The sequence below is a fragment of the Apium graveolens genome, chromosome 8 (genome assembly GCF_009905375.1).
Source record: "Apium graveolens cultivar Ventura chromosome 8, ASM990537v1, whole genome shotgun sequence".
Lineage (NCBI taxonomy): Eukaryota > Viridiplantae > Streptophyta > Magnoliopsida > Apiales > Apiaceae > Apium > Apium graveolens.
Genome location: NC_133654.1, coordinates 256,649,208 through 256,721,296, shown reverse-complemented (window position 1 = coordinate 256,721,296; position 72,089 = coordinate 256,649,208). Strand labels below are relative to the sequence as shown.

General features: G+C 34.9%; 2 protein-coding genes across 2 annotated transcripts; one reads left to right on the top strand and one right to left on the bottom strand.

Moving 5' to 3' along the window:
• Positions 1–47,512: 47,512 nt before the first annotated feature.
• On the bottom strand, positions 47,513–49,327 carry LOC141680690 (uncharacterized). Its single transcript, XM_074486848.1, has 2 exons — positions 48,126–49,327; positions 47,513–48,038 (listed from the first exon to the last, which is right to left on the bottom strand). Exons 1-2 carry the CDS (start codon positions 49,325–49,327, stop codon positions 47,513–47,515), a joined length of 1,728 nt encoding a protein of 575 aa, XP_074342949.1.
• A 10,121-nt stretch (positions 49,328–59,448) lies between these two features.
• On the top strand, positions 59,449–62,281 carry LOC141680689 (uncharacterized). Its single transcript, XM_074486847.1, has 5 exons — positions 59,449–60,102; positions 60,270–60,336; positions 60,442–61,562; positions 61,786–61,945; positions 62,031–62,281. The coding sequence occupies exons 1-5, from the start codon at positions 59,449–59,451 to the stop codon at positions 62,279–62,281; spliced, it is 2,253 nt and encodes a 750-aa protein (XP_074342948.1).
• The last annotated feature ends 9,808 nt before the right edge of the window (positions 62,282–72,089 follow it).

Genomic DNA, 72,089 nt, shown 5'->3' with positions numbered 1-72,089 from the left:
GAGATGATTTTTATACAATCATTATTTGATATAGTGGTCCACCATCTTTTTCACTTATGCCGGGAAGTCGAATATGGAGGACCAGTGCAACTTAGGTCCATGTTTCCTATTGAGAGGTTCCTTGGAAAGTTAAAATCTTATGTTTATTATAGAAGTAAACTGGAAGGTTTAATTGCAGAAGGTTATTTGGCAGAAGAATGTGTCATATTCTGTTCAAGATTTTTAACTGGTGAAGGAGAAAAAGAAGAAACCATGTCTCATTCTGCAAGAAATGCAAGTTTGGAGTATCATATTGGAACAAAAAAGAATCAAGATGGAAAAGTATTTAAATTGAAACATACAGATTGGAAGGCTTCTCATCAATATGCTCTATTCAACTCCAGCAATAATGAAATACAGAGTCTGATTAGGTAAGCTTTCAAGTCCTTTTCTCATTTAATTCAGTTTTATGTCATCATTGTTTACCTTTCTTAGACTGTGTAAACTTCATTTTTCTAGGGAGTATCGAGTTTCATTGGATGGTGAGGCAACTCTAAAAAGATTCAAAAGGGAAAGAATGCACACTTCAGATTTTTGGATATGGTTAAAAGAACAGGTTCTGAGTAAGGACTCGATTTCTAGAGATTTAGAGGTTCTCGCATTGGCTTCTAATAGAGCAGCGAGATGGTTTACCGGCTACGTAGTAAACGGATATAGATTCCATACCAAGTCCAGAGATTAACGGTATATCACACAAAATAGTGGTGTTTTTGTAACTGCAGAGACCACTAGTTTTGCTAGTTTGAAAGACGAAAATCCAGTAGTTGGGAATGTTAACTACTATGGATCAGTCGAGGAAATTTTTGAACTAGATTATTGGGGGGGTTTTAATGTGGTCCTTTTTAAATGTTGTTGGTACCAACAGGAGAAGGATGAATATGGTCTTACTAAAGTAAATTTTAATAAGTTAAGGCACAAAAATGATCCTTATATTTTGTCATCGCAAGTGCAACAAGTCTTTTATGTTCAAGATCTAATTCAAAAAATGGTTCATTATGTTATTAAAAAGTTGCCAAGGGATGTGTGTGATGCTGATAATGAGAATGCAACTGAAGAAGAGATCAGAACCACCACTTTAGATGATATCGATATTGATCCTGAAATAGAATTTGAAATTGGCAACGGGAGTTGCTTCAGAGATGATGTCCCCCAAATACAAATTCCATTTCTGTCTCCTTCGATCACAAAACTTGTTTCTTATAGAGAATTACTTTGCTCGATTTTAGTCATGTTTTATTTTCAAGATTAAAATACATTGTCCATTATCTCTTTGTAATTTGATCAAGTGTCGTGAAACTGTTTGATGTTTCAGATATAATGGTTAATTGTTATGTCAGATTTGAATCATCCTAAAATTGTTCTTACACATTCTGTGTATTTATGATATTTACGTTCAATTTTAACTGTTAGTTTCAGGAGATTATATATTTTTTTATAGATTTGGTCTATATTTTTATTTTTTGTTGTTAGCCTGTTCAATTTATTGTGTTTTTATTTCTTGACATATGGCACATTGTTACTGTTAATACCTGATTAGAAATATTAATCAGTGAAACACAATGACTAATTCTGAACTCTTTTGATTGTATAAAAATATGAGCACTTCTTGTTTTAATTTCTGATACATATTTAACTAAAATATCAGCACTTCTTGTATAAAAATATCATCACTTCTTGTTTTATTTCTGATACATATTTATAAACTTGACTGACTTTAATGATTTATTCTTAACAGGATGGACGACACAACAATTAATGTGAGGTTGCACCACTACAAGAAAAAGTTGAATAGACATCACACATTAGACATCGGTTGCGGATGCCACTGATGTTAAAAGAGGTAATAACATCACCCCGTGTTTTTCAGATGTCTTTGTTATTTGAAGGCATCGATTATTTAACAACCGATGTCTAAAGTTCTCTAAAATAAATCAGCGCGGGCCACTTCAATTTGTTTCCCCCTTAGTGAAATTTTACAAAACTTTTCCTCATTTGATTGCCAATTATTCCCCCTGTCCAGAGAAACTAAAAACAAAAAAAAGTAAATCTCTCACAAATCTCTCTCTTGTCTCTCAACCCCCACTGAATCTCTCTCTCTCTCTCTCTCACTCGTCTCTCACCACTACAACCTTCGCTACTCTAATGGCCACCGCCACCAGCTCTGCTGTTTTAATAACCACCATCTCCACCAGGTCCGATGGGTTCACCATCACAATCACCTTCACCGGTCTGCTAACAATCTCTTGGTGTCTCCTTTACATGAATACTATCATGGTCTTCTCTGCTTTAACAATTAAGTTTTTTTAAAATCAAAACCCTAATTTCTTAAATTGGGGATTTTTAAAATCGAAACCCTAATTTTTTAAATTGGGGTTTTTTAATTTTAATACTCTTTGTTGGTTATAAGGAATATGGTTTGGGTAATAATTAGCATGTTATTTTCGTTTACTTGGATTTATCTTTCATTTATTAATTTTTTAATTTTGTTTTTCTATATGATACAACTATTATTTAAGGTAATCTTTGGTTTATATTTAAGGTGCTTTGATTGTAGATGAAATCTTGGGTATAATCAAGGGAGTTGCAGTGAAAAGTGTTTACTTGTTTGTTATAGTTCCTGCATACACAGTTTATTTGGGTTGTTTTTATAATTGGACAAGTTTATATGGCAGATCGGTGGTGGAAGAGGAGGAAGAGCGCGGAGTTGCGCACATTGTTGAGCATCTTGCTTTCAGTGCGACTAACAAGTACACGAATCATGATATTATAAAGGTTCTTGAAAGTGATGGTGAAGAATTTGGGGCTGGTCAAAATGCAGTGATATCTTCTGATGAAACTGTTTATGAACTGTTTGTTCCGGTTGATAAGCCTGAAGTTTTACCTCAGGCTATATCTATACTGGTTCAATTCAGTTCAGAGGTAATAGTGACGTTTTGGTTTTTTTATATAATTTAAGATTTTATCATATATCTTTATAGGTTCAACCTTATGCCTAGTACAGATTCGGGTATCATCAGATGATTTGGAGAAAGAAAGAGGAGCAGTTCTGGAAGAGTATAGAGGTACTACAAATGCTAATAGAAGGATGCAAGAGGCACATTGGGTGCTCATGATGGAAGGTTCAAAGGTCTAGTTGTTGGCACTTGTAATTCCAAATATTTTTAGCTATTATCTAGCACTTCTCGAACATTCTCTTAGCTTAATTAGAAAACAGATCCTGATCGACGTGCTCAGTAATCCTGATTTTTTAGTATGTCGGTTTAAGCTTATATGTATATGATCCTCATTGTATTGTACAAGTTCGTTCTGTGCTCCTTTTTATTTGTGAACGAACCTTATCTGTGCTTTTGCATTGGCATACTCACTATTAGCCTAAGAATTGAAAGTAAGGTGATCAATTCTTTTTATCGTAGTACTTTTAATATGAGTTTGGTGTTTCCTATTTGAATTAGGGTATAGTTGTAATTTATTATAAGCATGATTTTGGGAACAATACATCTATATCTATATGAATACATCATATATGCTCATCAATGGTGGTAGTATGCCGAGCGTTTACCCATTGGACTGGAAAAGGTGATCCGAACTGTGTCTCCTGGGACTGTGAAACAGTTCTACAGGAAATGGTATCATCTGAAAAATAGGGTTGTTGTAGCAATTGGAGATTTCACTAATACACAAGTCTAGATTTCAAATCTGGCTATTTATCGCATACTTTGATATTTCATAACAGACGTGTATTTAATATATATGTTCTCACCAGAGTGAAAAAAATCTCCAGTTGGTCAAATTAAACCTGGAAAGAATCTGTGTGTGTATTTGGAATAAATTGTGTCAAATCCAATCATGTCAGCAAGCTTAATAATACAGTATATTCTTTTGAAATACGGCGACTAATAATGCTGAGTTTTATTTTTTAATTATCTAATTCTCTCTTCCCTCGCTCGTCATAATCCATATAACAGATTGTTGTTGAGCTTATAAAGATGTATTTCGGGAATAAAATTTCAGCATCTGATCCTCCTCATATACCACACTTTCTGGTTCCATCACACGAAGAGCCACGATATTCATGTTTGTTAGAATCTGAAGCTGCCGGGGTTAGTTTGTTGTGCATCTTTTTTAACTACACTTCTTTTTAACCATGTATTTTCATGTTGGATGATCCTTTCCATGCAATAAGTCAGACAGTTCCTATCTTTAATTGGCCTTGAATAGTCTGCAGTGATGGTAAGCTATAAGATGCCTGTGGTGGAGCTGATGACTGTAAGGGATTACAGGGAATTACTTGTAGAGTGCATGTTCTTTCATGCTTTGAACCAAAGATTCTTTAAGATATCTCGCAAGAAGGATCTACCATATTTTTCATGCTCGGCTTCCGCTGATGTCCTTGTTCGACCAAGTAAGGCCTATATAATGACTTCGTCTTGCAAAGAGAAAGGAACTATAGAGGCCTTGGAATCAATGCTTACTGAGGTGTGCATTTTTATAAAATTGTTAAGTCTTTCTTATATTTCTTCTACTGATTTCTTATCTTTTAGGTTGCAAGGGTTCGGGTACATGGGTTTTCTGAGCGTGAAATAGCTATTGCTCGGGCGTTCTTATTGTCAGAAATCGAATCTGCCTATTTGGAGCGGGATCAGATGCAGTCAACCAGCTTGCGAGATGAGTATTTGCAATTATATTACTTCTCTGCCTTTGTCTAATGTTTTCTTTGTTGTTGTCAAGTTTGACCTTCCTACTCAACCTTTTCTTTTCCAGCATTTTCTTCATGATGCCTGTCATTGCTGTCGAGTATAAAGTGCAGTTGCACAAAACTATATTCCCTGTGAGTACATATTGATGTTTAGTGTTTTCTTCTATATATCCACAATTATTCCCTATAATTTCACTCTAGTTTAGTGTGAAAAACTAATTCTACACGTTTTGGCCAATTCGACTTGGATAAATATATCAGCTCATGAAGTAGTCATATGCACCGCACTACTGATGTGATAATATTTTACCAGTTGCAAACTTTAAATAATTAAATTGTTTCCCAGCTCTCCTATATTATCCTTTCAATTTGATGTCATATATCTACTCTCTCCAAATTATAAAAAATGGGCGGGATGTAAATGAACGGAGTTCAATAGATATGCAGTGCTTAATAGTTGCTTCTCTCTGTGAGAAAGGTATATTCTTAACTTTAATTTTTATTGTGTTTGGTCGCATCATATATGTTCTTTTCGTTGTAGCTGAGTAATAGGTGGTATGGTCTAAATTTTCTCTGATATGAATTCACCCAAACAATATTTCTAGAATTAGTTGCACAACAATTTTACTAGCTATCCTTCTTATTTTATTGCCTTTGTTTTTTGTCCTGCATCAAAGCTTCTTGTGTACTTTCTAATACCATCTTATTTCTTAGCTCTCTGATGTTGTGGATTCCATGGAGGTCAATATACAAAATGAAGAGTATGTAACTACAGGTACTTACTCTTATCTACATATTTATACTCTAATAAGCTAGAACAATGAGAGAGCACTAGTTTTAATAGTTTCATCTTGGGGAAAGTATAACATTGAAAGAAAAACTGAGAGTACAGTTTTTTAAATCAGCTCTTAAATTTGCAGAAGAAATACTGGGCCATGCTAAAGACCGCACAAAAGATCAGCGTCATGGATATATTGTTCTCTATCTTAGAGTTTGATGCATCTTATAATTCATATACTAATCTCAGATCGCGAATGCACCACATTTCTGCTGAGAGGTATAAACTATAAAGAACTTCCGCACACTGATATATGTTTTCTCTGTCCCTTCTTTGACTTTGGGTATACTCCATAAAAACCTTGAGTATCGTACTTCACTATTTTACAGGCCACCTTTAAATCTTTTTCGCCAATAATTAGCTGGAACATGCATCTATTTAGACGTGTTGCAGAAGTCAACTGGTGGACAAAACTCTAAAACACAGCGGGAACATGGATCCAGTCTTCGTGAGAATGTAGATGCTTCACCAAAATATATAGATGATGAATTGATGGGCATAGCAGAAAACAAACTATTATCTTTTCAATGTAAGATGCAGTTTATTTTGATGATGATAAAGGACCAGACTATGTATTTAAGCATGTATTCAAATCTATTATTTCTTTAGTTTACTTGAGTGCAAGTTCCATATATTTGATATATCTTAGTTACAAAACCAATTGTACAGCACTCCTAAAGAACAAAAACTGATGTCAAAAAAAGTTAATGTACATGCTTTTAGATAAAAATACTGATGTCAAAGACTGCCACGTTCAAGTATAAATTAAAAATAGGCATCACTTTGTTTGAGATAAAACTGATGTTTATGTGACAATATATACATCACTTTTAAAGAAGAAAAACTGATGTCAAAAAAGTTAATGTACATCGCTTTTAGATGAATAATTGATGTCAAAGACTGACATGTAAAAGTCTAAATTAAACATAGATAACACTTTGTTTGGGATAAAACTGATGTCTATGTGTCGATATAGACATCACCTTTCATTAAAGAAATCGATGTTTAATATCTGATTTTACATCACCTAAATGAAAATACTCGATATCTATGTGGAAAAAAACATAGCTCGTAATATGTTTAATCTGTTGTAATAGGTGTAATTTATTTATTAAATTATTTATTTCTAACATTTTTTGTAAAAAAATAGTGCATAGACATCATTTTTTTTGCCAGAAACGATGTCTAAGTAAGTAAAGACATCGGGTTATGGCCGATGTCTAGAATAGACATCACCGACATCAACATCGGTTGCCAAACAATATAGACATCGGCCAAAAACCGATGTCTATGGACTTTTTTCTTGTAGTACACTATGAAGGGAAGTTTAAGAAGACATCATATGTTGGTCGAAAATATTTCATTGTGATGGGATTAGACGTTGAATCCTTTTCTTATTATGTGCTTATGGAATTGGTCAAAGATAACCTCCATTTTACTGAAATTGGAGGAATCTACACACACAGAGGAAGAAAAGGTGGTTGGCAGCTGTTGTCAAATGATAAGCAAGTCATGGCTCTTGTGGAAGATTGTGCTCGTGGTTATTTAGTGAACTTCTACATCGACAACATTGTTGACAAACAAATTGAGCCGGCTCCTCAAATGCAACCACATATGATCACTCGGCCTAGGGAAAAATTCATCCAAGGTATTTATATATGTAATATTTAAATCACATATAATGGTATATACACTGAATTCTAAAGTACTTTATTGATAATTGTTACAGCTTCCCTTGAGAAACCCGTTGTTACCACACATCAACTCTAGCAGCAAAAAAAAGAAAATGGACAAAAAGTTGCCCGAGGTGGGTGGTTGGCAGGATATTTTAACAAAAGAAAGTGGACAAGATGTACCTGTCAATGAAAATGAAAAAGTAACTGCGAGAAGGAAGTTAGCCTGAAAACTATGTGCAGGGGATGTTGAAGATACTGGAAATAAGGATGTTGTGGAAAAGGTATTTAAATGATTACTTTTGAAAAAAAAACAATTTAAATATATATATGCTTTCCTGATTTATTTTGTACACTTATAGTTACCACCACCACCACTCTCAAAGTATTTAAAATTCAAAAAAGATGGTTGGAGAGAGGATAGTGAAGATACTCATATTGATGTTGCTCACAAGGTATTATTTACACCTCTTTTTTGCTTTTGTGTTACAAATTGTGTTAAATACAAATTTTAGCCCTAATTGAGAAAGATTGTGTTTTTATTATTGTATAAAGTGTTTGATATGATAATCAAGAATCTTGAAGCTAATCTTTAGTTGGGTTGTTGTAATTTTGTGCTAGCTTTTATTTTTAAAGATCAAAGATGCTATTTTTTCATTAAGGTGGTGCTTTATGTGTATAACAGTGATTAATGTGCATAAAATTTGTATATATTGAGAGAAAGAAGTTAATCATGCATTTTCTAATTTAAATGTATATAGTTTCTGATTAAGACCAAACGATCTCATTTGTTAATCATGCATTTTCTAATTTAAATATATATTGTTTCTGATTAAGTCCAAACAACCTCATTTGTTAATATGCATGTTCTAATTAAAATGTATATTGTTTCGGATTAAGTGCAAATGAAATTTAAATATTAATTCGACTAGATGCCCAATCAATCATTTTTCAGATGATCGCGAATGATGCGTTTTATTTTCTAATATTCAGTAACTTTCACTAATAATGATATATTATCTAATTTCTCATTGTTACCATCCAAATAAAGTAGTCGATTAATCAAGCATTTTTCTGATTTATTTATCTACACTTGCAGTTACCACCACCATCACCACTCCCTATATTTCTCACAAGAAACATAGAAAAAGTGAAAAAGGCTCGGTGTAGAGGGGATGCTGATAAAATGGTATGTTTTGTCCCCCTAAATAACAGAATTCGTATTAACTCATTTTTATGAATATTAAATTAATAATACATATTTGTTTTGTTAAATATATGACATCCAAGTTATCTAATTCTTCACAAAACATATTCGACAAATACATCATTTCAGCTTCATATAAGTTGATTTTAAATTATTGCGTGTTCATTAAAAATTTCATCAAAATTTTAAGTAAGATTCACAAAAAAATTCTGGCACCCAACTTATTTACGACTAAACTTGGTCGAGTTTGAGTATTACATTTTTTCACACTTGATAAATTAGTAATTGTTGACAGATTAACAACTTTTACTGTGAAAAACTTGGCTGATTGGTAAAGTTCTATAATTTAAGGAAATAATTAATTATCCTCACCACAAAGATTTTGCTTAAATAAAATAATACAACAAAAATATACAACAAACACACCATTTTCTAGGTTTTTGGGATAATAGTATTTTTTTTGCAATCATTGTGTAAAAGTTGTTGTGTGATTAAATTTGCGGTGTAGTGGAATGAAATATATATATACACACATACATACGTATATATCTAGATTCTTTTATGGATAAAAAATATAATATGATTGCTGGGATTTTAATCTAAATTATATGTTTACTCCCTGTTTTAAATATTTAGGCTAATATTTAGTCACCTAGTTAGTCACATAGTTTACACTTTGTCATTTGTTTTAGTTGAGCTATTTTAGGAGAGTCATTGGGTAATGGGAGTGTTGGAAGTGTTTGAGTTTTTCCGGGAGAAGGTTGCTTATTTGAAGCCATTATCTTTATTAGTTGATATATTACACCTGTAAGTTATTTTTTGTTTCTTTAACACTTAGTTCTTCCAAAATAAGTGTTTATTGTGTGTTTATTACACGTGCTTATAAATATATATACCTTAGATCTGTTATTATATTCTACACTTGGTATCCGAGCTAAGTAGTTTATGCCCAAGTACATGGCGAGGAAAACAAGCATGGACGTGCCAAAGATGAAGGAAGGTGTTGTCGGACTTAGTTATCCTATATTAGCCAAAAAAACAATTACACAGCGTGGTCGTTAAAAATGAAGGTATTCAAGCGGGCATAAGGCGTCTGGGAAGCTATTGAGAATAGTGACCCAAAGGGTGTAATTGATCCAAGGCAGGATAATGTGGCATTGGCAGCCATTTATCAGGGACTTCTAGAAGATATATTGTTGTCCGTGGCGGAGAAAGAGACAACCAAAGAGGCTTGGATTGCTATCAAAATAATGTGTGTCGGAGCTGATCGTGTTGAGAAAACAAAAGTCCAGACTCTTAGGTCTGAGTTTGAAGCTCTCAATATGAAAGGGACAGAAAAATTTATGATTTCTCCATGAAATTGAATAATATTGTGAGTAATATTCGAGCTCTAGGAGATAAAGTGGAAGGGTCCTGTGTGGTGAAAAAATTACTATGAGCAGTGTCACAAAAATTTATGCAGATTGCTTCAACTGTTGAATAATTTGGTGACTTGGACAACATGTCTGTTGAGGAGTTAATCGGGAGGCTAAGAGCTCATGAAGAGAGGATTCGTGGACATGTTGAAGACAAGAGAAATCAGCTGTTGTTAACTCAGGAAGAATGGAAGGTAAGATCCCGTGGAAGATCATATAATAGAAATGGTGGACGTGAAAAGAGCAAAATAAAATGTTATAACTGTAACATCTTTGGCCACTATGGTGCAGAATGTTATAAATAAATACAAGACAAAAAATGAAAACAAGAAGTGAACCTCACACAGGTGGATGATGATGAACCAACTTTGTTATAGACAGAAGTAGCATGCCAGACGGGCAAATAAGAAATGCCAGACGGGTAAACAAGACATGGCAGATGGGCAAAGAAAAGGCCAGACGAGCTATATTGAAGTGCCAAACGGGCATAAAAGTTGAAAGCCACATGGGCTAGGTTAAAAGACATACAGGCTCCTAGAATTTGTTGAGGAAAATTTAGATTAAGGGGGAGATTATTGGGATTTTAATTTAAATTATATGTTTACTTCATGTTTTAATTATTTAGGCTAATATTTAGTCACCTAGTTAGTCACATAGTTAGTCTTGTAGTTTAGACTTGGTCATTTATTTTAGTTGAGCTATTTTAGGAGAGTCATGAGGTGATGGGAGTGTTTGAGTTTTTCCGGGAGAAGGTTGCTTATTTGTAGCCATTATCTTTACTAGTCTATATATTAGACCTGTATGTTAATTTTTGTTTCTCTAAGACTTTTTAACAAAATGTCTTCCTAATCTTCCAAAATAAGTGTTTATTGTGTGTTTATTACACGTGTTTATAAATATATATACATAAATTTGTTATTATGTTCTACAGTGACGCCCCAAATCCACCCTTGAGTGGATTGACATTGCCCTCATATCATACTCGGCACACCTGTATCATTATTATAAACCATAATAAAATATATCATTCACTATGGACGACATATACGTGCTTTTATACATAGAAGATAGATATCTCGCTAGAAGTCTGAAATATAAAATACTACTGGAATAGCCTTAATACATTTTTAGAATTCATAATTTTTAGCCAAGTGAGTAAATGATGCCACAACCGGCATGCTCCTTTCCTTTCCTCTACCTTGCATGATCAGATGGGTCATGTGCTTCATTTTTCACTGTTTGGGAATATAAGAGTAGCAAAAGTGAGCAACTGATTGCTAAACAAGTATAAATGACTAACAAATTTTAAGATAATCAACAAAGAATAATCAACGACACTTCACAAATTTAATAAATAACTCTTATATGGCAATATGCCATCTGATTCATGAATAACTGGTCATTTTCTATCCCCGGTACATCAGTGATGCGATCAACTAGCACAGTGTACCTTTCTCTTGTAAATCTTACGCTCACCCAATCACGGCTCGTCGTAAAAAATCCTTCCTAACACGCACTTGCTACCATAAAAGGAGGGTAAACATCTTAAACCTCGGCTGCACTCGAGCCAAATAACAAGTCCGCAAATCGGACTGTCACAAAAATTATAAAATTTTCTTAAAATATTAGACTAAAATAAATATAGTGATCAATCAACATATATTTATCCAACCAGAGTTTGTTTCCTTTTATCATTCTGGTTGGACATCTTTTAAAATTTTGTCTTGTTTAAATAAATAAAATTAAATACTCAAACATATATAATATTCATTTAATACACCTAGAATTTGATCACTATTTAGAAATGAAAACCTCGAATTATATTCAATGTCATATCATAAAGCAACCCATCCACTTACATGTGCCCAACTCATGACTTTTGAGTAACCAGCATATATACCCGTAAAATGAATCATCACTTATATTATTAAAATAAATCATCACTTATATTGTTTATAAGATGAAAATTTCATATCCAAGTATCATATGCCTCTATCAAACTGGTAAAATTTTTTAGAGTGAAGAATTAAAGTGAACTGACCTCCGCAGTGAAATAGTGTTGGCCACCATGGAGGACCATATGCCTTAATATTTGTAGATGCTAAACATGACAGTTTAACTTTGATTTATATATTGAAACTATTGTGTTTGTTGTATGTGAAAAAGTGTTGGCAATAGAGGACCATATGTCTTAATATGAGTAGGCTAATGCTAATCACAACAAAACTTGATATATATAATAACTAATGTGTTAACTAGAACCTTCTAAATTGGTGTTATCTTGAACCTTCTAAAACTGGTTAATGATAAATTTAAAATAAATTAAGATCAAGTGTAAAAAGTTCCAATATATTGAAATTAGTAAAATTATTAATTATATACATATGATATGTCCCCCTAAAATTTATCTTAACTTAAAAAATAATAAAATTCATATGAACTTATTTTTGTGAATATTAAATTGATAATTCATATTTTTTTTGTTAAATATATGACATCCAAGCTATTTAATTCTTCACAAAATATTTTCGACTTATACATCATTTCACATTGGTTGATTTTAAATTATTGCATGTTCATTTAAAATTTCATCAAAATTTTAAGTAAGATTCACAAAAAAATTTTGGCACCCAACTTATTTAGGACGAACTTCGTCGAGTTTGAGTATTACATTTTTTCATACTTGATAAATTAGTAATTGTTGACGGATTAACAACTTTTAGTGTGAAAAAATTGGGTTATTGGTAAAGTTCTATAATTTAAGGAAAGAATTAATTATCCTCACCACAAAGACTTTGCTTAAATAAAAATTACAACAAAAAAATACAACAAGCACACCATTTTCTATGTTTTTGGGACAATAGTATTTTTTTGCAATCATTGTGTAAAATTTGTTGTGTGATTAAATTTCTCGTGTAGTGGAATGAAATATATATACACACATATATACATATATAGATTCTTTTATGGATAAAAAACATAATGTGACGTCCCAAATCCACCCTTGAGTGGATTGACATTGCCACGATATCATACTCCACACACGTGTATCATTATTACAAACCATAATATAATATTTCATTCACTATGGAGGCCATATACGTGCTTTTTTACATACAAGATAGATATTCAGCTACAAGTCTGAAATATTAAATACTAGTGGAATAACCTCAATACATTATTAGAATTCATAATATTTAGCCAAGTGAGTAAATGCTCCCACAATCGGCATGCTCCTTTCCTTTCCTCTATCTTGCCTGATCATATGGGACATTTCCTTCATTCTTCACTGTTTGGCAATATAAGAGTAGCAAAAGTGAGCAACTGAGTGCTCAACAAGTCTAAATGACTAACAAATCTTAAGATAATTACATCTGGTGCCAAAATAGTAGAATTGTAAATTCAACAAAGAATAATCAACCACACTTCACAAATTTAATAAAGAAACTCTTACCTGGCAATATGTTACCTGATTCATGAATAACTGGTCGTTTTCCATCCCCTGCACATCAATGAGGATGGGATCAACTTTTTAGAAAAAATGGATTTTGGATCATAATTTTTATTATAGTCTTGATGATAATCCTAAAATCCAATGATTGGAAGTTGTTCCATGATATGTGAACATAAACTTTTATATATGGATCTAAGTATTTTCTTAGTGAAATCCATAGAGAAATAGAGTTGAAATTAGTAGCTTATAAAAGCTTGAAATGGAGAATATAACGACCTGTATATTTTTATTATTATTTAAATGTATAATTATGGAATAAATAAAATATTTGTGTGGGTTCAGTCAGTGGGTTATTACTCTGTCGCTATGTGTATATGATTATTAGTGTAGGGAATTGAATTTCGTGGTTAATTAATGAAATGTATGATTTTGTATCGTTGTTATGATGGTATTATTGTACTTTTATTTTCGTAAATAATTGGATTGTCTCTAAGATTGTTTTTATAATTTCATAATTTAAATAATTATTTTTAGGACTTTATAAAATTGAGAAATCAATATTTCATCAATTATTTAGCCCTGTATGATTTTCTGATTGTATTTATTTGTAAAATCTATATTTAATTCAGGAAATCTTTAAAAATTATGAAACTCATATTTATTTAAGTTTGGAATATTTTGAGAATTTTAAAATTAATTTGGGAATATTCAGAATTACGTTCACCCGCAAGTCGATTCGTTTAATTGATAAAAGCGGGTATAAGTGGCATTTCATAACTTATTTTAAAATTATGAAATTCATGTTTTTATTAACTTCAGGATATTTATAATATTTTAAGACTAATTTGGTAATTTTCGGAAATTGTTTTAAACGTGATTTGGTTCGTTAATCGCGAGTTTCGTGTTAAATCGGAGTACCAGAAGGTTATAATTATCCGGGGTGGCTTTGTGTTCAATTCTCAGACTTTGTTCTTACAGGTGTCATGCTGTGATTGTAATAAAAGAGTCCTGTATTTCCTCTTTTTCACTTTCAATCTCTCTTCTCTCCCTGTTGATTCTCCCCTCCGCCGTTTCTTTTATTTTCCTGATTGCTCCCTGTGGCATCGTCGTGTCCCTGAATCGGTTATTGCCACCTTTGTGCTTCCTGTTTACCACCTGGTTCTTTTCTTTTCTTTCAGCCGTGTGCGGCCTTTTTCGATTGTTGCTGTGTTGGGGGTACACGCGCTTGTGTGTGCACCTTTTGTAATTGATTATTCATTTTTTTGCTATTCTGAAATTTCTGATGGAAATAAGTAATAATGGTACATGTAATTATTTAATTATCGACGGAATTTCGCGTTGGAAACCTGAGAATTAATCGGGTACCAGTGAAATTTTGTCGCCGTCCGCGATGAATTTCGACGAGCGGACGGTGGACCGTGATGATCATATTCTGAGTCCTAATAAAATAAATAAATATAAAATGTGAATAAAATTGTAAAATACGGATAGCGATGAATAATAAGTGTATTTAATTGATAATTGTAAATTGGTGAATTGACGTTGCTGACTGAAATCGGTGATTGGGAGTTTGTTTGTAGTTGGGTTGGATTTAGTTGTGTTTGTGATTTGACGTCGAGTCATTCGACGGGTTGGCCGATAAAGAGAGGAGGTGCTGCCCGAATTTTTGAAAATTAAATTCATAAATTCGGGACATACCCTGTAATTATCGGAACGTCGAGCGAGTATAAATATATATATATATATTGTGCGAAACCTGATTGTATGTTCTGGTGAATGTTCTGTCAAAATCCAGTAATCCTAATTTCGTAAAAATGACGAGTTTGCGTATTTTCTGAAAATGAACACTGAACCGAATTCTGAGAACGTGAGCCCTAATGGTTGTGTGTGTTATTATAATATATATAATTACGAGTCGGGTTCGAGTATCATTGGGTAGGATTGGTATCGAGGATATGTCAAGCATACCTAGACGTCTAACATAGGGTATTTCGGCTCTCTAGGTTCTATTTGAAGGACTCCAGAAGTGAAGTTAAACTAGAGATAACCTAGTGATCAGTCGACAAGCGTAGCAAGGTTTCAAACGAAGGACCTGAGCGTAGAAGTCGGATCCAGGATAGTCAAATAGTAAAGCGATAAAACTAAGTGTCCCGAATCGGTTCAAGGTCAATCAGAGATAGTTGTATCGCTCTGCAAGGCAAGTACCCCAGACCATTCTTTTATGGTTCAGTGCATATGAATAGCTAAATGTTTTACTTTCGTAATGGAATAGAAACGTTATAAGTTACGTATCCCGTATTTCAAATGTTGTTTAAAATTATGTTTTGGGGAAAAGTAACTTTTGAAAACACCTATCTCTAAGCGTGATTTAAATGAAAAGAGTATTTGAATAGTGTGCTGTGACAGATTGGTTTTAAAAAGAGACAGGTGACAGTGATTTTGAAAACTGGATAAAGAGAATGTTTTAATCCACCTATGTCGTGGAAGGTTTTGATCCACCTATGTCGTGGAAATTTGGAAAGAGGCAAAAAGGGAATTCAGTTGATCTATTGGAGTTGCGTAAGAGGCCCGTTATTCGGTAACGGCCCAGCCTGTGGTTACGTAAGTGGCTAATTGGGGGAAAGACCTAGCTAGTCTTTTCCCAAGTTCCGGAACACGTTCTATTTCTGGATAGCCGCTAGTCGCTATCCGGTGAGGGTAGACTGATCAACTATCTTTACCCGTTAAACGTCCAATATATTTGATTGATTCAGTTTTGAAGTTGTTTAACAAATCAACGTGTTTAAGATAGATGATGTTGTGGTTCCAGTAATGGAATAAGTGATTTTGAGGTTCCCGGAGAGGAATAAGTTTTTAGGTCCTGTGATGGGAAAAGTTTTATGGTTCCCGTAAAAGAACAAATAATTTTGGGTCCCCATAACGGGACAGATGGTTTTTATGGTTCCTGTAATGGAACGGAAGGTTTAAAAATGGAAATAGCATGCTAAAAATTGAACTATGATTTTCTTTATGCACAGCACACGACTGGTAATCCTGTTTTACCGAGCATGCTAGTTTTGATATCCAGTTTATACTTGTTTTACACGTTTTTGGAAAGATATGAATTATGTTCCTATAACTGCTTTACTTTAAACTATTTTACTTGTTATTCATATAGTAGTACTGCTGAGCAATTGATTGCTCACCCTTGCAGAATATTTTATATATTTGTCGCAGATGTGTAGGAGATTCTTCCGCGGTAGTCAGGGCAGAGTTCCAGTTCCTTTTGCATCAGGCTCCTCTGAGGTAGTTGTGTTGGACCAAAGATGGTCTGTTGAGTTGTTGTATTAGGTTAATTGCATCAGGATAAATTGTAGTAAGTTGGTGTGTAATAGTTGCAACCTAAATCATACTTAAACCTGGCAAAGATCTTGGTATAGGGGTCGTAGTTATATTTTGTTATCGAATTGTTTATCTTATGGTTGTTAATGTTGACGTCAACTCCTGACCCCGGGGTTGAGGCCGTCACAGTTGGTACCAGAGCTACAGGTTTGAGTCCCTGATTTAGGTTATGGGTAGAGTCAAAAAAGTGAAGAAAGGTTCATAGATAGATGTGAGTCAGCAACTCAATCAGAGGAGCAAGTCTATGAGTTTAGTCAAGGGTTTCAGAAGCGTAACCCTGATGTTTGTTGAGGATTGAATGGAGCTACCCTAGTTTAGAATACGTCTCCTTTGTATATGTATTATTAGTAAGGTTCGATAGAGATTTCTAGATTCCCTCTCGAGAATTCGAGTCTGATTGAGCGAATTCAGCTTCTGAGCAGACCTTTGATGTGTCAGCTGAAGAGACGCCAACGTTATTTCTAAATATCACAATTTCTGTGTCGAGGAATGTTATTGGACTGATTGTGTGACCCTTGGTGAGGTTGGATAGTGTGATAAAAGTCAGGGATTGTTATGACGACTAAGTTTGGAAGTGACTGTAAATTAAAACGGGAGGTGATATATTTGAACTCTTTTATTTCTTCCTTGAAATGTATTTTGCATCCAGAGTAATTGTTTTCTATTCCATAAGTTACGTACTTTTCCTATGAGAAAGTTGTGAAACCGAAGTTAGCTATTTAGGATTCTGTTGATCACCTTACAAACCAGATTCTTTCTTTTCTATTTGTGGATCTCTTATATGAATATTGTTTCTTTCCTTGGTGACTTTTTCGGTTGATTGGGGCAAATAATGCATATGAATTGACCATTTGTCTTTGTGACAAAAGGGTCTGGTGGGACGCCACCGAGTTATGTATTGTGACCGTATGGTACTAAGACTGGCCATCTTATGTACTTGTATGGTTGCTCTCAGTCATACCTACATTTTCTTCTTCATTATTTCTTCTTATTTGATTCCCTTGAGCCGGAAATTTCATTGGATATTTTATAGAAACGAAATTTTGCGATTAGATGGTTCTCGTTATGGAAAGCAAGTAAGAGCGACTGTTGAAAAGAATGAGAGTCCTATATCAAGTTACTACTTGGGAATAATGGTAATCGTGAGTGTTTAGGACCTAATGATGGAATTATAGCCTCAGGAAAAGTAAATTAATGGTTGATGGGCTACTTTCGGGTGACAAGAAATCATCCTTAGAAGAAGGATTGGTTGGATCATGGACGATGACGTTTAGTAGAGTCAGTGTCCCTTAAGCTTGACTCGATTTATTGGCTTGTTCTATAAAGTGTGTGACTAATATATTCATCCGACTTTTGTGGTATGTTGGAGAAATTTAGATGTTGTACTTGAGTAGTGATGGGAAGTTAGTTAGTTGCTGTTATATTGAGGAACCGTGCTATATTATTTAGTTTCTTTGTATTTTAGATTTCGTGAACTGTTGTTGATTCTGTTACTGCTTTTGTTGTTAATGCTGCTAATCTAAATTTCTTTTGTAAATGGACCCCGATATTAAAGACCTGGGTACTGCAATTGGGCAGCATTTTCCTGATACAGGTGCACCGTTTAAACGGTGATACCTTTTGTTAAATTTTTTTTTTGTTATTGAATAAACTCATTTATATATTTCAGGAAGATGTCACCAAAGAAAGCTACCCAGTCTAAAGGAAATAGTAGTAGTTTTACAGAGAGACCAGCTATAAATGAAATTCTAGACTTGTTGCGTCAGCAGCAGTAACAATAGTTGCAGTTAATCCAACAGGTTCACCAAAAGCAACTACTATTGCAGCAGCAACAACAAGAAGTGAACCAAAGTGCTAGTTTCAAATCCTTTCAGAATGTTAACCCTCCTGAGTTTAAAGGTGAACCTAATCCAGTAGCTGCTGGAGCATGGTTAAAAGAGATGGATAAAGCTTTTAATCTTGTTCAAGTAAGTGAGAATCTTAAGACTGATTATGCGAGCTATTTCTTGAAAAATGAAGCAAATTACTGATGGGAGTCAACCAAAGCGTTAGAAGGAGAAGGCCTTGTTTCATGGGCTAGGTTTACTGAGTCATTTTTGGAAAAGTATATTCCTGAATATGTAAGGAACCAAATGGAAATTGAGTTTCTAGAACTGAAGCAAGGTGACAGAAGTGTAGCTGAGTATGAGGCTAAGTTCACAGAGTTGGCTAGATTTGTACCAGATTATGTGTGCTCTGAAGCTCAGAAGGCAAGGATGTTTCAACAAGGATTGAAGCCTTAAATTCGTAGTGGAGTGGTGGCATTGCAACTCAAAACATATCCTTCCGTAGTTCAGGCCGCCTTAGTAATTGAATTTGATCAGAAGTTAGTCGCTAGAGAACGAGAAGATAAGAAGCGAAAGATTGATGATATGGAGAAAGCATGAGGTCAAGAAGGATCCAGTCAGAAGTCTCATAAAAAGGTCGGAGGGAGTAAGAATAAAGAATTAAGAGAGAAAAGTATTTCTTTAAATAAAATTAGTAACACCTCAGCTAGCTCTACTCAAGCCAACTCAGTTAAATCGTCTTTATCGGAGTGTAAATAATGCGGTAAGAAGCATGGTGGAAGGTGTAAAGCAAATACTGAATGTTTTAGGTGTAGTCAGAAAGGACATTATGCGTCAGAATGTAAGGTGGAAAATCCAGGAGTCGTCTGTTATAACTGTCGTAAGGTAGGGCATGTTGCCAAGAATTGTAGAAGTACTTCCCGAGATAGCATGGGAGGTAGTGCATCAAAAGGTTTGACGTCCAGTATAGCCAATGCTAAGACTTGTAATGTGATTAAAAAGTTAGGTGCTCAAGACCCTAATAAAAACCAGGACAATAATTGATTACCGGAAGAAGCAAATGATAATATCTACGGAAGCTAATATTAGGATAAGTATTCAAGGACATAACCAAGAAGAGAAGGTGTAACTAGCACATGTAAGGGATATTGAGAAGGAAACTTCTGAATTGGGAAATGAAAGAATAATGAGACAAGGTGTATTCTGTGTTGTGTACTAATGTGATTTATAGGAAAGAAGGATGGATGTATGTAATTACATGATTATTATCAGAATTAGAAAAGTCGACGAATAAGAATAAGTAACCCTGCATAGAATGGGTTATGAGTGGTGTAAGTTTTGTTAATAATAGGCGGAGTAACGAGTGTATTAATTGTCTATAAGAAAATAAGGAATATGGTGTATCAGGAATGCTTGTATGGTATAATCGTATTTATTGATAACATCCTCGCCCATCTAAGGGCTAGGGAAGGTCGAGTTGAAAGCCTAAAGAAGTGTCTATGAAAGGTTGAGAAGTAGGAATTGTATACTAAACTTCAAAAATATGAGAACTTGATTAAAATTGATTATGAATCAAGAATTAGAAATTGTGGGAATTGAAGCTGAGTATCTAGAGGTGGTAAGAAGTTAGTATATAAAATTATTTCCCAACCTTAACTAGTTGAAGTGAGTAAGAAGTGAACGGATGTTGAAAGTTAACTTGAAAATCAATATTACCTATGACCCTTAGACAGAGGATCAAAGCAAGAAGATGATTCAAACAATATAAGATATGTGGAGAGTATATATATGATGGGTTTAAAATATGAACCGCGATAATCACCTACAATGGATTGAGTTTCTATGATAATAGTTATCATGTTAGAACGAGAATGTTACTTTGAGAAGTGTTGTATGGACATAAGTGTGGGTCCTCACCCTAGTGAGAGAAAATGGAAGTAGAGACATTGTTAAGTCCTGAATTAATTTAGTACATCAAGAGTGTGGTGGTGTTGACTCGGAAAAGAGTTGAAACAGCCCAGGATAGAAAAAGAGAGAAAGCGGATTTGCATCGAAAGAATATGAATATATAGAATGAGGATTGTGGTATAGGCAAAAGTTTTACCCTAAAATGAGATTAATTAAGTTGAACAGAAGGGACAAGTTGAGTCCTCAATATAGTGAATCATTCGCGGTATTGGTAAATATAGGTATAGTTGCCATAAGTTATCGTGGCTGCTGCAGTTACAGTGTATGTATATATATAATGTGTCTTGCGTATCAATATTAAGGTGATATATATCTGATTCGGATCAAATTATTGACTAGGAGCCAATGTGCTTTTATCCAAAATTATTCAGCATAGAATGATCGATCCAAATCCTAGATCATTAATAGTGAGTCCTTAGTACTGAATTTATGTCTAAGGTGAGTATGCCTTGAATAAATCCTTGAGTCGAAGATTGTACCTGGAAGTTAGAGTCGGGATTGCTTGACAAAAAAAAAAATCCTCACTTTTTAAGGGGGAAGGATATAACGACCTGTATATTATTATTATTATTATTTAAATGTGTAATTATGGAATAAATAAAATATTTGTGTGGGTTTAGTCAGTGGGTTATTACTCTGTCACTATGTGTATGTGATTATTAGTGTAGGGAATTGAATTGCGTGGTTAATTAATGAAATGTATGATTTTGTATCATTGTTAAGATGGTATTATTGCAGTTTTATTTTTTTAAATACTTGGATTGTCTCTAAGATTGTTTTTATAATTTCATAATTTTAATAATTATTTTTAGGACTTTATAAAATTGAGAAATCAATATTTCATCAATTATTTAGCCCTGTATGATTTTCAGATTGTATTTATTTGTAAAATCTATATTTAGTTCTGGAAATCTTTAAAAATTATGAAACTCATATTTATTTAAGTTTGGAATATTCTGAGAATTTTAAAATTATTTTGGGAATTTTCGGAATTACATTCACCCGCAAGTCGATTCGTTTAATTGATAAAAGCAGGTATAAGTGGCATTTCAGAAATTATTTTAAAATTACAAAATTCATGTTTTTATTAACTTCATGATATTTATAATATTTGAAGACTAATTTGGTAATTTTCTGAAATTGTTTTAAACGCGATTTGGTTCGTTAATCACGAGTTTCGTGTTAAATTGGAGTACCAGAAGGTTATAATTATCCGGGGTGGCTACGTGTTCAATTCTCAGACTTTGTTCTTACAGATGTCATGCTGTGATTGTAATAAAAGAAAAAAAATAAAAAAATAAAAATAAAAACAGCACACACACACAAACACAGAGTCGGGTCTTTCCTCTTTTTCACTTTCAATCTCTCTTCTCTCCCTCTTGATTCTCCCCTCCGCCGTTTCTTTTATTTTCCTGATTGCTCCCTGTAGCATCGTCGTGTCCCTGTACCTTGGTAACTGCTGGATTCTTATCTCCCTCTTCTTGGTGATTCTGATATATGTATATACATATATGTATGTATATGTTTATGCTTAATTTAGTTGGGTCCCTGAATCGATTATTGCCGCCTTTGTGCTTCCTGTTTACGACCTGGTTCTTTTCTTTTCTTTCAGCCGTGTGCGGCATTTTCCGATTATTGCTGTATTGGGGGCACGCGCGTGTGTATGCACATTTTGTAATTGATTATTCATTTTTTTGCTATTCTGAAATTTCTGATGGAAATAAGTAATAATGGTACGTGTAATTATTTAATTATCGGCGGAATTTCGCATTGGAAACCCGAGAATTAATCGGGTACCCGTGAAATTTTGTCGCCATCCGCGATGAATTTCGACGAGCGGACGGTGGACCGTGATGATCATATTCTGAGTCCTAATAAAATAAATAAATATAAAATGCGAAAAAAATTATAAAATACGGATAGCAATGAATAACAAGTGTATTTAATTGATAATTATATATTGGTGAATTGACGTTGCTGACTGAAATAGGTGATTGGGAGTATGTTTGTAGTTGGGTTGGATTTAGTTGTGTTTGTGATTTGACGTCGAGTCATTCGACGGGTAGGCCGATAAACAGAGGAGGTGCTGCCCGAATTTTTGAAAATTAAATTCGGAAATTCAGGACATACCCTGTAATTATCAGAATGTCGAGCGAGTATAAATAAATAAATATATATATATATATTTATTTTTTTTGTGTGAAACCTGATTGTATGTTCTAGTGAATGTTCTGTCAAAATCCAGTAACCCTAATTTCGTAAAAATGACGAGTATGCGTATTTTCTGAAAATGAACACCAAACCGAATTCTAAGAACGTGAGCCCTAATGGTTGTGTATGTTATTATAATATGTATAATTACGAGTCAGGTTCAAGTATCATTGGGTAGGATTGGTGTCGAGGATATGTCAAGCATACCTAGATGTCTAACATAGGGTATTTCGGCTCTGTAGGTTCTATTTGAAGGACTCCAGAAGTGAAGTCAAACTAGAGATAACCTAGTGACCAGTCGACAAGTATAGCAAGGTTCCAAACGAAGGACCTGAGCGTAGAAGTCGGATCCAGGATAGTCAAATAGTAAAGCGATAAAACTGAATGTCCTGAATCGGTTCAAGATCAATCAGAGATAATTGTATCGCTCTGCAAGGCAAGTACCCCTGACCATTCTTTTTTGGTTCAGTGCATATGAATAGCTAAATGTTTTACTTTCGTAATGGAACAGAAATGTTATAAGTTACGTATCCCCCGTATTTGAAATGTTGTTTAAAATTATGTTTTGGGGAAAAGTAACTTCTGAAAACATCTATCTCTAAGCGTGATTTAAATGAAAAGAGTATTTGAATAGTGTGCTGAAGAGACATGTGACAGTGATTTTGAAAACTGGATAAAGAGAATGTTTTAATCCACCTATATCGTGGAAAGTTTTGATCCACCTATGTCGTGGAAATTTGGAAAGAGGCAAAAAGGGGATTCAGTTGATCTATTGGAGTTGCGTAAGAGGCTCGTTATTCGGTAACAGCCCAGCCTGTGGTTGCGTAAGTGGCTAATTGGGTTGTGCATCATGTTTAACCGATTAGTCAAGCGTGGGGGAAAGACCTAGCTAGTCTTTTCCCAAGTTCCGGAACACATTCTATTTCTGGATGACCGCTAGTCGTTTTCCGGTGAGGGTAGACTGATCAGCTATCTTCACCCGTTAAACGTCCAATAGATTTGATTGATTCAATTTTGAAATTGTTTGACAAATCAATGTGTTTAAGATAGATAATGTTGTGGTTCCAGTAATGGAACAAGTGATTTTGAGGTTCCCGGAGAGGAATAAGTTTTTAGGTCTTGTGATGGGACAAGTTTTATGGTTCCCCTAATAGAACAAATGATTTTGGGTCCCCGTAACGGGACATATGGTTTTTATGGTTCCTATAATGGAACGGAAGGTTTGAAAATGGAAATTTTGTTTATGCACAACACACGACTGTTAATCCTGTTTTACAGAGCATGCTAGTTTTGATATCCAGTTTATACTTGTTTTACATGTTTCTGGAAAGATATGAATTCTGTTCATATAATTGCTTTACTTTAAACTGTTTTACTTGTTATTCATATAGTGGTACTGCTGAGCAATTGATTGCTCACCGTTGCAGAATGTTTTATATATTTATCGGAGATGTGTAGGAGATTCTTCCGTGGTAGTCAGGATAGAGCTCAAGTTCCATTTTGCGTCAGGCTCCTCTGAGGTTGTTGTGTTGGACCAAAGATGGTCTGTTGAGTTGCTGTATTAGGTTAATTGCATCGGGATAAATTGTAGTAAGTTGGTGTGTAATAGTTGCAACCCAAATCATACTTAAACCTGGAAAAGATCTTGGTATAGGGGTCGTAGTTATATTTTGTTATTGAATTGTTTATCTTATGGTTGTTAATGTTGACGTCAACTCCTGACCCCGCGGTTGAGGCCGTCACAGAGAATGTGTTATTTGTCCCACATTGAAAATAAATAAAGTGACAATTTTATTTATTTGTAATTTAATTTTTTAATTAGAATTAATTTATCAGTTGGGATGGGTTAATTTTTTCTGTTGGGCTTGGTCACTTTGTAAGTGGGCTGAGTCAGATTCGATGAATCTGGACATGTAATTGATATTATAAATTCATAATTGAAAATATCAAAATCTGATTTTATGTGTGGATTAAAAACAAAAGTTGTTACATTTTATTTAAATTCAAAATCAGCGGTTTTGATTTGTGTATTAAATGAGTAGTTTTGATTTCTGATATTAAAGTCTAATAAAGTCTATTAGTGTCAGGGTGGTCAGTTATACTTAGACTCCCCTATAAATAGAGGCCTAAGTTATTGATAAAAATACTACACCTACATTCTCTTCTTCTACTCTCTGTTCTCTTTTCTATCCCAAACACAAGTTCTGAGCTACTGTTTTTTCCGGTGACTGAAGTGCAAGTCGTAGTTGGATTTGTTATTGCTGTGAACATCAAGTTCGAAGCTGTTTTATCCTGGAGGAGGAATTACAAGCAACCCAACGCAACAGGTTGGGGCAATTATCTCTTCAAGAGCAGGCAGGGCTTCGACCAAGGCCTGGCGACTCAGCTCCTTTTATTTTCGTTTCTTGTTGCATTGTACCTGGGCTACCACTGCTTTTCTATTTTTTTATCACTTTGTTAAAGCTATGGTTGCTAGTACGCTTTCTTTTCTTTCTTCGTTCTTATAGGTACTGATATGCATGTTGTTTACCTACATGATTTGTTATCTTGGCCTTTCCTTGCTAAATATAATATATAATTGCCTCTATGTTGCTGTAATAGTTAGTATTATTTCCAACATTCTTGAAGAGATAATTCGTTATATATTATTTAGCATAATAATGGTTAGCTAAATTTAGGGGAAACTGTTGGGGCCATAGATTGGATGACTTATAGTTTTCCACAAGCCATTGAATTAATCGGTTTACCGGAGAAATTCAACGGTGGCATCGGCTTTTCTCGCTGGAAGAAAAGGATGATATTGTGGTTGACTATAAAGGGTTTGTGGCCGGTTGTGAAATATGAGAAACCGGTGGTAGATCAAGAGAATGATGAAATGGTTAAGGCTTTTGCGAAGTGGGCTGAGAAGGATGGGGTGGCTAGGGCGGCCATTTTGGCTGCTCAATAAAATACTTTGTTCGATGTCTATTCTTCTGAAGCCTAATCCGGAAAACTCTTATAGGAGAAGCTGGACCAAATACATAATAATGACTCACAAGGTCTAGAAAAGTATTATGTGGCAAGGTTCCTTGATTTCAAGCTGGTGGACAACAAGTTCATGACTGAGCAAGTACATGAGTTCGAGATGATAGTGCATGGTTTGAAGGAGTCTAGAATGGACCTCCCTGAGAAGATCAAGGTTATGAGCGTGATTGAAAATCTCCCAAAGTCTTGGGAAGAGTTCTCCCTCTCCCTGAAAAGACAGAAAGGAGAGATCACCTGGACCAACCTTATGCTGGACATCTCGGTCCAAGAATAACACAAGTCCAAACAGGGACATGTGATGCCACACTATAAGAAAACTGTCAATAGACATCACACGTTAGACATCGGTTAGGTTTTCCACTGATATTAAAAGAATTTATAACATCACCCCGTGTTTCTATGATGTTATTGTCATTCGAAGACATCACTTATTTTAAAATCGATGTCTAAAATTACATGAAAAAATTTCATTTTGCACTCAGCTTTTTAATTTCCCCCTTAGTCAAAGTTTCTTACATTTATCCCAAAATTTTACCCCGCCCATGAGCCAATATTCTGGTTCCCCTATTTCCCTCTTTGAAAATTTCACTCATCTCTCCTGACTAAACACTCATCTCCCCCGCTCACTTTCACCTCGACCATCTCACCATCTGTGTTCATCATCTCGACTCAACTAAAGTTCGGTTGTTAAGATTTGTAAGCTTATCTCATCTCTAGTATCAAATCTTACTAGTCTTCTATTCATGAAGATAAATTTTTAAAATGGGGGTCTTTAAATCGAAACCCTAATTTTTTAAATTGTGGTTTTTTCAAATCCAAACCCCTATGGTGCTTTCATTTAATTCAATGTATTTTCAAGTTATTAATTCTTTTCAATTCGTTGTATATATACATGACCTTTTTTGTATACGGTTCTGGATTTGATCTCTAGGTATTCACTTGTTTAATGTTAAATTGAAAGTAGGATTGTGTTACTTATTGGTTTATATTTTTATGTTTATATGTTTTTAATTATACTTGATTCACATATAATATTTTTATTGATTTTAACTGATGAATTTATAATTTTTACATTATTGTGATTTAGTTGTAATATGAGTTGAATTTTTTGTGAATTGTGTGCGTAGGACTTTCCGTGAAGACGCAGGAGCTTACAACTCTATTCACAGCTGTTAGACTGGTTGTAGTTTTTACATGAAATGGGATATGTACTTATATTTATAGGGTACTTAGTTTTTATTTTCTTGTTGAATCTATCTCAATCCCTTTTAATATGGATTTTGTTAACAGGATTGGTGGTTCTGTGATTATGATTTTCATTTGCATGATTGCCTAAATGGGTGTATAATGAAATTATGATGGATCTAGCACCAGACAAGATCCTAAGGAAGATAGTTAAGTAATTTTGCAGTAATTTATTCCCCAACATTTTATATTTGATTTGATCTATAAGCAGTAATAGCTATTCATTGTTTATTTATTTGTGTTCCAATAATGAAACAGTCGTCCATAGAAGATAGAATGGGAAACAAAACATATGTGGTGTTTGGTGATGTTTTACTTTGAATGGAAGCGGGTTTGTAAGTGGTAAGAGTAGTGATTCATTGTGCCTTTTGGCCATTATTCTCAAGCAACAGACCAAGAATGATAATTTTTTCCTACACCTAGGTAAAATCTGTAGATAGTGTTAGCATCTACTTTCCTTTCCAATTATATATCAAGTATGAAGTATGTAAATTTGTTGATACTAAAATTTCTACTTTTGGATTTAAAGGCTACAAAAAATGTTTCTGAAGTACACACAATTCCCTGGTATTTAATGTCTTGTTTTACAATATTATTTTATTTAAAATATATATTCCCTAGTAAGGGGAAGGGTAGTATGTTGAACTAGTATTTTGGCCAAAGTTTTCCTACAAACTACCACTAGTGGTGATTCTTCTTACGTCAGAAGCTGTACAATTTGAAGGTGAGCACAACTTATGTGGTATAGTAGTTCCTGTCTACCATGCCATATATTTATATTTTAAATGTGGCCTGTTTGGATAAGAATGCAGCTTCTAGAGAAACAGAACATGTACGTCATATAGGCTTCGGTGCAAAGTTGTATGAACTTTAAGTTAGCAGCTTATTTATGCAAATGTGTTTGGTCTGCAGGTTCACTTTGTTGCGAATAAGGAGAAAAACAAACCTAGAGGCCCATGTTAAATTTTTTTATTAGGGTAAGGTTCAAAGAGTACCGTGACTCATTTCGACTATATATATATATATATGTTATTGGGAGATTTTAATATAGTATTTATACTTTTAATTATTTAAATTTTTTAGGTTGTCTTATTCATGAACTCTTTTATGGTACAAAATTGAGCAAAACAGATGAGCTGCGTGAGACTACTTCTATACCAAAGGTGAGCTTGCTATATCTGTTTATAAAGCTCAGGTTCATACTGATCTTCTAATAATCAAATTATTCCTAGATTATATACTCTTTTAGTCTAAATTATTTTTGAGCTGGAAAATGTTTATGGGGAGTATCTAAATCTTTTACCTTTGTTATTTTATTGGTTATGGTTTCCTCAGAGGGATTCTCCTTGACAGAAACTACACAAGCTAAACTCTGGTCAATATTTTATTGGCCAGTTTTAGCAAAATGATTTTCTTGTGCTTGAAGAACCTCATCTCTAAAGTGCTAAATGTTTGAGTTATTCATATTCTGCACCAGATTCTGAAATCAATTAATGTTTTAACTACCTATAACTATAAGCTATATTAGTGCATTATGTATTTATATATGTAATTCTGTACATTTATTGCAATAACCATGCCAGTGAAGTCGCCTTTGTTAGTATGTAGGCCTAGACTGCGACCATTACGTGCATGCAGAGATAGTAATACGATGACATAAATAATATAAGAATGCTGAATGATGATTGTGAAAAACTGTTTACAGGTTTAGGCTTGTAAACTACTGCAAGCTTTCTATATGAAGGGGTCTTTTATTTTTTGATACATGATGTGGAAGGGGGGATGGTGACTAATTACTGGGTTATGATTTGACCATATATTACAGCAGTAACTTAGCTCTGCCATGTTTGCAGTCTCTTTGTTTTTAACTAGCTTTGGTGTGAAGGGAGAGCTAGAGGTAGACAAAAATGTTTCTTTGATCACATTATAGATATATATTGCACAGCCACTAGTTCGTACAATATCAAATACATGCATAGCCTTTTGTTCAATGACCTCCATCAGCTGCCCTCCATCAGCTGCTGCTCTGTCTTCCCTTGAAATCTATCTAGCTACATAGATAGCTAGACCTCCTACTATTGCATATTTTCATTTTTTTATAATGCATGCCTTTTTGTCCAGATGCCCTGCACAAGAATTGGTACCAGACCAATTGCTTATTAGTACACTTTGGGTCTTATGAAACTACCTTTTTGTTAATACTAACTCAAACTAATAACAATCGCTTCTTGCATAAAAATATGGCATGTAAATTAAAAACAAGTTAAAATTGGTTTGAAAAAAGGAAATGCAACAGGGAGTGTAAACTGGAATACAAAGGTTGCTTATAATCTTGACAAATGGAATTATGTTGATCGCTTTCATTTCATTGCTTAGGTAGTACGGTTTTCTTGATGTTTGTGTTATTAGTAACCGTTATATGTCAGGGATAGTCAACTAAGATGTGTTATATGTCAGGGATTAGTCAATTAAGACAACTGGAATCATGTCTTGAATGCAGGTGGTAGCAAAGATGTGGATATTCTTCTGTATACCGTGGTTATAAAAACTGACTTGATACCTTTTGGAATTGGAATAGTAGGTGCAGTGTCTATTTCATATACCCCACACCTTAGTTATATTCACGTTTCTGTGTGCCTGTAAATTTAAATTATATTTAACTGAAAACAACCAATGTTTTTTTAACTATTTTGAATAAGCATCAACAACATTTTAGTCCTTTTTATGTGCAATTGGTATATATATTAAATTATATTTTTTGATTAGCTGTAGTGTTCCTCCACTGAAAATCGCACCCAGACCGAGAATGATACATCGAACATGACAGTGAGTCCACAAATGGTATATATGTGATTGCATATTATGTGGAACATTGCTGTTAAAGAACCATATTGGTGTCTCGATGCCATGGCGATATGGTGTGTCAATATAATTTAAATGGAACTTGATCGGATATATTCATAGTGCATGAGGAAATTGGACAGTTACAGTGTTACTGAGAAACAAGAAAAATGGTACACCCTTGTTGCTAACTGTTTTGTTTAAAGCTATCTCAAACAGAATTAGCCCTAGTAATATGAATCTAGTAAATAGTAATTACAAGTTATTCATGGTATGGCTGTTAATGCAAGTTTAATGTATCTATATCCCTTTGTTTCCATTTTAAAATATCTCTTGCCAGTCTGTAGTTGAATTGATTTTTTTATGTTGTTGCATAATACGAAGATAAACCGTGATGATTTTGTGAAAAGGCTGAGGATTATTGCTGGAAATGCATTACCGAGGTTAGCAATTTTAAAGTATTTAAGCATATTCGCTGAAGATCCATTGCTGGAGATCCATTGCCGGCTTTCAGATTTGGCAATATTTAAACTGAGTTCTAAGAGACACATGGGGCATGTAAATCCTACCGGCCATTGTACGGTTACGGCACTTGTTTACTTATTTATTTATTTTAGCGTGAAAGCTAATTTTTTTATGGTATCCATTTGAGTAATAGAATATTCAATGTAAAATGCACTTTATTTTGATGATGATAATGGACAGACCATGTATTTAAGCATGTATTCAAATCCTATTATTTCCTTACTCTACCTGATTGCAAGATTCGTACATTCGATGTATATTAGTTACAAAAGCAATTGGATATATCACTTTTAAAGAAGAAAAGCTTATGTCCAAAAAGTTAATGTACATCATTTTAAGGTAAAAAATTGATGTCAAAGAAATCCAGGTTCAAGTCTAAATGAAACATAGAAATCACTTTGTTTAAGATAAAACTGATGTCTATGTGACAGTATACACATCACTTTTAACCAAAAAACACTGATGTCAAATAACACAATGTACATCAGTTTCAGACAAACAACTGATGTCAAAAGACTAACATATTCAAGTCTAAATGAAACATAGACATCACTTTATTCAAGAAAATACTGATGTTTATATGCTAAAATATACATCACCTTTCAGTGAAGAAACAGATGTTTGATACACCATTTTACATCACCCTTATAAAAACTTTTGATGTCTTTGTGACAAAAAACATAGCTCATTATATGTTTAATCTATTTTAATAGGTGTCATTTAGTTATTAAATAATTTATTTATAAATTTTTTTGTAAAAAAAACATGGACATCAGTGTTTTAACCAAAATCTATGTTTAAGCTTGCATAGACATCGGGTATTCACCGATGTCTAGAATAGACATCACCAACATCAACATTGGTTGTTTAACAGCATAGATATCGGCCAAAAACCGATGTCTATGGACTTTTTTCCTGTAGTGCCAACTGAGCACAGTACCTCGAAGGTAAACATAGCAACTGTAGGAGAGAAAAGGAAGGTTGTTGCTAAGAAAGTGAATAGTAATAAACTTAAGAGTGACAATGACAAAGCCAAGAAATCCAAGGCAAACAAATCATGTTGGTCTTGTGGGCAGGTTGGGCACTGGAGTAAGGACTGCCCTACGAAGAAAGCAAAGAAAACCGAGGTGGTAATGCAAGAGAATGTTGTGCTTGGAACCGCAAGTGGGCCCGTAATGAACATGGTTGTTGGTGAGGCTACAACTTCTAAAACCAAAGGTGACCGATATGTATCCTACAACCCTTTAATATTTTTTACCTATCTGTCAAATGAATCATTGATAGATACTAGAGCTAATGTGCATATTTGTGCTGATATTAGTTTATTTCTATCTTATCAACAGAGACATAGATTCACTGTGAAGATGGGGAATGCAAGTGCCGCTCAAGTACTTGGAATAAGAAACGTGGATCTGAAGTTCCCTTCAGGACGTATACTATCTTTGACTAGAGTGCATCATGTTCTCGATATGCGTAGAAATTTAATAAGTGGAAGTTGTTTAGTTTCTAGTGGTTTTGAAATTTCTTTCAAGTGTAATAAAGTAGTTCTTATTCATACTGGTACTTTTTTTGGCAAGGGTTACTTGTCAAATGATTTATTTGTTATTAATGTTGAACCCGTTTTGGGAAATTTGAATAATAATATTATTCCTTCTATTAACTATATTGAATCGTCGGATATATGGCATGCTAGACTAGGTCACTTAAACTTTGGTGCTCTTAAGAATATGATGAACTTAGAGGTGATTCCAAAATATACCATAGAAAAGAATTCTAAATGTCAAGTATGTGTGTCTGCTAAATAAATAAGGAAAACTTTTCATAACATTGTTAGAGATTCAGACTTGTTAGATTTAGTACACACTGATATTTATGATTTTGGTGGTGTGTTGACCAAGGACCAGTTTAGATACTTCATTACTTTTATAGATGATAGCAGTAGATATTGTTATGTTTATTTACTTAGACATAAGGATGAAGCACTTGGTAAATTCATTATATATAATAATGAAGTAGAAAAACAAACTAGTAAGTTACTTAAACGATTGATATCTTATAGAGGTGGTGAGTATACGAGTAAGATTTTTAATGAATTTTGTGTAAACATTGGTATAGTTCATAAAGTTACTCCATCATACACACCTGAGTCTAATGGGGTTGCTGAGTGAACGAACAGAACATTTAAAGATATGATTAATAGTATGCTGATTAACTCTGGGTTGCCTAAATACATGTTTGGAGAGGCTCTAAATACAGTGTGCCATATTTTGAATAGAGTCCCTCTAAAACACATGGATAAGACACCCTTGGAGTTATGGAAAAGCAGGATGACAAGTCTTAAGTATCTTCGTGTGTGGGGATGCCTTGCTAAGGTACTTGTTCCTGAACACAAAAGAAAGAAACTAGGTCCGAAAATTGTTAACTGTATCTTTCTAGGCTATCTTCAAACCACTACAGCTATGAGATTTTTTGTATTAAAATCTGACATAGATGGCATAGTGGCAAACACGATAGTTGAATTTTGAGATGCTACATTGTTTGAGGATGTCTACCCTATGAAGACTGGAATACATGAAACAACTTTTGAGGAAGTACCTACTCACACAACGAGTTCTATTCCTGATCATGTGGAAAACATGACAAATGTGGGGGCGGAACCTAGTAGTAGCTCTATTCCTAAGGAAGTAGAGGAACCAAGGAGAAGTAAGCGTGCAAAGGTAGTTAAGGACTTTGAAGGTGATTTTATCACTTACAATGTCGAGGACGAAACTTTAACTTTCTGATAAACTATGGATTCTTCGGAGTCTAGGCACTGAAAGGGTGCTGTAAAGAGTGAAATCGACTCTATTATTTCTAATGGAATATGGGAGTTGGTTGATCTTCTTCCTGGGTGTTCTACTATTGGGTGCAAATGGGTCTTTAACAGGAAGTTGAACCCTAACGGCTCAATAGATAAGTAAAAAGCTAGACTGGTAGCTATAGGTTTTAAGCAGAGGGAAGGAATTGATTACTTTGATACATACTCTCCGGTTTCTAGGATGGTAACAATATGAATGCTTATAGCATTGGCTTCCGTCCATGGTCTTATCATCCATCAGATGGATGTAACCTGCTTTTCTTCATGGTGAACATGAAGAAGAGATATATATGGACCAGCCTGAGGGATTTGTTGCATCTGGCTATGAAAAGAAAGTATGTAAGTTAATCAAGTCCATATATGGTTTGAAACAAGCTCCCGGAGATTGGCATAAAAAGTTTGATGAAACTGTATTGCCATTCAGTTATAAGATTAATGAAAGAAACAATTGTGTCTATACTAAAGTTAAAGGTAGTGACTGTGTTATCATGTGCCTATATGTGGATGTTATCTTATTATTTGGAACCAATATTGAGATTATTAACGAGACAAAAGAATTCTTAAAAAGGCACTTTGAAATGAAGGATATGGGTGAGGCTAGTATGATTCTTGGACTCAAACTGATTCAGTAAGCCGAGGGAATAACCTTGACTCAATCTCATTATATAGAGAAATCTATACTTGAGAAATATGGTTATTCACATTGTAGAATCACTAGTACACCTTATGATTCTAAAGTTGCCCTTGTCAACTCTACACCATATATGGTATTTACCAACACTTTTTTTGGTGTTACAAGCAAAAATATTGCCTTAGATCACTAAAATTTGATCTGAGGTAACAGTTTATTTTTATTTTACAGTAGAGAATATTAGATGTTACCATAAATATGAATAAATTGCTATTCTAACATAAAATATATTGTTATTATTGATATTACAAATATTGTTACGATAGGGCTAAGAAATTAGGGGGATTGTAAAGTGGCCAAATTTTGGCCAAAATTTAAACGACCTAAAATAGAAAATTTTACCCGCTCATCTGTAAAATAAAATAAAATAGTAAAACACTCACTTGCACACTCTATACGCTCATAAGTATACTCACAAATATCAAACACTCAAACAAAACCCTCTCGGGGTAAAAAAAAATACTCTCAGATGAATTCGGCAAATGGAGATTAATGTTCAAATTAGGGAAATTAGGCTTCTCAGTCAGAGCTTGGAGATTATATTCAGGGTTCTAGTAATTAAGGTTTGCATAAATTGGGCCTTTCTTCACAAACGGGTTCAGCGGTTGGAGCTTCTCAAACGGGTTCTCGCCGTCAATTTCTTCTCAAATTTGAAGCTTTTTTCTTGTTCGATTGAAAAAAGTGCCGGGTATGCTCATATTCTTTGATTTGTGTGTATATCATTCTCATGTGCTCATATTTGTGTGTGTAATTTTTATTCAATCTTTTATTTTTGTGTATTCTCTTAGTAAGATTGTAAAGTTTAATTCTTTCTCTCTTTTATAATTTTGGATATGTTTAATCTTTACTTTTTAGTGATAGCTTGATTTTGTGTCTGTAAATCTTGCAAATTGAATTGGGTTTTAAGTATGTAGTAGTTTTTAAAAAAGTACACTAAAAGATACATGATTTATGTATATGTTTAATTGTTTACTTGTCGTGAATGCTGATTTTACAATTTTTGAAAAAGATGGATTTTTGAGTTATAATAATTTCACGGGAATTTTTTAAAAAGATGGATGTTTGAGTTGTAATGATTTCACGGGGTCTGGTAAATTTTAGTAATTATGATGTGCCTACTCGTCAAGTGAGTTCTTGTCTACTTTCTTCTTCGTTTTCGCTACTGTTGGATCTTCCATGTCTTCGAATGAGTTCTTATGCTTTCTTTTCTTCTTAAATACTGCTAGTTTATTACTGTAAATACTACAAACTATGAATGATGAATTTTGGATTAATGATCCAAGCGATTATAAGTTGATTATGTACATTTCAGTTAATATCATGTTTTCATAGTTTATCAGCTTCTTTCTTTCCTTTATATTTACGGCTACTTCTTTAGACGTGTAATCATGACATATGTCAATGCTTTGTTGTTCATTACAGATTAGAGGTTTTGAGAAGCAGATGGAGAAATGGATGGGTTCTTGTGACTGTATTATAACAAAAGTATGTTTGATCTTCTATCCTGAGACTATCTACTTGATTCAGTTTCAAGCATGTACTAAGGCTAGACAAGGTACAAATGTAGAAGCATTGATTCGAGGGCTTCCTATAATTTTGAATGATTATATTACTGGGCAAGTAAGTTCAGAAGAACACTTTCTTTTTCTTATTGATTGGTCTCATGCCATACTTCTAATGTTACTCATTCTGTAAAAAGTTAAAAAAAAACTAAACTCGAACAACTTGAATGGCTTCTAGAGAAGCCAAAGAATCACATAAGATCAGAATTATTTTACATTGATGATTAAAACTGGCTCTTAGAGTACTTTTTTCCTATAAAATTGCAAGAAAAGGGAAATGTTCCATATGTAAAAGAAAACGGAGCTGGTGTTTCCACTCGAAGCTCAAGGGAAACAACAAGATTAGTTACCGAATGGTTCAGCACAAAATCAGATGAACTGCAGAGGATGTCGGAGAAACTATGAAAATTATTATATTTTCTGGTGGACATGTTAATCCGGCTGTGACTTTAGGAATGGCTATTGGAGGCCATGTTAGCATTTCAGTGACAATCTTTTACTGGATTTCGTAAATCCTTGGCTCTGTCCAGAATAGTGTAGTTATTATTTGATAATAGATTTTGAAATGATTTAGTAATAGTAGAAATAAAAGTTCTTAAGTTAAAATTCCCAAGCCTGATGTTTTTTTGTCCGTCTTATGATTCACCTATGTTTTTATTCTTGCAGTTACAATATGCTCCCACGCTACTCCTGCTATAGATGTGTTATGGAAGAGGAAATTTTGTTTGATTTAGTCTTAATTGATGTACATACACTTGATATGGATGGCTTTAAGCTCCTTGAATTGGTTGGTTTGGAAATGAACCTTCCTTCCATTAGTAAGTAGTGATTTTTTCAATAACATGTACTAGTATATTTGTTCTCTAGACCCTGCTCCTTCAGAAATTTGTTATTGCAATAAACCAGCTTGGAATCAATGGTATGAACACAACCAACTGTTTGTAATATGATTCTCTTGTAATTTGTGGACTCAAAGATGAGAGGTACATTCAAATAATATATTCCTGAATCTTGATGCTTACTTGGATTTTTTGGGCTTCCTTGCAGAGGTTGTGCCAAAAAGAATTCTAGAACTGATGAATGTCCCTAGCCTTACCCAGGAGAATGTTGCAAGCCACTTGCAGGTGACACCACATTTATATGTATTACACTCGATTTCACTATTTTCTGTGGCCCTAAACATTATTAGGCATGAATGAACAATAGCCAACAGTTGCGTATGTTCTTGCCTGTCATCACCACACTAACATTGACTATGACTATGATGTTCTATTTGTACATAACTGTTTGTGAGTAATGTTATAGGGTGCACTTGATGGCATTCTTTTCAGTAGTATCACTTAAAGGCACTACCGCATTATTTCAATATTGTTATCATAAACTTTACCTTTTTCAGAAGTCTGTATATTATTGGATGTGGTTGGATGCATGGATGTAACTTTTACTTGTGGCTAATATTTGCTAGCCTGCTCTAGTGTCTCCTCTGTTGTAGCATGTAGATGATTGTGTCTTTTCTTATCGTAGGGAAGTCGATGATCTAATATACCGTAACAGGTTTTGTAAGTGGTTTGAATAAGTCTACTCCTGTTACATATTGATCAAAGTCTGCATTCCAACCATATCATGATATCTTTACTCAGAAATAGTTATGATAATTGATAAGTTGCATGTTATGTTAAGGTATGGCATCTATTTTTTTTCCCATGTTTGTTTTTATTATATATATATTCTACTAAATGTATTGGTTTGTTAATGATATACAGAAAGTTAACTTTGCTATGTAGCTAAGTTGGGGATAGTTAATGATCTTTGTCTAAGACTTAAGCTCACAAGGAAAATAATAATTTTGAACCTAATTGTAATGCATGTCAAAAATAATATGTACACCCAATACTCTTTCAATCAGACTTGTCGTTGTAAATCGAAGAGTTGATATGTATCATGTATATATATTATATAGGACCAGATGCTTTTCTCTTGGTGTTTTTTTAACATTATATGTATTATGTATATATATTATATATGACGAGATGATGGAGCTAGCACAAGGGAGGGGAAAACTGATATTTGGAAGCCTTTAAATGTCTAGGTGAAAGTTACAAATAGGAGTAAATCCTCAAAGTTTACTTCTCAAAAAGAACCTGCATCTAAATCAGAACCTACCAATGGTCTGAAGATTTTGTTTATTTTAGTTGAGTTATAACTTTGTATTTTTTGAATTTGAACTTTGAGTAACGTGCAGTTAAATATGTATTTTAGATTTTTATGTTATAAAGCGTCATCAAATGAATTTTTTATGTTGGAAAAATAATAAAAAATATTATAATGTATACAAGAGTGTTATAATAAAGACAAGAGCGTTTATAAAAAAAGTATTACAATAAGCTATAAATATGTAACCAAAAAAATTTAATTATTTTACAGTATTGTGTTACAATAGCAAAAATAATATTACAAAAGAGTTTATTGTAACATATTTTTTGGTTTTACTAAAGGTTTAGGGGTGTTGTAATAGAATTATGGTAACACGTGTTTGGTGTTACCATTGATACTGAAAGTATAACAATAGGGGTTCTTTGGTTACACTTTTATCTATGTTACTAAAATTTCTAAAAGTGTTACCATAGACCCCTATTGTAGCACGAGCGAATCAAAACCACCAAATTTTCAAAAAGTGTAACCATAGCCCAATTTTTTGCTTTAGGTAACACTTTTTGGCCATTTTCACACTTTTTTTGGGGTGTTGCTAGAGGCCATATATGGTGTAGTGCAAGAATACTTCAGGAGTGCCTGTGTCTCAGTTAAGATATTCTCAGATTATTGGGAGTTTGCAGTATCTAGCTAACTGTACTAGACCATATATTTCATATACTGTGTCTAAGTTGGCTAGATATACAAGCTGTCCAAACAAAACTCATTGGGATGCTCTTGATAGAGTACTTAAATATCTAAAAGATACAATGTACCTTAGTTTACACTACAGGAGATTTCCTGGTGTGCTTGAAGGGTACAGTGATGCAAGTTGGATAGCTAAGAAGTCTGGTTCCAATGGAGTGACTGGATATGTGTTCAACTTGGCAGGTGCATCAATATCATGGAAGTCAAGCAGACATACTATAGTGACTCGGTCTACATTTGAGGCTGAGTTGTGTGCACTAGATGCCACGAAGATGGAGGCTGAATGGTTACATGGACTTATGTATGCGTTACCTGTAGTAAGCAGACCGCTTCCTGCTATTGCTATTTATTGTGATAGTCAAATAACTATCGATAAGATTAGCAGTAAAAAGCATAATGCTAAAACGAAGAGACACATCCAAGTTAGACTAAAGTCTATAAGGGGTTTAGTGACTGATAGGATTATAGCTATAGAGTTCATGGGAACTCAGAATAATATAGCTGATCCTTTGACTAAGGGACTTGAACCTGCAGTGGTCCTCAAGTCAAGGTTGGGGATGGGACTGTCAACCCATCATAATTTATCAACAGTGGGAACCAAATACACATGAGAGGAGATCCCTCGAAGTGTATTCAATGTGGTAATTACAAGCTGTAAGGATGAATTGGTGTATCTGAGTCTATCCTTGTAAACCTAGAAGGTAGTGACACTGCTAGAAAAGTAAGAGTGCTAAAACTATGAATGAGATCAATTCATTTGGCGAGATAGCGGCAGTATATCTCTGGAGATGCTCATCTAAGCGAATGTAATTGTGTGGTCGCAATTAGAAGTAGGGTAATTCCTTGAAATTTTCGACAAACATGATAGAGACAAGATAATTAATGTCTCAAAGCTGTAGATTGGCACCATAGCCATTGACTTGTCGTCATCTATGAAACATGGTTATACTAAATGGATTAAGATTCAAGGTGAAGTATTCCATCAGAATCCGGTAACCATTGAAGTAGAGGACTTAGGAGGGTTCAAGCCCGGAAGGGTACCAACTTTGAAAACCAAGTCATGATGAAAAACCTGATAGCATTTCTGTATGAATTTGTGGGGGATTGTTAGAAAAAATGCATTTTAGATCATAATTTTTATTATGTTCTTGATGATAATCCTAGAATCTAATGATTGGAATTTGTTCCATGATATGTGAAGACAAACTTTTATATATGGATCTTGGTATTTTCATAGTGAAATCCATAGAAAAATAGAGTTAAAACTAGTAGCTTGTAAAAGCTTGAAATGGAGAATATGTCATTTGTCCCACATTGAAAATAAATAAAGTGAGGATTTTATTTATTTGTGAATTAATTTTTTAATTAGAATTAATTTATTAGTTGGGTTGGGTTATTTGTTTCTGTTGGGCTTGGTCACTTTGTAAGTGGGCTGAGTTAGATTCAATGAATCTGGATATGTAACTGATAATATAAATTCATAATTGAAAACATTAAATTTGATTTAATGTGTGGATTAAATACAAAAGCTGTTACATTTTATTTAAATTCAAAATCAGCGGTTTTGATTTATGTGTTAAATGAGCAGTTTTGATTTTTGATATTAAAGTCTTTTAAAGTGTATTAATGTCAGGATGGTCAGTTGCACTTAGCCTCTATTATAAATAAAGGCCTAAGTTGTTGATGAAAATATCACACCTACATTCTATTCTTCTTCTCTGTGTTCTCTTTTCTCTACCAAACACAAGTTCTGAGCTGCTATTTTTAACCGCGAAATTTCACCTTCTCGGCTAATTTAGTTCCACCTCGAGAAAACATTTTTATAATAATATATCACGAAAAAATACATCTTCTTATGCACCTTAAATAATATTTTTATTTATAATTCACTTAAATGTTTACTTATTCAAGTGTTAATCTAGTTGCTCGTGCTTCGAAAACTCAAAATAAATTATTACCTAGAGAGAAAATATCAATTATTAGGAGATAACTCCATTGATCATTTAAATAATTTATTAAATTATTCTTCTTAAAAAAAATAAAATATCTTGCTTTGCAAATTATTATTTATTCACCATAATTTACAATTCAAACTCATAACCAATTATAATTCTCGTTCTAATAATTTACTCTCTTATACTGAATATTATTTAAGTAACTTTATAAGTTGACCACAATCTAATATATGTCACTATTATTATCATTAAAACTCTTTTAAATTTTAATTTTCAATTACTACTCATCTCTAATAACAATATGCCATAGTTTATTCTCACTTTTGTTTAATTACTACTAGATTATAATTTTAGGGGATGATCTTCTTTGCTTTATTTGCCAACCCCTTCAAATGGGATTGCTGTCCTTTATTTATACTAAGTCCCAAATGGGCTTTTTCCTTACAAGTTGGGCCTTCTTGGGCTTTACATAACGTATTACAACTATTCTAACTATAACTCCTTTGGGCCGCTTTGTCTTGGTCCAACATTTGTCCCCCTCCTTGTTTCTGCGCAATATCTTTAGATTTGCGTTTTCCTGCTTTTTCGCCTTTGCGTTTTGGATCTCGGGATTTTTGTTTTGATACCTGGATAAAGTCAGTGTCTGGACAGGGTGATAAAATGCAATGGAATAATAGGGAAAAGACGAACAAACAAAACAAAAAAGGAAAAAGAAATAACTGAAACTTCGGGATAGGAGTCAACCGTGTGTGCCTGAAGGAGGGATAGAAATAAATGCAAAGCTTTCTTGTCTTGTTGTTGTTTTCTTTCTCTCTCTTCTCCTTTTTTTTTGGGACATATATATCTGTTCATGTGCATTTTTTAATTTGTTTTTCCAGGTTTTTTTCTTGCAGATTGCCGGGCTAACCTCTTCGACTTCCTCTCCAGGTATCTAAAAGGGGATTGATGCGCGTCCTTGGCTCGCATTGTAAGTTGTCTACTCTCTCTCTCTTCCTTTTCCTTTTTTTTCTGCGGGTCGGTCGTGTTTATCTGTAGTTTACCAATTTATAATGGCCGACTTTCCTTCGTCATCGTCGTCGCATAGTGCCACCAATCGGGACCCCGGGAAGCGACCATTAGAGGAGGGTGACGAGGAGTCTGTTTTGAACTTGGATAATCTAGAGATCCCGGACCTAGGTCAGTGTGGATCTTTTGATTTCTTAGGGAGCGATGAGTTTTTGAAGGGGGTGCCTACAGGTCCTATGCCCTCTCCACCACTAAGTCCTCGTACCCTGGAACTTAGGAATAGAACGGTCGAGGAAAGTCTTCGGTTAGGTAGGGTCGAATTCGAGGGCAAGCCTAGTCTGAATTATCTTAGTTACTATATCACTGTCGATCCACCCGTGAGTAAGTTGGAGAGTTACATGGATTTATCTAATGGATATCAGTATCGAGTGCCGACAGCAGATGAGAGGGTGTGGATGATGCCCGAGTTCGGGATGCATGGGGTTGCGATGATTATGTTTCAGTTTGGGCTTCGTTTGCCGATGCATCCGTTCTTCCTAACGATGTATGAGGCTATCGGTTGTGGTCTAGGGCAGCTGACACCGAATTCTGTTGCTCAGTTAAGTGGTTTTGTGGCGCTGTGCTGTGATAAGGGTCGATCACCGAGTCTGAAATTGTTTTTCTCCATTTATGGTGTGCGGTACTATGGCGGTCAAGTATATTTTGACACCCGACATCGAAGGATGAAGATTGTTAGTGTTAGATCATCGAACTCCGGTTATCACTCCCAATGGCTGTACGTTGGGGGTCCTGACATGGAATTTGTAAAGTCTTGCGGGAAAGTTAGTCAGGGCACGATTGATTATTTAAATAACATGGAGAAGCACGATACTGCCTACCTCGATGAGTTTCATGGGTCGAGGACGTGGTATACACACTTAGATTTGAAGGACTCTGGTTTTTTAGAGATGCATGATTGTAAGGGGGATGTTTTACTTGTTATTGCCCTTATTTTGTTCATGTACTTAGTTTTTGTACTTGTCATCGTCGGCTCTTGCTTATTTTAATTTTCGTAAGTGCCTATATATAGGGTGGCTGACTTGTTGTCTTGTTTATTTCTTTGTAGTGGAAGGTGCTTCACTTAAAAAGGTTTTAGAAGGTGGGATTCGAGGAGGAATGGACAAGGCAATGATGTTGTTGCTGCAGCGTACCGCGAGGAAGCCTGCTGATGCGGCCAGGGCTGGACCGTCGGGGGTTCCTCATTCAGTTTCAATTGAGTTGCTCGATGACCAGGGAAACAAGGTAATTAAAGACAATTAGAGGGTTGTTTCAGATCTCGTCCGCGTGGAAGGTAATCCTTGAAAGCGGTTTCAGAGGGAGGATGATGAGTTAGTTGTTGGAGGACGGGGGGGCGGAGTCGAGGGTTTGAACAAAACTGTGGCCATTGCCGGGGAAAGGGTTTATGGAAAGACCGTCGACCCTCAATCGAAGAAAGAGGTGATGAGGGTCGAGATCCAGCCCACGGAGCGATGGACGGTTGGATCAACCGTGCCCTTGAGAGCACTTAATCTCTTTAACTTACCTCAGGATTTGGTTGCTTATGATGGGAGGAAGTGTGAGGACCTTGTTGATCGATGTAAGAGCCGGGCTGGGCGGGTACGTGCATTCCCTTCTCTCTCTTTTTTATGTGCATGTACCTTTGTTTTCATGTTCGGTCATAGTCATTTATAGTCATAGTTGTCGACCCTGTTTTCATGTCCCTTTTTTTTGCAGTTTCTTTCCGATTTTATGCATATAATGGAGGATTACAAGGCTGATGTTGATGGTGAGGCTTGTTCCAAGCTCGAAGCTGAGGTTACTGCCTTGAAAGGGGAAAAGAAGAAGGTTGTGGTGGGTTTTGCGGAACTCGAGCATAGGGTGGCTGATTTGTTTAAGGCAAATTCTGCATTGTCGAAAAAGGTTGCTGAGATGGAGGCTGCTGAGCAGGTGTCGAGTGGAAGGATACGAGAACTCGAGGGTCGACTTCTCGAGGTGGAAAGGGAGCTTGAAGAGGAAAGAAGCAAGCGCCAAGGCTTGGACCGACAGGTCGAAGGAATGGATGGCACCTACAAGTTGATCGTGAAGGAAAATGAAGATTTGAAGAAAGAAGTAGAGAAAGCTGTTGAAGATATCGCTGATGCTCTGGGCGACGGTTATGGACGATGTCTCCGAAGGATGGAAGAGGCTGGTATTGTCGTCGAGGGTCATGCCTTTGATGACTATCTTCGTGACCTGGCATCGAAGGGTGATAACGCATGAAGGCAGGGTATGCCCTGTGGTTTTTTGTAATCGGATTTGAATATTTTTATGTGTTTAAGAGTTTTACTGATAACACCGGATGATGGATTTGTAGTAAGTTTAAGGTATGCGATCCATTGTTTAAGTTTATTTCCATGTTGTAAGCAGTTACATATTGGCTGGTTTTAAAATATTAAGTCGTTTATCAAGTTCGTGGCCGGGTGTTTACATTATGAGAGAGATTTTATTGCCCACACCGTCGATGTGAAGAGGCTATATAAACATTTGCCTAGAAATGAATGATTTTCGAGTCTCCGATTATTTGAGTTATATATATATATATTTTTAGTTAAGTAAGGAGCGAAGAAAGTGAAAGTCTGTGCTTTTTCCAAATTAAAGGAATTTGTTCATCATAACCTAAACACCCCTCGGTGGGAGCCTCGTAACGACCCCCATTATATCGAGGGTTTGTCTTTGAAATGGCATTACTGCCTCAAGATAATAAATTACAAATGAGATTAAATTACTGATAGAACTTTTTGAGGTGAATTCCATTCCAGGCATTTTTTATGGGTTTCCCGTCGAGGTGAGCAAGCTCATAGGTCCCCGCACTTAAAAGTCTCGAGATCCGATAAGGGCCTTCCCATGCTGGTTTGAATTTCCCTGAGATAGTGGGTTGTGATGCTGCAGAATCTCTTAAGACAAGGTCGTTGGCCTTGAAGTCTTTGGGTTTGACTTTTTTGTTAAAGTACCTTGCAGTTTTTTCTTGCTGGGCGATCATCCGCATTCGGGCTTCTTCCCTTGTTTCTTCTAACAGGTCATTGTGAAGGCGAAGTCCCGCGAGAGATAGAGCAGGATCGAATACATCGACCCGTAATGAAGTGAGACTTATCTCGACAGGTATGACGGCGTCGACTCCGTAGGCAAGTCGGAAGGGAGTTTCACCCGTCGCACTTCGGGGAGTTGTCCTATACGACCACAATACATTCGGGAGTTCGTCGACCCAACATCGGGGTATTTCTTCAATTCTTTTCTTCAGACCTTGTAGGATGGTTCTATTTGTTACCTCTGCTAGTCCATTTGCTTGAGGGTATGCTACAGATGCTTTGATGTGCTGGACTTTTAATTCAAGCAGTGTTTCCTCGAACTGTTTCCCAACAAACTGAGTACCATTATCAGAGACTAAGATTCTGGGGATCCCAAAGCGAAAGACAATGTATTCCATAAAGAATTCTATCATCTCTTTTTCTCGAATTTTAGCAAGGGGTTTTGCTTCGACCCATTTGGTTGCGTAATCCACGGCGACTACGATGTCTTGGCACTGATTTTTGGATTTTGGAAAGGGACCCACAATATATATTCCCCATTGGAAAAAGGGGCATGGGCTGAGAATAGAGTTTAGCTCAGTCGTGGGTCGACGATTTACATTTTCATGAAGCTGACATGCTTGACATTTCTTGACGTAATCTTCACAATCTTTCCGGATTGTAGGCCAGAACAGGCCTTGTCGGATAACTTTGAGGGCTAATGTTTTCCCTCCTAGGTGCTCACCACATATTCCCTTGTGTATTTCTATGATCGCTTGGAGGGAATCTTCTGGAGACAAGCAACGGAGTAGAGGCTCAAGGAGGGCACGTCGATATAACTCCGAACCCACAACACAGTAGTTCCTGGCTTTGAACATAAGAGTGCGGGCTTCGGACTTAAGCTCAGGCAACTGGTTGTCGATAATATATTCAAGGAAGGGTTGGCGCCAGTCGAACCTAGCCTGGATCTGATTGATTGATTCTTCGTCGATGGAGGGGGTCTCCAAAATGTCGACGTATGTTGGGCTGAGATTAGTGGGGAGGTTGGAAGAGGATAGTTTGGCTAGAGAGTCGGCCCACTAGTTCTCTTCCCTGTCGACGTTTGACATCTTCCATGAAGGGAATTTGCTAAGAAGCTCTTGGGTTCTTGCTAAATATCGGGCCATCCTTTCATTATGTGTCTTAAATTCGCCACTTATCTATTTGTAAACCAACTGAGAATCCCTAAATATGTCAATGACCTCTGCTTCGAGATCGGATGCATGCTTTAGCCCGGCGATGAGTGCCTCGTACTCGGCCACGTTGTTTGTGGCGGAGAACCAGAACTTGAGAGCCTGTTGGATTTTGAATCCTCCTGGGCTGATTAATATGACCCCTGCTCCTCCAGAGTTGGATGTTGAGGAACCATCAATGAACAGAAGCCACGGACGAGACTGATCCTCTTCAGGTTTGTGTGTCTTGGATTGGAACTGGCATTCGGCGACGAAATCTGAGAGAACTTGGGCCTTGATCGTCGTTCGAGGTTTATACTCGATGTAGAACTGGCTTAACTCGATGGTCCAAGCAGCGAGCCTCCCTGTTATGTCGGACTTGTGCTGAATTCTTTTCAGGGGGAGATTGGTCAGAACATGGATTTCTCTTGCTTGAAAATAATGACGTAGCTTACGACTCGCGAAAACGAGAGCGTATACAAGTTTCTCGACTTGAGGGTATCTTGTTTCCACATCTCGGAGTGAGTGACTGATGTAATACACAGGGACATCTTTTCCCTCATCGACACAGACCAATACTGCCGCGACAGTTTCGTCGGAAGCTGAGAGATATACCCGTAGCGGCTCACCTGTTAAAGGTCATGTTAAAACTGGAGGATTTGTCAAAAACATCTTTAACTCCGTGAAATTTCTCTCACAATCTTCGTTCCAGATGATCTGGAAGCTTTTTTCATTGCAGAGAAAAATGGTAGGCACCTCTTCGAAGATTGAGGGATGAACCTTCGAAGAGCGGCTATACACCCTGTGAGCTTTTGTAAGTCTTTAATGGACCTTGGTTTGCTCATTTCTAGAATAGCTTTTGTCTGAGCTGGATCGGCTTCGATGCCTTTCTGGGTAATCAGGAACCCCAAAAATTTTCCTGCAGTAAGGCCGAAGGAACACTTTGTAGTTTTCAGTCGCATGTTACTTGCCCTTGCGTTGGTGAACGTTTCTCGAAGGTCTGACACATGGTCGAAGGCAGCTTTTGACTTTATGATCATGTCATCGACGTATATTAGCATGTTTCTCCCTATCTGCGTGGAGAAAATTTTATCCATCATCTGCTGAAAAGTAGCGCCCGCGTTGATTAACCCGAAGGACATTACTTTGTATCCGAAGACCCCCCTGTGAGTGATGAAAGCGGTTTGTTGCCAGTCATGGGAATCCATTTTTATTTGATTATATCCCGAAAAGGCGTCCATAAAGGACAGGAGTTCATTTCCCGCTGTGGCGTCGATGAGTTGGTCGATGTTGGGCAAAGGGTAAAAGTCTTTGGGGCATGCCCTATTCACATCTGAGTAATCAATGCACATTCTCCACTTCCCATTGCTCTTCTTGACCAGAACCACGTTTGATATCCATGTGGGGAATTGCACGGGCTCGATGAAACTGGCATGGAGGAGTTTGTTGACCTCTTGGTCGATGGCTGCTCTTTTCTCGGCTGAGAATATGCGTTGTTTCTGTCGCACAGGCCTGGTGTCCCTACTGATGTGCAACGAATATCGAGCAATGGTCTCTGGGATGCCAGGCATGTCTGTTGGGGCCCAAGTAAAAATATCGGAGAATTCCCGGATGAGGTTTGTGATTTCTTTTTTGAGGTCTGATGAGAGATTCTTGCCAATTCTTGTTGTTTTATCGGGGTTTCCTTCCAATACTTCTATATCTTCTGTTTCCTCGAGAGGGGAGCATGAATTGCTTGTGGATGGGTCGATCAATTCTCTTGGGTCGATGTCAAGTACCTGATTGACTTCTAACTCTTCCTCTGTTTTCTTCCTTGGAGAGACTGTGGTTAGGTAGCATTGTCTTGCTGTTACCTGATCACCAATCATTTCTCCCACGCCGAAATCTGTGGGGAATTTCATTTTTAAATGGGAGATAGATGTTATAGCTCAGAGTGCGGTGATCGTTGTTCGTCCCAAAATAGCGTTAAAGCTTGAGGAAGCACTAATCACATGAAATTTGACCATTTTCCAAATCTGACAGGGTGGGGAACCGAAAAGTACTGGCATGTCGATGGTTCCTACCACGTGAACCTCATTGCCTGTAAACCCGTATAACGGGGTTCGGGAGTTCTCAAGTCTTCGATCTCCTATGTCCATTCGGGAAAAAGCGTGATGATATAACACGTCGACAGAGCTACCATTATCGACCAGCATTTTCTTAACTGTGTTGTTTCCCACACGTGTTGTGATGACTAAGGCATCTTGATGGCCTTCGATGAGACCGGGACGATAATCATCATCGGAGAAAGAGATGAACGGGGAGGGATTCGTTCGAGGGCGTTTAGCTGTCGAGGGATTGATATTAAAGACTTCTCGAGCATAAATCTTGCGAGAGTTGTGGGAAAGGCCTCCGGCGGCTACGCCGCCAAAAATTACGTCGATTACTCGATCGTCTTCGCCTCGATGGTGGCGTCTGGGTTCATCATCGTGCTGCACTTAATGGACTAGTTGTCCTCGACGAATTTTTCCTTCGATGAGGTTGCTAAGCTGAAAACATTGCCTTGTTGTATGACCACTGTCTTCATGATATTCACAATATCTGGAGCTTGGGGGTCTTCCTGTTTTCATGGGCCTTAGAGGGCAATAATTCGGTTCTGTTTTTAACACCGCCAAAATTGTCGTTTTTTCGGTGTTGAGTTTAGTGAACTCTTTTTTCGATCGGTTATGGGATTGCCAATCTCTTTCCCTTCTATCCCTCGGGGGAAGGTCCGAAGTGCGGGGTGAATGAGACCTACGGCGCTCTCGGCGCTTTTCCCTCGCGGGAGAACGTGGACTGTAGCTTCGGCATCGTTCATATTTTGATGACCTCCGTGGAGACTGTATACAACTTACCGCTTCTTGAATCATCATTCGGTGTTCTGTAATCTGGAACGCGGCCTGCAAAGTTTTCGGCCTTTTTTCAAAGATCTCTTCTAAAAGAAGGCCATGCCTAGACTTATCGATGCCGGCTATCAGGAAATTGACAGCCATCTGTTCTATTAAGTCTAGAATTTCTGCTATCTCTTCTCTGAACCTAGTTAGGAAACTTCTTAGAGTTTCGCCAGAGCGTTGGTGCATTGTCATCAAGGATGCTGTAACTTTGATTCCTTTGTAGTTGCTAGAAAATCGGGCCTGAAACTTGCTTTTCAGAGTTGTCCACGAGTCGATTGACCGAGGTGGCAAGTTACTAGACCATCGCAGAGCCGTGCCTTGGAGGCACGTAGAGAAGAACTGACACCTAGCGATCTTCGAATGGCCGAAGAAAGCCATGCGACCATCGAATGTGTTTAGGAATGCTAACGGATCCGAGGATCCGTCGAAATGATCGAGAGCAGGTGTCTTCAATGTCCTGTCGATGCGCGCCTTCTCGAGCATTAATGATAGGGGGCTTTCGGAAATGGTTTGAAAGCCTGCCTGATTTCTCATCAAGGTACGCATCTGGGCGATTTCCTCCTGCATATTAGCGAATTCCTCGTGAGATATGGATTCTGTGGATTCTGTTTGACTCGAAATGTCGGCAGATGACACTGTCCTCTGTCGACGTTCACGTGGTTGTGAATATGTCGATTCTGCCGACGGTTCATACTCGTACTCGGCATCGTCCTCGTCATAAAATTCATCGTCTTGACCCTCATTTTGAACTTGGGATTGTTGAAGCTCTCGACGAAGACGGTGAATCTCGCATTTTCGCTCAAGCTTGGCCTGCAAATCTTTGAGCTTCATTCTCTAGAAACTCGAGCTCTTCATCTGAATCAAGTGAGTCTTCTGGATTTTCTTGGTTTTGGGCTTTTAGCCTTTCTTTCTTTTCCAAATGCAACCGCATGTCGCTTGAGAGAACTTTCTTTCCTTTAGATGTTTGAACTCTAAAACGCTGATCCGATACAATTTTTCGTTTTCTGTCCCTTTGGAGTGAGTCCTTCAAGCCCAGAAATTGGTCTTTTGGAGGAGCCTCAGGTGGAGGGAACAGACACTTCGGTTTCAATGCCGGTTATTTAGGGAGCTCGCGATCGTCATGGGTCGAGGGGTCGGCGGCAACTTTTGCCGTCAACACCTTTACCTGAGTTGGTCCGGCGGTTCCCGAATCAAGCTCTTCTACAATCATCTTCTAGTTGGATCTTGTTAAAGCAAAGCTCCTTCTAGCGCCAAATGATGTTCCAATAATATTGTTATTACTATTAGATTATAATTTTAGGGGATGATCTTCTTTGCTTAATTTGCCAACCCCTTCAAATGGGATTGTTGTCCTTTATTTATACTAAGTCCCAAATGGGCTTTTTCCTTACAAGTTGGGCCTTCTTGGGCATTACATAACATATTACAACTATTCTAACTATAACTCTTTTGGGCCGCTTTGTCTTGGTCCAACACACACAAACCAGTCTTCTTCCCTTTAATTTTTCCGAACACCCACTACGCCGCTGTCGCCGCTATTGCGGCCGTTTCTTCCCCAATAACACTCCTCATGCCTCATACAGTAAAACCCCTTAATTCTTTTTACAAAAAACATCTGCAACCATAAATCACCTTCTTGGAAATGAACCCTAATTTTTATTAATTTTGGAAACCCAATATTGACCCATTTCACCATGATCCAATTAAAATTTTTAATAGAATACCATTTTCAAAAATAGTAGTTTCACATATTAAATTTTCCTAATCATCAAAATACTCCAAATCAATTATCTACAAACAATTTCAAATTTAGCAACCAAAACTCATAATTATAAATTAGGAAGAACCCTAACAATAAATGCTAATAATAATTAAATAAAAAGGAAGAAAATAATACCTTCATTGATTTGATGAATTTCGTAACGTCTAAATCACTAGCGATTGATTACCAAACTTCAACACTTGATTTGATCTTCTCCCAAACTTTAATCCCCTCTCTAATCTTCCTACTACAATATCCAAATCCCTCCAAGATTTAATTCCTCCACATAATTTGCCTACTAATTCTAACTTGTGATCAATTATACAAAAGCAGTTATATTTTAGGACAAGGCTTATATTAGGGATTTGTGTGTATTTAGCGTGTGAGAAATTGGGGCAACGTTAGTTTGGTTTTCATTTATTTATATTATTATTTAACCAACGGTTAATTGTTAACCTTGGAGTTAACTAAGTGCAACTAAGTGTAGTGAAAAAATCACCCACTAAATTGTGTAATATTCTTGGCTCACTAATTATTCCAAATAGAGAAAATATACATTTATCATTTTTTTAGTAAGATAAATAAACAAATATAATAAAATCGAACAAAGTAAAAGTACACTACCCAATTATTTCTACAAGCGTTATTTATCCATAAAAATGAAGATGTAGAAATTTATTAAGAAATTTTTCTAAAATTTTTAATAAGAAATTTTAAATTTACAATATTGTCGTTATAAATATAGAATAACAATGCAAATCTATTTTTCTAAGAAAATTACCAAATAATTAAATACTTAACCAAAAAGATTAATTATCTCATACTTATTTAAATTCCCGCACAATATTTAACAACACAAAATAGCAACTTCCTGTTTTGATATCAAGAATTTCATTAATATTAGGAAAAAATACTAAGAAATAAATATCCAAATATTGTTGTGCATTAATTAACTAATAATACTCTCACTTTAGATTTTAAAAAATATATGTATTAGAGGATAAACATATTCGATAGAAAATAAATATCTGCTATTATTTTAAAATAATAGATTATGTAACTCTCGATAAACATAAGCCTTCTAAACTAATCAGTGTTCATACTCGGGAAAATAATAAGAAATTAATTCGAGCACTTACATTCTAATCATAAATCGCGATAAAGACAATTACTTAGTTAAAATTTTGCAAACATTACAGTCTCCCCCTCGAAGGATTCCGTCCTCAGAATTAGTGCGATTAGAAAATAAAGCGGGGTCATTCTTCCGTATCTCCTCCTCGAGTTCACAAGTAACTTCTTCTGTGGAATGATTTTTCCAGATCATCTTAACCAACCTCATCTCTTTATTTCATAGCTTCTAAATCTTAATGTCTACGATCTGAATATGATGTTATTAGTATAAAAAATCGGGTAGAACTTCTATTGGCTCGTATGCAAGTACATGACAGTTATCAAGATGGCAATTCTTCGTAAGCCTTTAGAATAGATATGTGAAAAACATCATGAATATACTAAAGATCTGGTGGCAATTCTAACTGATAAGATATAGCTCCTAATTTCTTCAAAATCTCAAACGAACCAATATATCTAGGACTTAGCTTTCCTTTCTTTCCAAATCTCATAACTCCTTTCCAAGATGACACCTTAAGTATAACTTTGTCCCCAACTTCAAATTCCTTATGTTTCCTTCCCAAATCACCATATTTCCCTTGTCGATCTTGGGCAACTATTAATCTTTTCTTGATACTCTCAATGGATTGTGTTGTTTGTTTTATCATTTGAGGTCGATAAATTTTTGTTTTACCTACTTCTTCACAAAACACTGGTTATTGCATTTTCTACTATAGAGAGCTTCAAATGAAACCATCCACATGCTTGAATGAAAGTTGTTGTTGTAAGAAAATTCCACTAACGCTAAATGGTCATCCCAATTCTCTTTAAAATACAAGACACAAGCCCTTAATATATCCTCAACCGTATATACAGTTCTCTCGCTTTGTCCATCTGTCTGGGATGGTAAGTCATACTCATGTTTAGTCTTGCGCCTAACCATTCCTGGAAACTTTTCCAAAATCATTATGTGAATTTTGCGTCTCTATGTGACACAACTGAAACTAGCACTCCATTTTTAACCATAACTTCTTTCAAATATAAGTTGACTAATTTCTCTATAGTGTCCCTTTAATCAATTGAAAGAAAATGCACATATTTGGTCAATCGATCAACTATAACTCAAATGGCATCATAATTAGTCTTAGATCTTGGTAATTCGACCATGAAATTCATAGTGATATGTTCCCATTTCCAATATGGGATATTTAAGGGTGTAGCAACCCACTTGGTCTTTAATGTTCTACTATTATTTTATGACACTTTAAACACTTACTCACCCACTCCACAATTTCTCTCTTAATGTTTTGCCGCTAATATTTCCTCTTTATGTCTTGAAACATCATCGTACTTCCAGGGTGGATAGAGTATTTAAAATTATGGACTTCGGTTCATAATCTCGTCTTTTAAATATGGCACATGGGGAATCCAAATTCTTGGGGAGAATCTCTTAATCCCTTCGGTATCCCTTAAACTTAAAACTTCATCTCCTGTCAACTCAGCTCTATTATTTTCCATCATCATTTCTTAGCAACGTCGAATCTTTTCTATAACTTGCGGTTGTACTTGATCATAATTTTTTCATTGCTTGAACTAGAATCTTTATCTCCATCTAAATTTTCTCAAACTATTGAATCAATTTCCTTGATGTCACTAACATCCTTAATCTCTCTTTTTGACATAAAGCATTTGCAACCGTGTCAGGATGGTAATTTATGGTGCAATGATACTCCTTGATCAACTCCAATCATCTTCTTTGCCTCATGTTTAATTATTTCCGAGTAAAATGTACTTCAGGGTTTTATGATCTATATAGATTTCGCATTTTTCTCCATATAAGTAGTGTTTCCAGATCTTGAGCGCAAATACTATCAGTACTAACTCTAACTCATGAGTAGTATCTTGTCTCATATTCCTTCAATTATTTTGAGGCATAAGCAATTACTTTCCCCTTTGACGGAAGTGTCATTGTAAATCATGAAATTTCCTGATTAGTAAGGGAAGGTTAGCATTAGGGCATAAATCAATCTTTTATTTAACTCTTGGAAACTTTCCTTGCCTTTTGGAGTCCATTCAAATTTCTTATTCCTGGAAACTTTTCTTATTATACCAATCTTCGATAATAACTGGCTAATCCAAGAAAACTTCTAACCTTTGTTAGCGTCTTTGGTCCCTCCAAATTTTCCACAACTTCAACTTTGGCAGGGTCAACTGAAATTACTTCACTACTAACGATATGTCCTAAGAATTATACTTCATCTAACCAAAATTCACATATAGAGAACTTTTCGTACAACTTTTCTTTCCTCAAAATCTCTAAAGCCAATCTCAAGTGTTCTGCTTGTTGTTCGCGAGATTTAAAATAAATCAGGAAGTCATCAATAAATACTATAACGCTCTCACCTAGATATTTCTTGAATACTCGATTCATCAAGTCCATGAAAGCAGTAGGGGCATTTTTCAACCCAAATGGAATCACTTGAAACTCATAATGTCCATACCTTGTCCCAAATGTTGTCTTTGGCACATCTTCTAGTTTAATCTTCAATTGGTGATAGGCAGATATTAAATCAATCTTCGAAAAGTTAGCGGCTCCTTTCGGTTGGTCGAATAGATAATCAATCCTTGGTAAATGGTACTTGTTCTTGATGGTTAACTTGTTGAGTTCTCGATAATCAATACACATCCTCATAGATCCATTTTTATTTTTCACAAATAAGATCGGTGCTACCCACAGGGACACGCTAGGTCCAACCACTCCTTTGTCCAGTAACTCATGAAGTTAAGTTGCCAATTCTTTCATCTCCACAAAGGCCATTCTATATGGATCTTTAAAAATTGGTGTTGTTCTTGTAGTGAGATCAATTGTAAATTCGATTTCTCAATCAAGGGATAATTCGGGTAGGTCTTCAAGAAATGTATCCTCGAATTCATTCACAACTAAAATTTCATCCAACTTACGGAAAGGCTTTTCTCTATCTATGATATGAGTGAGATATGCCTGACATTCTTGTTGTGGCATTCTTTTAGCTTGCATCATAGTTAGAAATTTACAAGTTTGTTCTGACTGCGTAGAATTACTCTTTTATTATCGTGCCCATTTAGACTCTCTTTTCAATTTACATTTAATCTGAGCATCATATCGAGTCAACCAATCCATCCCTAATATCACATCAAATTCTCCTTACTTAAAAGGAATAATATTTTTAACAAAGTGTTTTCCTTGAATCTCTATCGTACAATCAAGGCATACTTGACTGACAAATATAACTTCTTGAGTCATAATTTTTACCATCATATCCTCATCTAAAAAAATAATTTTAATCCCTACTTATTCATAAGGTTCTCAAATATAAAAGATCCAGTAGCGCCAGAGTAAATTAACACACAATCATTCACAGAATTCACTAAAAGCGTACCTGCGGTGACATTATTATTAGTGGTAGCATCCTTGACAGTCAGGTTGAAAGTACGTGTAGTAGGTCTGAGTTGTTGTTGCTTCGAGCTCGGGGTGCCATAAATATGGGTACCTCACTTTCCTTTGTGGCTTGAAGGCATTCGCGAGCGTAGTGACTTTTCCTTCCACAACTATGACAAGTGATGGCATTCTCCTTGTGGCTATTCACGTAATGTCCTTTCTTTTCAGATACATATCACGTATCTTTCTCCTAGCGATATTGTTCATCGTGTTTCCGTCCACAAGTCTTACAATCTGGAAAATATGGTCATTCTTGAAGTAGATTTTCTATTTGAGGGGCTCAAAATCTAGTGTTATTATTCTGGTTATCCTTGCGTTCAAATATCAATTTGTCATTCCTCCAATCCTCTATTTTCATAAATGGCCTCTTTTTCTTACTTCCTCAAACTTTCTACCAAAATTTCCACTATTTCTTGAAAACTTTTTCCTGACACTACTTTTGTCCTTGGAATACAAATCATTCTCGCTTTCTACAATTGAAACTTTATGCACGAGTGTCATATAACTAGAAATCTGAAGTACTGCTACTCGCTTTCTAGGTACAAAACTAGAAAGTTCAGAAAAATTGTTCCCGTACCGCGCAACTGTCATGTTCCCTTGATTCAAATCTAAAAATTTCAAGGAACAAATAAGTGAATCTTTCCCACAGAATTATCAGGGTTCCCTCAGTAGCTCTCTTTGCTTCCTAACAATAATTAGCTCCGCCTATTAACATAAAGGTCGTAAAGATAGTTTTTTTGTTTTCTTCAACTCGTACAATTTCAAAGGTCTTCTCAATCACTCTAAGCCAAATTCTTGCTTTTACGGGGTCAGTTTCCCTTTAAGCTCGGGACGATTCAAAGACTTTAAAGACTTAAAAGATATAGTAGACTGAATTTGTTGTACTCCTAGCCTTCTAGGTTTAGAGAGAGGATTCTGCATATATTGTTGTAGAATAGCAAGTACAAGAGCAGTATGATCATTGTTATTTGAGAGTGGATTATGATTCTGATTATGCTCTTGATATTGGTTTTCTACTTGTTGTTCTTCTTGTTGAGGTTGAGTGTTTCCACTCTCTTCTACCTCAGGGGTTGGTCTTGCGTTCTTTGGGGGTCTTCCTTTTTTCTCTTTAGGTGGCATCTTTTCACTAATAAGAAAGAAACATTGAGTTTGATTAAATTGAACCAATAGTGTTTAATAGCAGTTATGAAAATCCGATATTATTGCAATGTGTAAACCAATTAATCCTAATGGATTTTATTGAACTTTCTATATTCAGGGTCTTTTCAAAAAATTTGAATTGATAATATTGGTTTCATAATACTTCTTTTTTTTAAAACAAGGATTGAAAAGGTATAAAGTTGAAATCGTTGTTGTTTCGAAAATACAGTTGGGTTGAGTTTAATAAACAGATTTCATAGTGAAAGAGAGTTAAAACATTATTTATGTATAAAGCAAGAATGAATCAATCCAATTGTAGAGTAGATATAGTGAAAACATTTATTTTTTTAGGTAACGAGAATAAATCATTTTAAATGTTGAGTAATCGAGGTAAAAACACTTATTTAAGAAAATCTTGTGCATAATTATTTTGGGTTGAATTTAAAAGAGTTTATAAAATGGTTTAGTTTAAACAAGTTTATTCTTCAAAATATTTTATGTGTACGCAAAAAATTAGTGTGATTTAAAATAAAAAAGACTTTTTCATTTCTCTATAATTTGACAAGTTCGTTAAGATATATTGAAATGAAATGCGACGGTAATAATATCATGCAAAAACATAAATAATAATATCTGAGGGGAAGTGCAGTTATGTATGCAGCTAAGACATCCTAACACACCCGTTGATAATTTAGCAGTTCAAGGCCATGGTTCAGCTCATCTGATGGCTGCAAAGCAAGCTTCTGGTATGCAGGCTCAATCTGGAAGGCCTGCGAGAAAAAGTGGTTAGTAATCCTTTAGCAGCTTAGAAATGAATATTTAAGTCTTCGATTTGTCTACAAACTTAGACTGTATTGTAGTTAAATAGGCAGAGTCATACTCTCACCATTGAAATTGAGCAAATACTTGTAATGACATAGAAATACAAAATAGTAAAATGTAGAGAAATACAAAAAGAAGGGGATTACCTTCAAAGAAACATGAGGATGATAAGGCCTACAAGCCCCCCTAATGATGAAACAAAATAGCGCGAACACAGTAGCTAAAGCAAAAATAGCAATCAAACACTTGCAACGTTGATAATCACAAAATATGAAGTCTTGTTGTTCTTTGATGACATTAGTAGATTCAGTCCAGCTGGATCTCTTTCGAGTCAAATAATCTTTTCTTGCAAAACCAGCAGAAACTTTGCTATTGTAAGAGGAGAAATGAGAGTGAAGTATGGTACTAGTATTGGAAGAATTGGAAGGGCGGGAAGGGTGCAAAGGAGAATTAATAGGACTACTGCTAAAAAGAGGTCAAGAAGTCTGGGGTGGGGAAAAATCATGAGGAGGGCTTATCACATAGTATAGTAGAGGAGGTTGTGTTGATTATGACATGATTTTGGTGTAGAGCTTGTTGATCCCTCCGATTCTGTTTCTGTATGTAACATCACCCCCTTTCTTTTATCAAATTTATTATACAACAATTACTAATTTATTCAAGCAAGGGGCTCTCAACAGCCTTAAAAATCTTAAACGTGTGATTCGATTTCAACACAAAGGCTTCGTCCAGGTAGGTTTTATTACTTACATTAGCGGGTCGCTTAATGCTCCAACTTAGACTGGGCAATTCTCGTGGAATTACATTGGCAATTGAGGGTTGTAAGATCTGTTCCTTCTTTTTTAATTAAAAAAGAAGATATTAAATGATATTCCGTTGTGGTTTTGCCTGTGAGTTTCTAAAATATACATAAAAAAATACTTTCAATATGGAACTTTAAATATAAATTGATTATAATTTGGTAAAGATAAGAAGATGAAATTGAACACTACAAGAAAATAGGGTTAATTACAACTGATGCAATTTCGACCGCGTCTAAATTCGACCGCAGGCGGTCGAAACATTTTGGCACGACTAAATTCGACTGGCCCCGGTCGAAATCTAATAGTCGAATTTAATTGGTCGAATTTACAAATAAATTCAACTTGAACCAGTTGAAATAAAAACAGTCAAATTTAAATCGGTCGTATTTAGAGTAAAATTCGACCGAAAAAAAATTCAGTCAAATTTATAAATGGTGAGAAAAAAAAGCGGGAATTTTCCCGCCAAATTATTTTTTTCCATTTACTAAATTCGACCGCAGACAATCGAAATTTATTTTTAAATTTTAGCGGGAAATTTCCTTCCGAATTTAGTTTACAGCGGGAAACTTTATTAAACTGAATTCGGTTGAATTTAGTGAAATACTATATTCGACCGCTAGCAGTCCTATATCAAATTCAACTTCAACCAGTTAAAATAAAATGGTCGAATTTAAATCAGTCGTATTTAAAGTTAAATTCGACCGAAAAAATATTCGGTCGAATTTATGACTAAAGGAAAAAAAAGAGAGAATTTTCTCACCAAATAAAATTTAATGTCATTTACTATATTCGACTGCAGGAAATCGAAATATGTTTTTAATTTGGCGGGAAATTTCCCTCATTCCCCCCGAAACATTATACAAGGCGGAAAACTTTGTTTGACAGAATTCAGTTAAATTTACTAAAATCCTATATTCGAATAAAAGCGGTAAAAAAAGAAATTTGGCTGAAAAAGGTGGAAAATTAAATTCGACCGATTTACATCATTTTTAACCTTGTCATAAATTCAACTGTATTCCATTGAATTTAGGAGTTCATTTTAGAAACCCTACTGCCTCTTTCTATCCAGTAGAAGTTTTTCTCATCTTTCCCACCCCCAATTTCATCATTTTCTCTCCTTTTTCATCAAATTCATTCATGTGATCATCATTGTGTTTCAAGTAAGTTTAATTTTAAAGCTTTCATATAGTTTTATGTTCATTAAATTTTATATGTGATTATTATTAATGTCTTGATTTCTTCAATTATTTATGTGTTTATGTAATGATTTGAGTAACTTGAATTTGTTGCTAAAATTAACTTGGTTGTTGTTTATTAGCCTTAGAATATTTGGATAATTAGTAAAATAATTCTATAATTTTGAGTTGTTAGTTGTTGTTTACTTTTTTATGTCGAGCAATGCATTCACCTAATATCAATGTGTGGTTATTTATAGATGGAATCCGATCGTAGTTGGATAGGTCGTAGTCGATTTAATGAAGCAAAATATATTACGGAAGAATATAAAGTTGGTGTGGATAATTTCATTAAATTTTCTATTGATTATCTTGAAGAAGAAGATAATGGCTTTATAAGATGTCCGTGCAAAGGTTGTCGTAATATATACTACAAGCATCCTAGTATCGTGAAAATACATTTATATCGACATGGTATCATGCAATGGTATATTAGATGGGATTGTCACGGGGAGAAATAAATGTCATGGAACAAGGTCGGAACAAGTTCTATTAACACGGGCTGCAAAGATGATGATATGCATGATGCACATGATGGTGCTTTCGAAGATTGTGAGGATTTTGAGGAAGAACCAAATGAAATAGCAAAACAATTTTAAAAGATGGTGAATACTGCATCAGAACCAATTTATCCGAACAATGCCAATCTTACAATGCTAGAGTTTGTAATGAAGCTGCTTCATTGGAAAAATAAGCATAATTGTAGTAACAATGGTTTTGATGACTTGCTTCTCCTCATTGGATCAGTACTGCCCGATGATCATAAATTGCCTGAGAATTACTACACCGTGCGAAAGATGATTAAAGGATTGAATATGGAGTATGAAAAGATTGATGCTTGTGAGAATGATTGTATGTTAATTTACAAGGAACATAGCAAAAAGACAAAGTGTGATATACGCAAAGAAGACCGATACAAAGTGCAAAAAGATCCTAAAAAACAAAAGATCCCTCGAAAAATCTTGCGTTACTTTCCTATTACCATGAGATTGCAGCGTTTATTCATGGTGGAGAAGACTGCAAAATGTATGAGATGGCACCATGATAGAATTGTAGTTGAAGGTGAATTAAGTCACCCAGCAGATGGAGATGAATGGAAAAAATTTGATCGGAAATTTCAAAGATTTTTAAAAGAGATTTGGAATGTTAGACTCGGGCTCCCTATTGATGGATTTGACCCCTTTCGCGATAAGCACGCTAGGGAGTATACAGTATGGCCTGTGGTGGTTATTGTGTACAACCTTCCCCATCTATGTGTACTAAGGCACCATACATGTTTATGCCTCTTCTCATTCCTGGACCGACGGATCCAACAAAAGACTTACCTGTTTATCTCAGGCCATTAATTGATGAATTAAAATTGTTGTGGCATACTGTAGTGGAAACATATGACATGTTCTAACGTACAAATTTTATGATGAAGGCGGCACTTTTGTGGACAATTAGTGACTTTCCTGCACTTGCCAAGCTTAGCGGATGGTCCACTAAAGGTAAGTGAGCATGTCCAGTTTGCATGGGAGAGGTCAAAGGTAAGCAACTCAAACATGGTGGTAAAACAACATTTTATGGCACTGCTCGGTATTTTTTGGAGCCAGATGATCCTCTCAGAAGGAGTACGAGATTTGGAAGAGGTGAGACACGATCAGATTGTGCTCGACATTCAGGGTCACGTGCAAAGGTCATGTGTGAGCAAATACAGTTTCCCCCACCGGGAAAGTCATCGAAGAAAAAACCAAAAGATTATGGTGTGACACATAATTGGACTCACAGTTCTCCATTTTTTCAGCTTCCATATTGGGAGACACTCAGCCTTCGTCATAGCATTGACATTATGCACACCGAAAAGAATGTATTTGACAATATTTTCTACACAATTCTTGATGATTCGAAGAAGTCTAAAGATAAAACCAAATCTAGAAAGGATTGTCAAGAGTTAGGTGTACATCGTGAGTTGTGGATTCAAGATAATGGTATAAAACCACATTCACCATATGTACTTTCGAGTGAACAAGTTCAAAAGATGTATAAGTGGATAGTCTCATTGAAATTCCCAGACGGGTATGCCTCAAACATATCTAGGTGTGTGAATTGGAAGAAAAATTGCATTCGTGGGATGAAATCACACGATTGTCACGTCTTCATGCAAAAAATGTTACCTATCATTTGTCGTGATCTACTTCCGAAATATGTGTCTGATACTATAATTGAATTGTGCAACTTCTTTAAAGATTTATGCTCGTCTAGTCTCAAATACACAGTTTTAGAGAAAATGGAGAGAGATATAGTGAGAATAATGTCTAAGCTTGAAACTGTCTTTACTCCTAGTCTTTTTGATCCCATGGAGCATTTGCCACTGCATTTAGCAACCGAGTGTAAGTTGGGTGGCCCGGCCAATGGGCGTTGGATGTATTTTATTGAAATATACTTGCACAACTTGAAATTGAAGGTTGGAAATAAAGCTCGAGCGGAGGGTTCAATGGCACAACGCTACATTGAGGAAGAATGTGTACACTTTTGTACGTTGTATTTTGATTCCAAGAATGGATTGATGTATAATCAATTACGTCGAAATGAGGCCCCCCAAATGTTTCATAATTCCAATTTGTTAGAAGTTTACACATATCCGACACATCTTAGTCTACGAACTAGAGATATAATCTTGAGTTGTGATGAATATGAACTCGTGGCATACTATGTTCTTATTAATTCGCCGGAGGTTGGGAAGTACTTGAGGTAAGTTATTTTTATTATTTAACTTGATTATGTAGGGGTTTTCAAAAGTTGGTACAACGACAATACCCACATTTGAATGATGCAGAAAAGGAACAATTTCAAAAAGAATAATTTAAAGATTGGCTCGAAAGAAGGGTATGCGTTGTAATTTATACACACACATACATAAATTTTCCTCATATTATATTTCTCACATATATTATTAGGTACAAGATGACGAAGAGCTCAACAAGAAATTTATAGACCTAATAAGAGGTCCGTTTTATAAAGTGGAGTCTTATAAATCATGCAAGTGTAATGGTTACAAATTTGATTATGTAAATGCTAATGAGATCACTTCACCAAATTCCGGTGTTGTTGTCATTGGTGAGAAATTTAATTATTTTTCTTAATATCTAATTTGTATTTTTCTTTACCAATTGTTTTCCAATTTAATACATTTTATTTCTAGGGACTTCTTACGAAGAACATTATGGTAACTACTATGGAAGGATAGAAGAAATTTTAAAACTCTTTTATCAAAATGGGCATCAAGTGATCGTCTTCAAATGTCATTGGTTTGATCACACGGCACATGTGAAAGTCGATAAACACCGGATGACTACCGTAGATGTTAAATCAAAACTAAATGCCAAAGACATGTTTGTGTTGGCTCAGTACAAGGAAAACAAACTTCAACAACGGTTTATGTCCGTTGTCTGATACCCTATTTTTCCGTTGACTATTGAGCCGCCGTCTGTTAGTTGGATCAGGCAACGGCTAAAAAACATTGTCTGAGATTCTACGGACAATGATTATGGATTAAGCCCGTTGTATTACATCCAGAAAACACAACGTTTTTTGCTTGTTTTTGTCGTAACAAGCGACATTACTCGAGGGTTCTCACAAACTCAGAAAACCGTTGTGTAAGGTATAACATTAAAACAAATCCTACAACACTTATTGTTGTATAAACGTTGTTGTGTATTCAGATAGACAACAAAAATGAAATTGAGCTCGTAGAACTCTTGTAATAAATTTCTACACACAAGAGTTTTGGATTTTAATGTATGGCATGATCAGATACATACAACTGTTTATTTGTCCAAACATATTACATTAATACCTTTGATACAATATCTTAATATTATATAGATAATGGTTTACTAGTGTTGTGAGAGTTAATTTTGCACCAAAGTTTTGTGTTCGAAAGCATTGTTTTAGTATTAAAGACATGATATTTTAATGAAGCTTGGTTGTTAAAAGCGTTGTCTTACACAAAATATAACAAGTAATCAAATGAAATTAACTTTGCAAATCTAAACAAAAGTTCTAAAGTTAATCCATGATCGAAAATCACAACAACATAGTTATACAAAAGCTAAAAGCATATTGATATCACTGCCTTCTTGAGTCTAAGATTTCTACTACAAATTAAAGAAAATATAGAGTCTACAAGGATTTGATGTTGGCTACTCAGAGCTCACTTGGCCTTTTCAGCTTCTCTTCACGTCTTCCGCAAGAGCTATGTTGTCCTTGCAATATCATTACAGCATGTGATAGGCAATTTCCCAAACTGGAAAAAACAATCTTCAAAATAAATCGACAACCACTCTTAAGTTAATATTCTTTTCCTTCCTGCATTATAAGAAAAACAAAGAACTGGATCTCTTAATATAAAGTGAAATCAAACCAAGACATAATAGAAAATAAACAAATGCCCATAGTGTCACCTGTCTCACTTCCATGAAGAGACTGTCAATGTCCTGCTTTCTAAAGATACCACATTTCCTCACAGTTTCTCTTGGTGAAGATTGGGAGGTCCTGCTTGTCACAGCTTCATCTTTTCCTCTTTTGACAACCTCCTTTTTCAAATCATCTATCCCGACAATCTGTAGAGAAAGTCGAAGTACACATAAAACTCACTTAAAATAAGATTGACAAACTACATGCTAGGTTCTCAAAATTTCCAAATAAAAGGAGGCCACAAACATATATATAAGGCAATTTGTAAACCAGGGCACATAAATTTGTAAAGTAATCCATAATTATGCTTCTTTTTTCGTAAATAGTTCAGCTGCTTTGTAGCTAGCTGATTACCTAAAAATAGTTTCAAAAACCCTTAAACACGGCTCTACAAACTATTTTATGGAAACTAGCAATGGTTGCTATAATTTCTCGTAACTGTTAGCATAGAAGTCATTAGTTCAGTCACTAACCGAACAGCAGTCTAGTCAGTGATTGAATGCAGTTTGAGTCAAATGTCTAGTTCTTGATAGCTTGGTTAATCTATACATGTATATAAAACAAAATGATTCACGCTTACTTACATTCATAATGTAATCCACAACTAGACTTGTTCTCTGGTCTCCCAATGCAATTGACTAGAAGAAATAATACAGTGGTATCACCATGTCAGAGAAACCGTATATACTTAAACAAGAAACTACAGTATCTAATTAAGAAACTTTCGACCGCTAATACAAACCTTCACGAAAGTATCGAGATCATCATTAGGTTCTATTCCAAGATCCTTTTCTCTTCTCAAAAGTTCCATTAGCATATCTGTATCAAATTCTATATGGTTAGATTCATGATCTAAAATTTACAAAATGAAACTATTCGAAAGATAAAAGATAAATATATATTTAAAATCTACACCATTTTCTTTAGGCTTACCTTGCTTGAATTCAAATCCTTGACGCGTCCTGAAAGTTTAAGAGTCTCCCTCACTGTCATTTCAGCAGTGTGCCAATCCCGTTGACTGATATATGTAGAAGTCCTTTGGGCAACAAACTCATTTAGTGTATGCGCATTATAACTGATTTCCCTGGTTATAACGAGTGCTTTACAAAGAATGCCTCACAATCACATTAAGTATCCATTGCAATCCCTAATTTTTCTAGCACTTGCAACCAGAAAACACTAGCATTTCAAAAGAAAAAACATACAGCAGTAACCATATATCAAAAGAAACTGAGCTTAATCAACATCTAGCTTACTTTTCTGTGCGGATTTTTTTCCGACTCCTTTAGCACTTCATCTAGTTGTTCCGATCCTCTAATTGAAACCAGGCTCTCAGTGTGCTTGAGAATTTTACTTGTACCATCTTGGACAGGGAAAATCTCATTCTCTTTATTCTTCAAGGCCTCAAAAGACGAAACCCATGGAGTAAATTAAGCACAACAAACATAGAACCTAACCTTGCAAATGATAAACAACTACACATCAGTCATGCCCTGAGCTTGAAAGGTCAAATCAGAACTCCAAAAAATATTCCTCAAAATTGTTGCTTTGAACTTGAAAATCAAGGAGATTAGAAATTCCAACCTTCATTTTTCTACTTGAGAAGCTCCACCTATTATTGGAAGTGAATCTAAATAGTTGAGCTGAATTCATAGGTAATTTTGTGAAAGAGAAACAAGATTGGGTGATTGAGATGGTTAGGGTTTCAAAACTCAAAAACCTAAACCCATCATAATACACACTTAATCCATGTGATTTTAAGCAAAACCAGGTAGAGAGAGGAGAGAGAAGAGTTGTGGGAGAGAGATGGAGGAGTAGGGGGACAGAGAACCGGTCAGATCTAAGAAAGGGGAAGGGGAGAGGTAAGGGGGGAATGAAAATCAGAACGGAGGGGGGAATGAAAATTAAACCGGGAAAATCAAAAATTTGTGTGAAAAATGAAAAAATCATAAAAAAAAATTCTTTATATATTATATTTAAATATTTATTTTTATTTTACTTTATATTAATAGAATAATTATTATTTTAAATAATTTTACATAATTTTTTATATAAAATCATTTGAAAAAAATTTGAAAACTTTAAATTATTTTTCTACATAACTAAAGTTAATATATATTAACATTGTGCAAGATGATCCTAAAAACATTTTTTAAGAAATTAATTATTTAATCAAGAAAGATTCTTATTTTCGAAGTTGCAATTCCATTCGATTTTCATTATAAAATCATACAAGATAAATTTAAAATTTTTTGAATTATTTTTTATATGATTACAATCGATATATCTCAATACAGTTCGATCTTCGAAAATATCATTTAAAAAAATTACCATGTTGATAGGAAAATATCTCAATAATTTTTTCATGTAACTAAAATTGATATATCTTAACATCCGTACGGTTGGATCTTCAAAAAAATCATTTTAAAAATTAATCTTGTAAATCGGGAACGAGTCTCGTTGTCGGGAGGGGTACTTTTACCGGATTTTTCTAATCCTGACATGCAAAATGAATTTCAAATTTTTTAATAATTTTTTCTTATGACTAAAATTGATATATCTTAACATCCGTACGGTTGGATCGTCGAAAAATTATTTTAAAAAATTAATCCTGTAAATCATGAACGAGTCTCGTTGTCGGGAGGGGTACTTTTACCAGATTTTTTTAATCCTGACATGCAAAATGAATTTCAAATTTTTTAATAATTTTTTCATATGACTAAAATCGATATATATCTTAACATCCGTACGGTTGGATCGTCGAAAAATCATTTTAAAAAGTTAATCCTGTAAATCGGGAACGAGTCTCGTTTTCGGGAGGGGTACTTTTACTAGATTTTTCTAATCCTAACATGCAAAATGAATATCAAATTTTTTAATAATTTTTTCTTATGACTAAAATCGATATATCTTAACATCTGTATGGTTGGATCGTTGAAAAATCATTTTAAAAAATTAATCCTGTAAATCGGAAACGAGTCTCGTTGTCGGGAGGGGTACTTTTACCAGATTTTTCTAATCCTGACATGCAAAATGAATTTCAAATTATTTAATAATTTTTTCTTATGTCTAAAATCGATATATCTTAGCATCTGTACGGTTGGATCGTCGAAAAATCATTTAAAAAATTAATCCTGTAAATCGGGAACGAGTCTCGTTGTCGGGAGGGGTACTTTTACCAGATTTTTCTAATCCTGACATGCAAAATGAATTTCAAATTTTTTAATAATTTTTTCATATGACTAAAATTGATATATCCTAACATCCCTACGGTTGGATCGTCGAAAAAATCATTTTAAAAATTAATCCTATAAATCGGGAACGAGTCTCGTTGTCGGGAGGGGTATTTTTACCAGATTTTTCTAATTTTGACATGCATAATGAATTTCAAATTTTTTAATAATTTTTTCTTATGAATAAAATTGATATATCTTAGCATCCGTATCGTTGGATCGTCAAAAAAATCATTTAAAAAATTAATCCTGTAAATCGGGAACGAGTATCGTGTTGGGAAGTAGCGCTTTTACCAGATTTTTCTAATCCTGACATTCGAGATGAATTTGAAATTTTTTAATACTTTTTTCATCTGACTAAAATGAGTATTTCTTAACATCTATACGGTTGGATCCTCTAAAAAATCATTTAAAAAATTTATCTTTTTCATCAGGTATGAAAAAAAATCTAGTACGACGCAACACCGAACGGTTTTCTATGAAAAAGTCTTGTCTGAAATAAATTGTGACAACAGTTTTTTTGAAAAAAACCGTCGTTTTAGATGATCAACTTTTTTAAATCTTACGGCTGATATTAAATCTACTTTTAATCAACAGCTCTAATTATACCAACTTAACAATCGAAGTGATTGTTTTTTCACCAATCATATGGTGCCTCGTCATCACAAGAAACGCTTCAGAAATTTCAAGAATCAGACTTACAAACAACTGTTTTCTATGAAAAAAGGTTGTCTTAGATGAACATTGACAATATTTATAATATACACGTTATATCCTCATCAACGTGATTATATGTTGATGCTATTAATATTCGTGTAACATCTAGTATTAATAGGTAAAAGAATTCAAAACTCTATGAAAAAGATGATTTCAAATCTTAATACAAACAAATTAATTTAGTGTAAGTTATTGGTTACTCATATAAATTAAATAACGGTGGCATATAAATTTTCCGAAAAAATTTTAAAACTAGTAAAAATATAGATAACGGTTTACATAAGTGTTTTTCAGGAAATGTCGTTATTGGAATTCTACAACAGTTTTTTCTTTAAGAATGTTGTAGTATTACATATTTTACAACAGATTATAAATATCGATAACGGTTGTCCAACTGTTACAAGTGTTTTATTTTAAAAATACTTGAATAAGGTAGATTAATACAACGTGCTTTTTCGAAAAACACTTGTTTGGATTGAACAATTAACAATGTAAACTTGAAGCACTTGTGATTTTTTTTTTATTAATTAAGTGGATTTAATTAGAGTTTGTTGTTTTTAAAAATTGAAAATGAATTGTCTGGAAATTAATTTTTTTGAAATAATTATTATTTTTATTGTAATAAACTAGACAACGATTTATTTGAATATTTTGTTATGCAACACGTTTTTAAATTTAGTAAGAAAGACAACGGTTTTAAGAATTAGACTATTGTCTGATATTGGTGACATACAATATATGTAAAACACTTGTCTATCAGGTATCATTTAGACAACACCTAATTTGTATATTGTGTGATTCCAGCTTAAATAACTAGTAGAAAAAACACTTGTCTCATTTCCACAACCGTTAAACAAGACGTTATCTCAATCATTTTCAGACAATGTATTTTAAAAATTGTTGTACAATTTTACTCATTTGCACAACATCACTTTAGAAAGGGTTGTCTGTCTCCATCAACTAGACAATGGATTTTAAAGTATTGTAGTAATACTAAAGCCTTCCCATTCACACAACATCTTAATTTTGAAAACACTTGTCTGATTTGTTTTACTAGACAACATTTTTTTATCGCTTGTAGTAATCAACGTCAGACAACGTCAATTTTTTGGTTGCAAAAAAACCATTGTATGAAAAATTCGGGCAACACTTTTTTGGTCGAGTGTTGTCTAATCGGTGTTGACTGATTGCGTTTTTCTTGTAGTGGCTAGCCAAGCTCATCAACTATACTATGCACCAAACATTCTAATGCAAAATCATCATGGTACACGGTTTTAAAAACAAAGAGGCGACTAGTTGATGAAAGTGTGTCTATTCAAGAAAAAACTGGGATGAATGATGATGCTTTACAAAATGAACTGTCAAATGCTTCATCATCGCATGTTGAAATAGTTATTATTCATGATCACACAAATTTTTTTGTTGACTTGAGAATGTTTGAAAATGACTATTCGGTAGATTACAACAATGAAGAAGAAAGTGAAAAAGATAAAGAAGATGAAGAAGAAGACGAAGACGAAGACAAAAATGAGGATGAAGATGAATTGAGCGATAATGATGATTTAGTGTAATTTATTTTAATTATTTCAATCAAATTTGTGTCAAAACAATTATTTCTTTATCTAATTTTCTATAAAATTTACATTTAGCCAAAAAAAAATTGCTAGATGGCCAAGTATTTGTTAATTTTATTAGATGAATGATATCTTCTGTTGAATTAGTGCAGAACAGAGGTTTCAACAGCTTCTGGAGAAAAAATATTTTGGTTCATTAAATTTGACCGAATGACAACGAAAAGTTTCACACGGCTAATTTCCACCAATCTCGGTAGAATTGAAATAAAATATATAAAAATATTTTACCCCATTTCTCTCACTTTCATCTCTCTCAAGAGGCTGTCAATTAAAATTAGGGTTTAAGAAGGGTGAAGGAGGCGGCTATGGACTGATAAAATCAATGGCTGATGAACCCTCAAAGAATGCAATCAGGCTGATAAAAACATCACAGGTTCATCTCTCTTTCCTTGAAATTAGGGGTTTTTACTTTTTTATAATTCGCTCTCTCTTTCACCATTCTCTTGGCTTATTTGGGGGTTATGTAATTAGTGGGGTGTACTGAGATACAAAACTTAATTGGATACATATAAAAATGAAGGAGATGAACTATACCTGTGTGTAAACTATGTATATATAAAACTGCTATATGTCGGGAGTTACTGAATTTGTTTGTTGGATGGTTTTTGTTACTGAATATGGAGGCGGAGGAGCTGAGGTTTCAGTTTAGTACTGTTTAAAGCCCCATCTTATTATGAAACCTAATATTAGTAGTAGTGGGCTGGGATTAAACTTTGTATTAAGCTAATTGTCTCATCTCCTATTATATTTCTGCTATAATCTTCCCTTGGTCTAGCTTAAACCGGGGTCTGCATATTATTTGTTTGCCATTCTTGGTTTTCTGTATTACTACACACTCTTTTTAATCACCCTAATCTTGAATTTTCTTCACTTAGAAAACTTGATGTTCAAGATTTTCCACTTCGTCAACGGCACTTTCGAGACATGCTAACCAAATGACTGTTGTTAGTGTAATTAGTGATTTCCGTTAGTACTATTGCAGATGTTGATTTCAGTATTAGTATATCAACAGGGCCTATTAAAAGATGTATATCAACATGTCATTTTAGAAGATTAAAGTCTGGCCAACCTATGACACCCCTCTGTACTGCAGATTAAGACAAATGGGACCTTGATAATTACTATTTTGACATACTCTTTTATGTGTTATTTAGGTGGTCTGGACTGGTCCAAACTCAAGGAAGGGAAAGGGATACAATAATGGTGGGACCAGCGGAAGTGGTCCACACAAACCTAGTGACGTAGAAAGTCAGGGGAAAGGGTCTTACGTGGTGGATGAAGGCAACCAAACAATTCCGTTTGAGAGGAAAAGGCGCGCGTGTTATGAAGGCGACTACCCGAGAAACCAACTTGGAATGCAAGGCCAACGGTTCAATTACTTCCGAACCTAAAAGGGTAATAAATTTATTTATATTCCTTCAATAAGTATTTTGGTTGTTGTTTTGGTAGTTTTTTAGAGGGAGGTATTTTCTGGGGGTTTTTCCTCTATTTAGTTTCTGCATTTCAGTTTTACAGTCCTGTTTTACTATTGAAACTTTTAAACAATAATTTATTTCTTTTGAATACATGTATGAATTCTCCATGTACTTTCTTTTAACAGGAAGTTTTGAAAAAGTAAATATTACAAAAACGCAAAAATGGTAATTAGAAAAGATTTATAAAATTTTCATTTCTAAAATTGTAGCTTGGTTATAGCAGGAGTTTGAACATTGTCCTTGCATTAAACTTCATAATATAATGACTATTTATATAGTAGTACTTTTGTGTAGCATATTGCAATTTGTATCCCTGTTTATACTTCCGAAGTACTAGAATGCTAGATGTAGATACTGTTCATAAATTATCTAAAATGATCTGGGAGGAATTATGTTGAACTATAATATATTAATATCATTGTTATCAAATATTGCTAACAGAAAATGCCTTGAGTTTTTTAAAATGACTATTGACTATTGTCTACTAATTCTTAATTTAATCAGAGTAAGGTACCATTAATACTTGTATAGATTGGTTAAAGCATGTGCTAATATCTCAGTTAGGTACTAGCTAAATCTATCTTTGAAACATTAAATACCTCAGTGGTGGGCAGGAAGCTTAGCAGACCACAATATAATTTTCTGATTATTGTCAGTCATGCAATAGTGATTTTCATACTTCAGTCTGTTTTAGCATATAAGACTTTAGTGTGTTGTTTAATGATATAGTAACAGTCAGCTAAATTTCAGACTTTTTTGTTAAAAGTAAAATCAGACCAGCAACTCAACTAATAGTATGAAAATTGGGAAGTGAATGCAACAATGGAAGGGTGCGGTGTTGATAAACACCTCTGTACATTGAGCATTGTTTGTACTAGAAAAGGCAATCCCACTTAGTTAGGAATGTACACCTAAGCACACACCTGATGATGCTACAAGTATTATATAGATTGATGTAAATAAAGATTGTTTAGCTACATATTACATTTATTGGCCCCTCTAGACTATAACCAGTATACTCGAAGTATCTATAACACAACATTCTAATGAGTTCTGGCCTGTTATCTGATTGGGCTGTGCTAGTAGTGTGTTATCTCTGGTTCTGGTTTGTTCTGTGGCTCGGTTTTTCCCAATTGGGTTCTCTATCGAGATGATAAGACCTGTCCTTTTTGCTGACATTAAGAAATTTGCTGACATTTGGATTGACAACCCTAAACTGTTTTAAAGTGCTTGTTTTTAATAAGCATTATATCTGTTTAAAGTGCTTGTTTTTAACATCAACTTGCTAAACTTTCATTATGTTTTTACAGTTTTATGGGGAATACGCCAAAGAAAACATTGGCACGCCTTGCTCGCCTGAAATGGGATAAACATACCATCTCTACAAAGGGAGCTGCACGTAATGCTTGGTACAACAGATGTATCAACTGTTTTAAAGTAAGTATTTTAATTTTATTTTTCTTTCTGCCTTTGTAAACTACTACTTGGGGTTTAGAGTTTTTACTTCTATTTTATTCTCAACAGATGTAATGCTTAATTTCATTCTCCTCGATGAACTTTCTTGTTTCATTCTTGTTTTCTTAACAGCCTTTAGAGTTTAGAGTTTAGAGTTTTCTTTCTTTTTCGTTTTCTTTCTTTCTTGTTTAGAGTTTACTTTCTTTCTTTTTTTAACTAACTTTTAGACTTTTATATCTTGTTTCATTTCAAGTAATATTTAAATTAGGTA

What these genes read in the sequence shown, in the direction of transcription:
- LOC141680690 (XM_074486848.1), bottom strand. Translation starts at nt 49,327, where the DNA reads ATGAAGCTCAAAGATTTGCAGGCCAAGCTTGAGCGAAAATGCGAGATT. An exon ending in GACAGTGGTCATACAACAAG is followed by an intron (nt 48,039 to 48,125) that starts GCAATGTTTTCA and finishes TGATGAACCCAG; the next exon opens with ACGCCACCATCGAGGCGAAG.
- LOC141680689 (XM_074486847.1), top strand. Translation starts at nt 59,449, where the DNA reads ATGGTGAATACTGCATCAGAACCAATTTATCCGAACAATGCCAATCTT. An exon ending in ACAACCTTCCCCATCTATGT is followed by an intron (nt 60,103 to 60,269) that starts GTACTAAGGCAC and finishes TTTATGATGAAG; the next exon opens with GCGGCACTTTTGTGGACAAT. An exon ending in TTCTTATTAATTCGCCGGAG is followed by an intron (nt 61,563 to 61,785) that starts GTTGGGAAGTAC and finishes ATATATTATTAG; the next exon opens with GTACAAGATGACGAAGAGCT.